This window comes from Panicum hallii, chromosome 9 (assembly GCF_002211085.1).
Source record: "Panicum hallii strain FIL2 chromosome 9, PHallii_v3.1, whole genome shotgun sequence".
NCBI lineage: Eukaryota > Viridiplantae > Streptophyta > Magnoliopsida > Poales > Poaceae > Panicum > Panicum hallii.
Window position 1 is genome coordinate 14,355,227 of NC_038050.1, and position 55,078 is coordinate 14,410,304.

The 55,078-nt window shown below is 45.7% G+C and overlaps 4 protein-coding genes, 1 long non-coding RNA gene and 1 pseudogene across 7 annotated transcripts; 4 read left to right on the top strand and 2 right to left on the bottom strand.

The window, feature by feature from the left end:
• Positions 1-9,379: 9,379 nt before the first annotated feature.
• On the top strand, positions 9,380-12,583 carry LOC112876873. 3 transcript variants are annotated; one of them, XR_003225387.1, is made up of 4 exons: positions 9,380-10,596; positions 11,318-11,838; positions 11,952-12,249; positions 12,333-12,583. It is a non-coding gene; the product is annotated as an uncharacterized LOC112876873 (long non-coding RNA). The 3 variants fall into 3 exon arrangements; XR_003225386.1 differs by having other exon boundaries at positions 11,955-12,249; XR_003225388.1 differs by having other exon boundaries at positions 9,380-10,571; positions 11,955-12,249.
• Positions 12,584-14,379: 1,796 nt separating this feature from the next.
• Positions 14,380-17,722, bottom strand: LOC112872539. Its single transcript, XM_025935563.1, is given in 4 exon segments — positions 14,380-14,930; positions 15,686-15,875; positions 16,146-17,389; positions 17,392-17,722. Coding segments are annotated over 4 exon segments (1,851 nt in total). The 5' UTR covers positions 17,681-17,722; the 3' UTR covers positions 14,380-14,802.
• Positions 17,723-20,152: 2,430 nt separating this feature from the next.
• LOC112872827 lies at positions 20,153-29,653 on the top strand (annotated as a pseudogene).
• Positions 29,654-29,893: 240 nt separating this feature from the next.
• LOC112875159 lies at positions 29,894-31,771 on the top strand. Its single transcript, XM_025938894.1, has one exon. The coding sequence runs from the start codon at positions 29,961-29,963 to the stop codon at positions 31,299-31,301; it is 1,341 nt and encodes a 446-aa protein (XP_025794679.1). The 5' UTR covers positions 29,894-29,960; the 3' UTR covers positions 31,302-31,771.
• A 1,399-nt stretch (positions 31,772-33,170) lies between these two features.
• Positions 33,171-37,515, bottom strand: LOC112875160 (UDP-rhamnose/UDP-galactose transporter 5-like). The gene is made up of 6 exons (XM_025938895.1): positions 37,369-37,515; positions 36,245-36,460; positions 35,207-35,391; positions 34,932-35,132; positions 34,156-34,317; positions 33,171-33,820 (listed from the first exon to the last, which is right to left on the bottom strand). Exons 2-6 carry the CDS (start codon positions 36,372-36,374, stop codon positions 33,500-33,502), a joined length of 999 nt encoding a protein of 332 aa, XP_025794680.1. The 5' UTR covers positions 36,375-36,460; positions 37,369-37,515; the 3' UTR covers positions 33,171-33,499.
• A 13,784-nt stretch (positions 37,516-51,299) lies between these two features.
• LOC112878159 (transcription factor MYB30-like) lies at positions 51,300-53,550 on the top strand. Its single transcript, XM_025942582.1, has 2 exons — positions 51,300-51,743; positions 52,729-53,550. The coding sequence occupies exons 1-2, from the start codon at positions 51,481-51,483 to the stop codon at positions 53,306-53,308; spliced, it is 843 nt and encodes a 280-aa protein (XP_025798367.1). The 5' UTR covers positions 51,300-51,480; the 3' UTR covers positions 53,309-53,550.
• Positions 53,551-55,078: the final 1,528 nt, after the last annotated feature.

Sequence of the window (55,078 nt, forward strand, 5' to 3'; positions counted from 1 at the left end):
ATTTAATTCATCCTCCGCTACTGTCAGCGGTTAGATCCTTTCCCTTTCTCATCTCTCACCACAAGCACAAGAGCAAACTAGAAGATACAAGTATGAGAGAATATTCTTTATTCTCTGAATATTGATGATTTACAATGAAATTTTCCCTCGTATATACACTCAGAACTGAGCCTACATTTTTTGTAAGAGTCCACAAGCAATCGGAGTAGGAATAGAACTTCTTATCCTCCTTTGCTTCTATAGTTAGAGTGCGGTAGCTTTACAACAAGAAAACCGCAGTACTAGCAGGCCCTGCTTCACTTGCCCCTGCCCTCGCACCATCGCGCCTCCAGAATACCCCACCTTCCGCCAAGCCTCCAAGCCTAGAGCAATGCAAGGTGAATTCAATCGTCCCCCAAATCTCGGTCTTTCTCGTCTCCCCCTTTCCGATCCGTGGAATTGGTGGCTTTCGTGGTTTTGGCGTAATATGTGCTGCGATTATGGTATTCTAGAGTGGAAAGGGAAGGAGGGGACATAAGGAAAGAAGTTGATCTTCCTTTAGTGTTCCACGATCGGTAATCTGAGTGCTCCCTGCAGGGTTCTTGAAGGTTGGAAGGACCGAGGGATTTCTTGTGGTTTTGGCCTCGTATGTTTGTGGAGAGGGGTTCTACTTCTACATCTTGTTATCTCCTATTTGTAAGAGATAAAGTTGTAATCATGTGTGTATCGGCTGTGCCCGAATCATGTTGTACTCGGTTAGGATTGTAGCTAGAATATCTCTAACAAGAGTCTGTGTCAACCCGGGCTCATGAGACTGTGCATATAGCGTACATATCCTAGAATAAGGGATGAGACTTGGTCCACGCCCTACATCTGTTGTAATTATTCGTAGCGTAGTAGAACTACTCGTACAGTTGTAAAACTAGTCGGAGACAGTTGGAAACTATCCGAAAAGTACTCGGGTAGGACTCTTGGGCTTGTATCTGACTAGGACTTCCATGTAACCTGTCCCCTCAAACTATATAAGGGCGGACAGGGACCCCCTCCAAACAGGAGATCACCCGATCACCACCTAAGGCAATACAAATCACACAGGACGTAGAGTATTACGCTCTCGGCGGCCCGAACCTGTCTAAACTTTGTGTTCCTTGCACCTTCGAGTTCCTGATCTCGGTGATATTCTACCTACAAACTCACCACCTCAGGGGTATCCCTCGGTGGGCGTGACGGTAAAACACCGACAGCTGGCGCGCCAGGTAGGGGTGTTCATCGAGCATCCACCGGAGAACTCGATGGTATCTCTCAGCTTCACCAGCACCGTGCTCGATGAGGGCACAACTTTCATCTTTGGCTTCTGGATCTGCGCCGCCAATGGCTTGGGTGGCTTCAACAGCGACCTAGTCAACTACAGGAAGCCGGAGGCCGCTACACCAACACGATATAGCGACCTCGATGAGTACATCGACAACCTCGATGAGTTGCTGCTCCCCGATCTAATCCGGCAGATAAAAAAGATGTTCGTTTTCGACGTGACTTCCACTAGTGCTACACCATAACTAGTTGGATCAGACTCAAACCGATCTGAGGGAACCACACAATCAAAGTCCCTCTCCAAATTGGAGGAGGACTTAGACCGTTTGCTCAAGCTCAAGGACGTGGGAGCCACCACATGTCGGGGGGCCACATGTCATACGGCTGACAACTCGCCAGATCGTCAAGTCTACATGGCTTCCCTTCGCAATGCGGATGACGATGAGCCGGGTCCTGAGTACGACGACGAACTACTCATGGACGTGTCTGCTGACAAGCGTATGGTGGATGCCCCCTAGGATGAGAACGAGGAGCACAAAAGGATCCGGCGGTTGAAGAACGCCAAGCGCGCCTAGCGCAGGCAGAACGCGGAAAATCGCGCTCGCAATCCAATGTACCAAAGGAATCTCAATAATACTTTTGCAGCAGCCGCGGATCGGGAGTATCGTACACCGATTGGCGCCATTGCAGAAGTAGTGCTTCTAGCCCAACAACTTACCTAACCCAGCGCGCGCTCGTGCAACTCGATGGGCAACATCCAGTGTCTTCCACTCGGAACTTGCCCTCAAGGTCTGAGCGCCATGGTGACACTGCGCTAATCAGTCGCATCTCCGAAGGATGCCCCGGGAACTGGAGGAACGACAGTCGCCAGCGCAACGAGGGCCACCAATCCGCACGTGGCAACGCCAAATAAGAAGTACAACAATCTACTCGCCAACCTCGCAACCAGCATGACGCAAGGCCTCAAGGCCAAGCTCCACCCGAGACCAGCCTTCACGACGCTCCCACGATCGATCTCAGGCAGAAGATCAATGATGGCCGCGACACGTGGCGCATCATTGAGGCAAGGCAAAGGGACCATTCCGACAGGCACCACGACAATGACGATAACGACCGCTTCCCCACCTTCACCACCAATATCATTGAAAAATCCTATCCCTAGGATTTTAAACCAGTTGGAATCCCCAAGTATGACGGCAAGCAGGACCCGCACCAGTGGCTCCAATGCTACTCCGTTGCCATCGAGGTCTTAGGGCAATCCAACTCCACCAACGCACTCTACTTTCCGGAAGCTTTGGAATCCGCACCCTCACTTAGCTTGAAAGCCTCAAGCCAAACTCCATCGATTCCTGAGAGGACCTCAAGCGGGCATTAAGCAACAACTTCCAGGGATCCATGATCAGAGCATACACTCAGCACGATCTGTCCCAAGTCAAGCAGGAGATGAATGAGACCTTGAGGTCCTACACTCGGTGTTTCTTCGAGATGCGTGCTAGAATCACCAGCATCACCGACGTGGACATCATCCGCTGCTTTCAGAACGGACTCTTCTTGAAGCATACGTACCACGACTTCGGACGCAACCGCCCGACTACTGCCGTGGAGCTATGTGACATGATGTCACGGTGGGCCGATCAGGAGGATGAGGAAAATGTCCGCTTCCTCAAGCGTAACAGCGATAAGTGGAGCAACGGCAACAGCCACTTCGACAAGGGCCAGCAGAACCACTCGGGGAACCCCGAAAGCGCAAGCCAGACCAAGAAGTCACAGCTGTTGAGCGCAATCCGCGTGGCAAAAAGTCGGGGAACAATGATGCACAGTTTGAGAAAGTTCTGCACAAATAATGCCCGATGCACCCGAAGTCACAACATACGCTCTTCGAGTGCGTCAGCCTTCGCAAGTCACTCAACACTCCACCCCTTCCCCAAGCCGGAAAGCGAAAGGACCAAGAGGACGACGACGAGGGTGTCAAGTCGGGGGCTCAAGATTTCCAGGACCCGAAGAATGTCGTTAACGTCATCTTCGATGGAGACGGAGGTTTTCCCTCCAAGCGCGCGTAGAAGTTGACCCTGCGCAAAATCCTCTCTGCAGAGCCTGCCATGCAAGCCTCTGAGATACAGCGAGATCCCGATCTCCTTCTCTAGGGATGATCAGTGGACCAGCTTCTCTGAGCCGGGAAAATTCCCGCTCGTTCGAGATCCTGTCGTGGCGTGCTCACAACTGACCCGAGTACTCATTCATGGCAGGAGCGGCCTTAACCTGCTCTTCGCGAGTACTCTGAAGAAGATGGTGAAAGATATCTAGGCCTCTCGGTGGGTTTTGGTGGTAGATGACAAAACACAAGTATATCTAATCATGTTATCGAGCAAGTGTGCAGGGCTAGGAGTGATGAAGCAAAGCGTATTACAAAATATGAGTCTTAGAAAGGGAAATGAAAAGCGGTATTTCAAATTTACTTGAAGAATTAGACTTTATTTTAAAATTGAGTATATCCGTACCATCAAGAGGGACTTTGATCCACAGGTGTTAACGTGGTAGTTGTGCTCAAGAGAACCTACAAAAACCATGAGAATCAAACCTACCACTAAAAACAGCCTTCTTGTGAAATTCCCTGTTATACCCGGATTGTCCGGTTCATAGTCCGGAATGTCCAGACATAGTGTTTCAGAGTATCCGAACAAACACCCGGAGTTTCCGGATAACTGTTCCCCATCCGTAGTTTCTCTGAGACCAGAGTCTCCGGACCCCAGTGTCCGGATTCGGACATATACCCCGAGTATCCGGGTATCCTTTACCCAACGGCTAGTTTTTTGTGAGAGTACCCCTTCATTCAAAGCTCTCTTGCTCATTTCAACCAGAAAACACTTGCAAGCAAAAGAAGAGCTCTCTCAATTCCGCTCTTTCATTCTTGAGTGATTTTTTTGAGGATTCAAGTAAGGTTGTTGCAAGAGCAAAGATTTGTGTTAGTAAGCTTCCATTCCATCTCTTGAGCACAACACCCTTGTCTAGCCGGTGGATTCAAATTTATTACTTTTGGAGCTACAAGCTCCTAGACGGCTAGGCGTCGCGTGTGAGTGTTCAAGCAAGTTGTGAGCACCATAAGAAGTTTGTACTCGTCATTCCTCTCGAAGGAACACATAGTAAGTAACATTGGATTTGAGCGTTGGTCTCACTCTTGGAAGAGGAGCATAGGGGTTCTTGAGCACCGTCTCTTAAATCCTTCCTCAACGGAGACGTAGCTACTTTGGGAGTGAACTTCGGGAAACAAATTCTGTCTTTCTTTTGTGCTTCTTACTAGTTTTATTAGGTATTTGTTTGTGAGACTAACTTTCTAGGGTTTGAGGCCGATCTACAATTATACTAGTCTCTAGAGCAGGACAACTGGTAAGAAACGCTCTTAAGGTACTACTAGCTTGTCTAAATTTACTCGATCTAAATTGCAGCATCAATATCTTGTTAGTGTGTACATTGTTTCATACCCGGACTCTCTGGACAATATTTCCGGAAACTTCGGACACAAAACCCGGAGTATCCGGACATGTATCCGGAGTATCCGGACATTTGTGTTACTGACAGTGTTTAAAGTGTTTTAAGTTTCAGATTAGTCTATTCACTCCCCTCTAGGCATCTTGAGATCCTTTTAGATGGTTCTGGACATCTCCAAGATGCTCACCGCTAGCAGAGCTCTGTTCTACGGCATTATCCTGAGAAAAACGGCTACACCACTCGGCTCAGTGGTCTTGCTAGTTACCTTTGAGACGAAGGGCAACTATTGCACCGAGTACATCAAGTTCGAGGTGGCTGACTTCGAGTCGTCATACCATGCCATCCTCGGCAGACTAGCACTGGCCAACTTCATGGCCGTGTCCTCGGCAGACCAGCACTGGCTAACTTCATGGCCGTGCCCCACTACGTCTACCTGCTACTCAAGATGCCGGGCAAGACAGGCGTACTCATGTTCCGCGGTGACCTGAAAAAGTTGTACGACTGCAACCAGAAAGCGATCGAGTACGCCACGACATCACGCGTGCCAGAGCCTTCTGCGGAAGTACTCGCGGCCGCGCAAAATCTCACCGACTCAGAGATGGAGATCTCCAGCTAGAGGCCTAACCAGTCGAGAGTTAAACCAACCCTAGCAATGTCGGCATCAAGGCCATCCAGCTGCAAAAAGGCGACCCATCCAAGACTGTTTTGATCGGAGCTGGCTTGAGTGACAAATAGGAAAGCGTGCTCGTTAGCTTCCTTAGGGCTAACCGAGATATATTTGCGTGGAAACTAGCGGATATGCCAGGAGTACCCAAGGAGTTGATCGAGCATTATCTAAAAGTTGACCCTAAAGCCACTCCGAATAAGCAAAGACTACGACGCTTCGCTCCTGACAAGAGGGAGGCCATCAAGAAGGAGCTAGCAAAACTACTCGCGGCTGGTTTTATTAAAGAAGTATACCACCCATAGTGGTTAGCTAACCCTGTACTAGTCTTAAAAAAGAACAATAATGAGTGGAGGATGTGTGTGGATTATACTGATCTCAACAAACACTGCCTGAAGGATCCCTTTGCACTCCCACGCATTGACCAAGTCATCGACTCTATGGCTGGCTGCGTCCTGCTCTCCTTCCTTGACTGCTACTCAGTTTACCACCAGATCACTCTCGAGAAAGAAGATCAGATCAAAACGGCATTCATCATCCCCTTTGGAGCATATGCTTACACAACTATATCCTTCGGTTTGAAGAATGCAGGAGCCATCCAACTATGCCTTGTTGATCAGCTACATCGCAACGTTGAAGTCTATGTGGATGACGTGATCATCACGACCAGATCTCACGATAAGTTTATCCCTGATCTCGAGGAAACCTTAAACAGCTTACGCAAGTTTCGATGGAAGCTTAATCCAACCAAGTGCGTCTTCGCCGTGCCACAAGGAAAATTACTCATTTTCATCGTCAGTCACCGAGGAATTGAAGCAAACCTGGAGAAGATCATTGCCATCACAACATGGACGCTCCACGAACAATCAAGGATGTCCAGAAGCTCACAGGCTGTATGGCGGTCTTGAATAGATTTATCTTCTGACTTGGAGAACGGGGATTACCCTTCTTCAAACTTCTCAAGCACCACAACAAGTTCCAGTGGACCGAGGAGGCAAAGCAGGCGCTGCAAGATCTCAAGCAGTAATTGCAGTTGCCCCCATCCTGACGGCTCCCCGACCAGGCTCTGCTACTCTACATCGCCGTGACTACTCACGTCGTCAGTACGACAATTATGGTGGAGCGCCAGGAGGAAGGCCATGCTTTCGGTGTGCAGCGGCCAATTTATTTCATCAGCAAAGTCCTTTCTGAATCTAAGGTTCATTACCCGACAATTCAGAAACTACTTTACGGCACAATTATCACTTCCAGGAAGCTTCGCCATTATTTCGACGCATACAACATCTCGGTGGTTACTGATTTTCCATTGGTGGATATCCTCCACAATCGGGACGCCATCGGGCGCATCTCCAAATGGGCAGTAGAACTGGGGACTCTCATCCTCGACTTCAAGCCCCGGACGGCCATCAGGTCGCATGCACTAGTCGATTTCATGGCGGAGTGGCGAGAAAATCAAGTGGAAGCCCCAGCCAACTAGCCCGAGCAGGTCATGTACTTCGATGGCTCACTCAAGCTCGGAGGCGGTGGCGCAGGAGTACTCTTCATCAGTCCGAGAGGAGAACAACTCAAGTACGTGTTCCAAATACTATTTGAGGTCTCCAACAACGAAGCCGAGTACGAGACGCTATTGCACGGGCTACGCCTGGCAGTCTCTCTGGACATCAAGCGACTGCCTGTCTATAGCGACTCCTTGCTGGTGGTCCAACAAGTCAACAAAGAGTGGAACGTCAACAAGGACAACATGAACGCATACGTTGCGGAAATACACAAGCTCGAGAACAAGTTCTCAGGGCTGGAAATCCATCATGTGGTTCGCGACAACAATATGGGAGCGGATGTGCTATCGAAACTGGGTTCTGATCGAGCTAACGTCCCACCGGGAGTTTTCGTTCACGAGTTGCATCACCCTTCCATTACGACACCAGATTCAAGTTCCATCGCTCAAGATCCAAAGGAATCCGACCGAGAGGTCTTGCTCATCGAGGTCGACTGGCGAGTGACCTTCGTCGACTACATCCAGACAAAAAATAGGTTTGGTAAGCAAAGATGTACGGGTACTTGATGATAAAGCTGAAGATTGATTTAAAATCAAAATATCTCACATTAGGTAATGATACATTGATAATGTATTTTTTTAACAATACAAATATGAAGTTATGAGCTATTAGCAAGTTAATCTAATACTTAATGTATTGTTGGATAATCACCGCCTATTAAATTTGAGGGCAAATAACATTGGATTGATTATTCTTAGCTATTTTACCTGTGATGATGGTTGGGTAGGATTACAATGTGTTAATGTGATATGCAAATGCATAGATGTTAATTTAAATTCAGAACTATCTTATAGCTATATGTCTTATTAATAATTATTTCAGATACAACTTCTTTGATTTGTAACTAAACAGCAATGGCACAAACTGTCATTAAGAAATTCTCATTGCAAATATATCCATATGATGAATGGGTTTAGTTATGCATCTTCTCAACTCATGCTTAGCAAATTGATCAAGGTAATAACATGGTCGAAAAGAAGTGATTATATATAGCAATAATTTCTTTTGATTATATAGACTCTAGTATCTGTCCTTCTATAGTAAAAAGTAAAACCACGCATGATTTCAATTCGATATTCTATCAAGATGGACAAAGCTTCATTGCAATATGATCAGCAATAATTTCTCTTGGTTCATTCCAAGAAGCACAGTTCAATTGTATAGACTCTACTCTCTGTCCTTCTATAGTGAAAAGTAAAATCAAACATGATTTCAAGTCAATATTATGTCAAGATGAACAAAGCTTCATTGCAATATGATTACACATAAAAAATCTGAGCTATGCAATTAATAGGAACATTAATAACTCTAGGATAGAAGCACGGAAAAATTACCAGCGTGACTGGTCACACTGCTTATGCATTGGAAGAGATGAGTGGCTAGTGTGATTAGAGGAAATATGCTACCATAACATGAATGGCCATACGGAGGAAGCAGGTCACGCTTATATCTTGTCTGGTGGTTACCTAAGAAAATCCTAAAATAACTGTTGTTTCTTTTAATATATACCCATCAACGAGCTAGTATAGAGAACTCCATCTCTTACACCAGGCTTGCAAAAATAAACTTTTGTTGACGTCATTTGCAGAATAGGAATAGAAGAAGACAGGGATCTTCATGAAGGACCAGAATCTCATGCTAGTAGTACCAATGGTGGTGAATGTTACGCTACGCTTAAATTAGAGTTGCTATACGTATGGGAGCTTGTAATTTATGAAGTGCAGTGCCAGCATATTTGTGATTATCAGATGGCACTGTAAAATACGTTAGAATAGGTTGGGCATTTTGTCGAGCACGTTGCAAGCAGTGGAGGCAACGTCGGCTACGGCCACTGCAGCCTTGGAGGGATGGCGCAGGCACAGGAGCCGTGGTTGGAGCTGCTGCTCATACCACCATCACGTCGACTTGCAGCGGTGCGAGCTGCTCGTGAGGTCACATTCCGTCCCTGCAGGCTGCAGCTGCACTACAAGAAATTCGACAATTTGGCAGCGAGGCTGGCAGAGGGAGGTGAGGAGATCTTACTTAGCGCCGTCATCGCGTCGATCTGCAGCCCGTGTGGCTCCGTGACCGCGGTGATGGAGAGACAGGGCTGCCTGGGAGGCGGAGCGGCACACCGGTGTCCCGTCGGTGAGACGGGATCCAGGGAAAGCACGGCTCGAGCTTCGAGAGGCGGCGAGCTACCAGCCTAGCCAAGGCCCAGCGTTGCCCCAAGTGCCGTCCCGCTTGTTACGTTAGCATTAGCATTAGCATTAGCATTAGCATTATTGTAGCGCATGCAAAATGCTCATGGCATGTGTTGGGTCATATGTGTATGCAGTTGCATGCAAAATTTTATGGCATGAGTTGCATCATCTGTGTATGCACTCGCGGACAGTGTGGCGGAGGCCCGAGCGGTGGCCGGCGATGTGGCGACCCAGCGGCGCCATCACCGCCATCACCGTCGTCATCACCATCACCTCCCCGGGCCAAGCAGGCGCACAAGCTGTTCGGGAACGATTTCGCCGACAACGGCAACAGCTGCGTGGGTCCGCAGAGGCTCGGTAGCCAGGTCCTTGTCGGCGGCGTACGCAGAGGCGGCGGCGAAGGCCTCGTCCCGTTGGGGGGCGCCACCTTCAAGAGCCGAAGACCCGAAAATTTTATCAATTGTAGCAGGGATCCGAACTCCACCCTCCTCCCTTCTCTCCTGCCGAGACACACCCCTCCCTCTCCTGGCTCACCCCTATCCATGCCGTCCCTTCCGCTCCCCGTTCACCACTGCCGCGGGCAAGGCGAAGCAGGTCGAGGGCCTCGGCTTGGATGCCTGACTGCCCGCGAGTCCGCGACGGCGTGCTGCTCGATTGAGGAGCAGAGGGCAGGTGTCGTGGTGGTGCGCATGGGCAGCAGGGAGCCCCTAGCAGCTGGCGCCAACAGTGTCGTGAGCTCGCCGCCTCGAGGCAGGTCGGCCTCCAGCCCACCATGGCATCCCCCTCTTTCTCCCTCAGCCCCTCCCTCTCCCGAGGTCCGAGGTCCCGAGGAGCGGAGGCCGCGGCTGGAGAAGCTGCCCCAAGGAGCAGAGGCGGCACGGCGGGACGCACTGCCTCTAGGATCAGCGGCAGCCGCGAGCGGCTTATGGAGACGTGCCTCATCTCCGGTTGTGCAGAGGACCATCGCGAGGAGTTGGGAGTGCACTGCAGCCACCGTATACTGCCTCTCTCACGTGGTGCCTGCCTGTGTGTACCTGCCGTGCGTGCTCACCAAATCCGGCGGGGGAGGGGGCACGGCAGCTGAGGTGGCGGCCAGGGGCGGGCTCACCCTTGGGGCTCCATTGTCAGCGATGGCACCCGCAACGCTACAATGGAGATGGCGCCGCCGCCGAATTGCGATGGCCACCAGCGACCGGGCAGCGGCCCATTGCATTCTGTCGCAGCCGGCAACTCTACAGTATTGGCACGCTTGTCGGACTCGAGGTACAGAGTCATTCTTCTTCCTCCCGATGGATTTGGCGATGGGAATCGGAGTCCGTAACTATTGGCACTGGCAGGCTCATGGGATGGTGGCTGCCGTGGAGGCTGACACAAATGCAATATGGTATGCAGGTTAGCTGTTCGAGGAAATGACCAGGTAGCAGTCCGTATGATTATTGATTACATTATCTCACTGATTGAAGATTTCAATGTTCATGAATTCTGACTACTAATTTTGGTGTATGTTTTATCTATAAAATCATGTAATATTGGTTACAACTTCCAAATTCTGATTGTTGTGGAGTAACCAAGTTGGGTCTTGTTGCTGTCAGTAGGTTAGTGCAACCTGCGGTAGCAAAATTATCTTAAGCTATCATGCAAAAAATAGGCTGTCGAAATTATCATTATGAAAATAAAGCAGAGATTGTTGTCAGTAGGTACAATACGTCTGTTTATAGATCACCCAAAGACCGCAGCGGGTACAGTGGAAAGGAGAGCCCTCAAGTGCTCTATTTTCCTTTCATTTGAGTGGCATATGTTTGCACTAAAAAGGTTAAGCATTCACATGCTAAGGCCCTTATATTTTCACTTAACCTCCGTGGCCCAGATAATTTCATTCAGCAAAGGGACATGCTGGTTTCCCGCAGGTATCAGCCCTCTACCTATAATACCTGCTCCACCATGATGCTCATAGAAACTGTATTCGTATACAGAAAATATATTGGATAGAACAAGTTTGGAGGTGGTATTGACCTGACGCCTTTGTTTTGTTTTTTTTTGGGGCCAAAAGCAGCTTATCCAAGGCTGTTGTGTTTGACATTTATTTTGTTCCTGTGTTTTTGTTGGATAACTAATTTGTGGTCTATTTGCTCTTTCAGGTCAAGAAACAAATGTGTGATAAATTCCATCCTAGCTTTAAAAAATGGTGCGGTGATTACTTTTATATCAAGGTTAGTTTATTAAGCCGTTCTTTTTATGTTCCTGAATATTGTAGTATTTCTAATTGTCAATTTTGTTGTAATCACTGACACATGACAAATCTCATGGTTAAATTGATCCACAATCTTAAAAGTGCTATTGTATTTTTGATAGAACATGAAAAGTGCTATTATATTGGTCTTCTTGTTCAGTATTGTGCACTAAATAGCTATCATGCTTGTCTGGTGGCAAGAACAAGTCGTGGTGTTGATTATTTATATTTGATAGTAGTATCATGGGTGGATGGAATATTTTTTGACGATCTTGATGATTATGATAAGAAAACTCACCTTCAGTTCGCCATGCACACACATGTGGTCTGACCAAAATTGTAACTTCTGACCAAAATGTGGTCTTACAAATTGGTCGGGAAGGAGAATGCAATTGCTGCTTTGGGTCTGACTAGCAGAGTAGTGAAAAGGTGAGTGTCTCGTTCTTTTTTTCTAGCTATGGAATGTTCTGTTAGTTGAGTTTGCTTCCTGCAGCTACGATACACAATTGATCTTGATCGATAAATTCCTTGACTGCTGGCAGCAGGCATGGGCACTCGGTGCCGCAAACTGTACACAAGAGTATGCACGGCCGTCCTTGGAACCAAGTGCTGTCATATATAGAGCTGTGCGGTCGTTCTATCTTCCTGACGCCTTGTAAGGGTGGTGCTGCTTTTTTGTGTCGGACATGGCTGCATTTGCCATCTGGTTCAAGTAACTACAGGAGGCGCGGCTCATGGAAGAATGAAGGTATGGATTCTGCGGAAATGGTTTGTGGCACGAGTTGTAAGGTCCAACGGCAGTGGCGCGAGTTCCTGGCTTCTCCATCCTTGACGTCCATGGTAAGCTTTCCTCTCAATTCTCCATCTTAAATATTCTGCCTCTTCCTGTATGTATAACCGTCCGTGCGTGCGTGCGTGTTGAGATCTTGGATATTTGTGAAGAGTATATGCAGCAGTGGTAGTTGTGGGAGGCTAAACAAGAAAGAAGCAGAAGAATGCAGGATTCCTCAACCATTAGAGCTCCATGTCAAGCTCCCTTTGCTGTGATATGGCCACTGCAGCTTGTTTATCGAAATGTCTATAAGAGAGGAGCTCAGGTAGAAGCGTGTGATGGCTAGCTAATAACTTAATGTATTTCCCTCGTGTGTGAAGATTCAGATCGTGTAAACTTCGAGTATATTGAATGTAAATCGTTTGAATGTTGGTCTGAAGTACAACATTTCACATTGTGTAAACTTCAAGAAAAAATATTATTTTTGGTTGATTCATTTGGATTATCAAATATCACCGTAGCGCTAGCATGGGCATTGTACTAGTTAGGCTCTCCATCTATCGGGTTGTTGGACCTTGGTCAAGTCGAACATGCCAGCTATATTTCTTGAGAAAATTTCCTCTATGGTCCTAGAAATAATGGTAGTTCCCTCTATGGCTCTGGAAATTTTTGAAACTCCCCTATTTGATTCTCTTTTTAACTTTGGTTCCTTATTTGGCTTTTCCGCCGTCAACTCTGTCAGTTATCTCGCGTGAACAGTAACTTGTGGTTTTTCATGCCTCTTTTCTTCACTAAAACAATCTCCAAATCACCTCCAAAATTCATAAGACTTTTTACAGTGATACAACTAATGAAGATGAACCTATTTTGCAAAAAACCATATATGTAGCGTTTACTATCTTAAAATTAAAATTCACCAAATTAGACTATTTTTTAAGACTATCTATTTTTTAAGACATAAAACTACTGTTCAAAAATTAAATAAAAAAGCCTAATATTTTTAAGATGAGATGAATTAATTTATAAAATTATTTAGTATCATAAGTTACTTAGAGAATTTAGAAGTTCTTTAATCAAAATAAATTTAAACTTTCTTTCAAAAAACAAAATTTTAAGATAACTTCAAAATTCTCTAAGTAACATATATTATAAAAAAATTTATAAATTATTATATCCCATCTTAGAAATATTAGTTATTTTTACTCAAATTTTGGACACTATTTTTGTGCCATAAAAAAACCAAATACTCTTAAAAAGTAGTCTAATTTGGTGAATTTTAATTTTAAGACCCTACATGTTACACATGTGATTTTTTTGCGAAATGAGTTCATTTCCATTAGTTGTATTGCTGTAAAAAGTTTTATAATTTTTGGAGGTGATTTAAAGGTTGTTTTAGTGAAAAAAAAGAGAGATGAAAAACTATAAATTACCGTTCTCGCGAGATAACTGATAAAGTTGACGGAAGGGCCAAATAAGAAGCCAAAGTTAAAAAAAAGGCTAAATAGAAGAGTTTCAAATTTTCAGGATCACGAAGGGAGCTGCCATTATTTTCTATAGCCATAGAGGGAATTTTCTCATATTTCCTCATTTGTTTTGTTTCCATTTCACAGGCGCGTACAAATCCACCATCCAGCCTATTCATTACGGCCTCCCCAACCGGCCAGCCAGCCCAAGTAGGAATGTCAGAAGAGGTCGCGCGGAACTTCAGACTAGAGTGCGTGGGCTCGCATCCTCGGCTCCTCGCTATCAGGATTACGTAAAACCCACACCGCAATTAATTTTCCCTAAAAAAATCAGGATTACGTTAACAAAACTTTAAAAAAATAAAAAAAAGATCTGCAGGAAAGTTTCCAACCTATTTGTATTTCTTTATTTTTACTGGCAACGTGCCTGTAACTGTAAGTTGCATGGAACATATAATTCGTTGTACAGTCACCTAGACAATTTGGAGATTGGAGATTTATTATACAACGGTCATGATATGTTCTATTCCCTCCGTCTCAAAATAGAATACGCGATTTGACTTGGTGCGGTTTTCAAGACCATACTTTAACCGTTAATTTATACTATTGTATATAATTTATGCCAACAATATAAGTATCAATAGAAAATACCTGTAAACACAAATCTAATGTTACAACTATTGTACTACAACTTGTTTACACTATTATATTAGGCTAATTATTGGTCAAAGATAATTTTGAATTTTGAAATACGTGCATGCCTTATATTCTGAGATGAAGAGAGTAATACATTTTGTAATCCAATTCCGTATTGAGTCAAGACTCCATACCATTGCTGGACATGAGTTATTCTAACTCGCATTATTCTTGTTGATCTGTGGACAGAAAAAACCTACATTATTCTTGTTCAATCTATGGACAGCCAAAACTATATACCTGGTTGAAGACCAGAACATGCACTAAAACATGCTGGAGCATCCCAACTTACCATATCAACATAAAATCAACCCGGCCAACCACTACAGAAATAAGAGAGGGTAGGGCCGGTGTATGCAGAGATAGTATGGCATGCCACTACACCATACACAAACTCCCACATGGTCAGGTTCCTCGGTTCACTAATTGATGTGTGGATGGATAATACCACCAAAGCGAAAATCATGCATCGATTCCAGGACCCGGATATGCTGGAAGACTCATTATCCTCTTGTCAAGCACAGGACTACCCACTGTGAAATGGTACAAGCTTTGGAACTCCAAATCTTTGAAGCCAAGTATCTCATGAACTGCACAGAAATTCTAGCAAATTAGAAGCTATTACTGAATAATGCTTAAGCCAAAATACCAATGGAGAGTTAAAATATCATGACCACTGCAAACTGAATAGAAATATGAAGAATATTATTTAGATATCACTGTGGATTGTAGTAATTAAGAGAAACCAAATATAAGTCAGAAGTGATCTTGTGCTTCACAATCACAAGCAGAAGAATCAACTTGGGCATGAAAAGAGTCCAGACATTATGGCAAAAACGGTAACAGTATTCAAGGATCATTCTGTTTTTCCAAGTAGTGTGGTCCCAGCTGGCTTGATGACTAATACAGATTGAGTCATGCATTGCCAATATTCTAAAGACTAGCGAAGACACTGGACCAATTAGATAACTTTGAATTGGCTTGTGCCTCATGAAAAAAATTGCTCGTTTTAGCATAGCATGTATATTATTCAACAGAGTCCTGAGCATCCTACTCGTCAATCATCAGATCTTTTAAGTGCACATAAACTGCAAAACAAAACAGAACAACTGGGATTTGTTCCCCTGTGGTGTGAACAACACAGCAGGGTTTTTCCTCTCTATTTTTATTTTTTTTACAACAAGCAGAAAGGAATGTAATGGTGTTAAATGTTCTTATAGTTTGCAGATGCTCCCTGTTTCAGCTAATGCAAGCTAGCAGAGGATTATTGCTGCTAAAGTAAATACCTCCATGGTTAACAAGTACTAAACTGCGATAGATCTATTAAAATGTCTGCTCAACTTACCAGCATCATCAAAGTAACAGCCAATCCCTGTGGCAGATATTCCAACAGCATGGGCCTCAAGGTAAAGCACTTGGCCAAGAATGCCAGTCTCCCAGAACAAACGAGGATACATCCATTCACCTTTATCATGCAATACAGGCTTGAATCTAGCAACCATCCCAAGGCTAAAACATCCATGTGAAGCAATTTCCTGAATAAAAATACCAAAAGCAGATAACTAGTGAAATTTCTGCATGTACAAGAATAGGTTACATGGTCAAATGCCAAAATGAAAGGAGGGAATGTTGAAATTAGTTTCAAATAATTATATCAGGACAAACAATATAAACTAAAGGCAGAATGTCTGGATCTAAGCATAAATAAACATTGATAAATTCATAAGGAAACGCGTTAACCAGCCCATCAAATATAGTTTATAACTGAATAACCAGAAACAACGCCATTTGCCATCTTCATATACCTGAAAGCATGAGATCTGCATTGCCAACCTTTGGCAATCCCCTTTCATCAGTCTGTAGAGTGGGAGGCCATCAGGGCAACCTTCCGGTCGAACCCACTCGAAGTCCTGCCTCATGGCTCGCTGCAACGCACCAAAATGCTCCTCATTCCTCACCAGGAAATACAGCCCCTTTGGCAGCCCTGTGATGCGATGCACAAACAATGCGGCATGCACCTCTGCATCCCATGGTAATACACGGAATGGAAGAGCACACTGCTTCCCCTGCCGCTCACCTGAGCCAGCCTCCCCTGATGGGAGGCAGTGCAGCAGCATCTGATAAAACATGTCCCTCCCCATCACATGCACCCCATCCATGTCCACCGCACTTCTCCGACGTCGCACCACCTCCTGCACTGTTAATTGCTTGTATAGACCTTCTGACATAGCTGGGCTTTTCCGCCATGGCATCACAACGAATCGTTCCTCAGGCACAGGGCCATGCTTCTTCACTTCTTCAGCAGTGCGGTATATCACATCCCACACCACATGATCCTTACTAAGCGCATTCGCCTTCCCAACCCAATGCAGCCCATCAAAACTCCTCAGCGCATCACTCATCCTGCCATAGTCCACCTCAGGCTCGGACCTGGCTGGGAATAGCAGGACGGCGCAATCTGGGTGCTGCCGCTCCACCCAAGGCGCCTTACCCTTGACCACTCTGTCGGGCAGCTCCTCAGGCGTTGCAGCCGGGCTCCCCTTTTCCACTCCAACCAGCCTGCCAAGATCCTCGTACGACAACCCGTCGAGCACCTTGGCGTCCCACCCCAGCGCTGCTGCAGCTACCGCAACCGCCGCGAGCGCGTGGCCCACGTCGTGGTTGCAGTACCGAAACGCCCGCTCCCCATACTTCCACGCCTCCCGCCAGAACACCGAGGATAGCGCCAAGACCGCAGTCGCCGGTGAGGGCAGAATCGCGGCGCATTCGCCAGCGGGCGCCGTGGCGCGGACCTCCAGGAGGTGGTCGCGGGGGGCGTAATGAGCGACGGCGAACCGGCCGGGCTCCCGCGGGTGCGGGAAGAGGAGGTGCGCCTCGGTGGGGTGCAGGTTGCCGCTGCTGGGGTTGACGCGGAGCGACCAGGTGGAGAGGCCCGTGGACTTCCAGGCGGAGAGCGCGAGGGAGTGGAAGAGAAGCGCGGAGAGGGAGTCGACAGTGAGCGGCTGCGGGTGCGGCGGCGGGGGCGGGGAGTGGAAGATGGCGGGGTAGGGGACGGGGCCCGCGGAGAGCGCGGGGGAGGCGGGTTGGGGAGCGGGAGCTGGGGCGCGGGGGCGAAGCGGAGGAAGGGGTTGGGCTGGTTGGCCCAGTCGAGGCGGCCCGGGCCGCGCGCGTAGCCGGCGGTGAGGCTGTGCTTGGTGCGGCAGTGGTACTCGGCGGCCGCGGAGGCGGAGGTGGAGGGAGGGGTGGCCGAGGCGGAGGACATGGCGAGGCGGCGGAGGGCGCGGAGCGGGGCGCGACGGCGCGGGAGAGGGGAGGGGAGGCCGTGGCGGAGGAGGAGCATTTCGTTCGGGTGGGGGTGGACGGCCGGTGCTGGGTTTCGCGGCGATCCTCGGGAAGCGGGTGGAACCGTGGGGAAGGTTCGGCGGGCCGTGGGTTGGGCCGAGGATTATCAGATAGACGTGGGTCGTGGGCTAGGTAGGCCAGAGTAGAGATTTTTGCGGACCATTCTGACGATCAACACAACAGAAAGGAACCACCAGTTCGACACAGACCAGCCAGTCCGGCCCCACCAAACCTATATAGCTTCCAGAGGGACATTAGTTTTATGGATTCCGGTGTTTGAGATTCGTGCAGGGTTCCATAACCGTTTGATCTCACCTCCCCGCCTCTTCCTCTCCGACCCTCTTGCTGCCTGCCGCCTCCTACGCCCTACCCCTCCGCCTCCGCCTCCGCCGCTTTTGAGCGCCACCCCAACTCCCGCTGCCGCGCGACGCCCCCGCACCTTCGCCGCGCGCCGCTCCGGCCCTGCCCCCCGCTGCTCTCGCGTCACGTCCTGCTCTGCCGCTACCGCTGTGCTCGCCGTCGCCGAAGAAGAAAAGCAGTGAACAAATTATTTTTTAAAATATTAATCTAGGTTTTCAAAAATGTTGAATTCATTCTCTTTGAAATGTTGAAATAGATTATGAAAAATGTTGATCTTAGTATTTTAAAAAAATGTTGCAATGTGTTTCTGAAAAATGCTGAATTCACTATTTTCACGTGTTGATTTATCTTTTAAAAATTGTTGAATCTAATGTTCTGAAATGTTGAATTTTAGACCTCTAATTTAGGTCTAATGGGTTTTAAAATTATATTGGTAACCAGCTTTCACAAGTTATATAGGAGCCCCGTTCGGCCCGGCGCAAAAAAAATATTTGGAAAACGGATTAAGTACACAATCCATGTTCTCTCGTGCGAGGGTTGCAGATGACATAATGTTTGCCCTCGCGGCTCCTGCAAAACAGCGAGAAATTAAGTAGCACGCCGCAAGGTTCACAAAGCACATGGCATGCAAGTTACGCTGAAGATAGAATTGGAACTTCTCGTTTCAAAAAAAGAATGTGGAACTTCATCGAGGCCTATTTAGCTCAAGAATTAGCAAAGAAATTCTCATCAGAACGCAAAACCATATCCTGAAAACATAGATCTATATTATTCATACATAGTAGAACAGTGGCGAATCCAGTCAATGTATAAAGAGGGGGCTCATCTCCCTTTTCATCTTCCTCCCCTTCTCTTCATCTTCCTCCCCTTCTTCATTCTTTCTTCCAAAAATAGAGGGACGCTTAGAGAGATATTCATTGATCTTAGAAAGGTACCCCCTAAGCCTCCCTAGATCCGTCCCTGTACTAGAAGACAATTGGATAAGAACATAAAAAACCTGAGAGGCTGAGACCATTGTGCTTGTGCCAAGTCATCAAGTGCAAATCCGTTTCAACTTTGGCGTTGGGCCACCTGCCACTCAGGCACGTTTCTAGACAAGTTGTTTGGAATACAGTTTTAGACCTTTTGGAAAACATTTCCATTGCAGAGAAGTTTATCTTGGAATCTTCTTGGGAAATTAACCTTGGACTAAGGTCCTGTTTCATCCGTATGGAGACTTATACCCATCTGAAATTGTCATTTTTACCCCCTCTTCTGTTCTGTTCTGATTTTTTTTACGCTCTGAACTTACTCTACTTTTTGCTTACCCTCTTTCGCAAATTGGTCTTCCACGTCCTATAGCTTTGGCACATGTCTCCAGGTACACAGTTTCACATGGAACTGTCATTTTTACCCCTTCCTTTCCTCACCACTCACCAGGGAGACCTAGAGTGCATTCCTGCTCGCTCCTCGCTGTGAAAAGGCTCTTGCACCTCCACAGAACCCAATCCCCCTAGCAGCCTAGGGCCTCTCCTCCAGCCTCCAGCTTCAGGCACCCCAGAAACTCAGCCGAGGGAGGCATTGCGATCTTCGAGGTCACGAGGTGCATGCTCAATCCCCCATGAATCCTGGTCTTTCTAGCCGTTTCCTTTCCTGATCCGTAGGAAATTTCGTTGCTTTCCTCTAAAAAAAGGAAATCCAGTTGCTTTGGTAGAGCTTGTTCTGCGATCGTGCAGTCTCAACTGAAGCCTCAGAAATGGAAAAATGCTTAAGCAGTGAGGACTTCCTTCCCTGTGTTGTCGATCGCGTGATCTTAGTATCCCTGCCTAGCTCCCTGGGTTGTTTGAGGGTTTTCGGATTTTCGCAATGCTGGTTCTTGGCTTTCTTGGAAAGAAGGTTTTTTCATTGGTGCTCAGAGTGAAGCGCCTTTCTTTTTATCTGCCTGTTCTGTAGTGGGTTTTTACCCTCTTGATCTCTCTTCTTTTCTTGTCACTATTTCTTCTATTCCGTGGTATTATTTTGGGAGCCTCAACTACTTAACCGGCCCACTTGGCTACTTGATAACTGACTTGTGGCATGGCTGACTGATCTCACCAGCAGAGAATTGCTGGGAAGAGGAAGTGCTAGAGGCATGAGCAACCCTTGCGTCCCTGGTGCTTGTAAGAATTCCTTTTCAACTTCCTTTTTCCAGTTGCTTGAATTTGTGCTATCACCATAGTGCTGTTGACCTATTTAACCATTCTTTGGGGGTGGGGGGCTGCCATTCTACCTACTTTTGATTCGGGGAACAATTAGGCTTATTTCCATTATCCCATGATGAAATTATATATTTTTGTACTTTATTCGTTTGGAATTGAAATATGCACCGTTATCTGCACGTGGCACATACTCTATTCTTTTGTCCTGTTAATTCTGACTTTTGAGTAATCATGCTTGTGCTAATTTCAGCTGCTGCACTGGTGAGAAAGGCTGACGATCCTGCTTTTGAATGGAAGATCTGTGGATTCTCGGCTCTACTTGAGAGGGGAGCTATACCAGCTAGCTCTGCTCTTTTCCGCTGCTGTGGATATGAGGGGTATGCATCATTTAAAAACTCTACTGTTTGCCTTGGTGGGATCAAACAGTTATCTGCTGACAATATTAATAGACACAAATCATCTTCCAGTAGAGTCAATAGCAATCATAATTTTCTAGAAATTCCATTTGCTGTCTTACTCGAGTCTTGACTTGTAGTCTGAGTTGGTCTTCTGCTTATTAATTCACTATCACTTACCAGGTTCCTGCAAGTGATCCCTATGCATGATAGACCTGGAGCTGAAAGTCCTTATATTGCACTTGATCTTGTGCTAAGCCCAACAAAGTTGATGCAGTGTTCGAGATGTCAATGTACAACCATTCAAATGGAACCTATTGCGGATACAAAGGTAGGTTGCCAAACTTAGTTTTTCAAGCACACCAGCTTATTACAGACAAATGTGGAAAGATATTACTTTAAAAAATTATTTGGAAAGACATTTACATTGTATCGAATCTATCATTCCAGCACAGTGTGCATATATTTTGAAATACGATCAAATAATTTCTCACATTATCTTGAATTTTTCAAATATTATTTTGTTCACTTTGTATTCTCCTCTTTATTTTTGTCTGTAGACATCCTATTTATGTTTAGGCACTTCTCTTTTTGGTAGTCTTTTCAGAACGGTTCACTTCTATTGTCTTACATCTAATTTATCTTTAGACTCCCTACCTGATATAGACTGTTGAAGTACTTTTATTTTTTTCAACATTTCAGATTTCATATGCAATCTTCTATTCTGATTTTGATCATTTTGTATTTGCAGCTCACTGTACGGTATTCTAATCTTTTTTTTTCAGGAAGTTAGTCTATTTCTATTTTGTAAAAAAAATGATAAACGTGGGATGGGCCCAGGTCATATTGTACTTGTGCTAGTTTTAGTTTAGGTGTCTTATTAGTCTAATATTTCCACCTTTTTATCTATGAGAAGCTAGCTACAGCTTCGACGTGAAGAGAACTCATTCAGAGAAAAAATGCTTGATCTCTCTTGAACAACTGCTGAAATCATCTGATTTTCTGGTTGAGGATAGCTGTATCTTTGCTGTGGGGATATTAAAGTTAGATGTATATCCTTCTAAAAACACGTTTCTTTTTATGAAGAAGAAACATGTTGTGGTTCAGAAGAAGCCTATCATAGTTCAGAACATCTTCCTCCAGAAGAAGGGAACCATCAAAGGCAGCTGTACCTGGAGCATTAACAACTTCCTTAACTCGAAGCTCCCTCCATTCTCCTTCGTTTGAAATTGGCGGACATAAATGGTACACATCTGTTATTAATTCTATTGTAATTGAACTACAGAGTAATATCCACAATGTTGTTGTTCAGTTCAGCGTGCAAGTTATATATCCTTCATCTTAGGTATCATGTTTTGTTTGTAAGAACATTGTTTTTGGCGAAAAAACAAACCTGATAACTTAAATAGGAGCTCTTGCAGTTGAAGAGTGCAAATTGTTTGTAATTCAAGGTTAACATTAGACGGCTTAAAAAGTTTGAAGGTCGTAATGTAAGTTTTTCCCGTTTGATTTATGATTTGCCTGGAATTTCTGGTACTTAAATTTTATGACATAGGTAAAGCACCTGAAACCAAAAAAATTTTATGACATAGGTAAAGCACCTGAAACCAAACACCCTCTAGTTCTAATATGTTTTCAGGTAGACGATGATTCATTCTCGTCTATTAACTGACTAGATATGTTCCTACTTCGTATTAGACTGCCTGCCAACATTTTCACCACCTGCAGAGATGAGCCTAGCATCATTTTTCCTTGTGAAGTTGCAATGGTCATAATGGATTGTCTGTATGCTGTCTCAGGCGCATCAGCATGTATCCACTTGGTGACCAATACATCAACAGTTCACTTTCCCTGTACTTGTACCTGCATGACCCGAGCGAGCTCCCTCCTGAGTGTGGGATGATGATTGAACTGACACTATCCATCCTGGACCAAAAGAACGGGGCACGCTACACCCTTCCAGGTTCATCTCTACTTAACTTGTAGTAGTAGTATCGTTAAATCAATTAACTGGTGGCTACCTGATCCTGCTTGGATGTGGCCTTACTTTGTTCACAATTGCAGGTCTCTTCTCGTTTGCAGGAAATGGTAGTTGCTGGGGATGGTCCGACTTCATGCTACTCGGGATATGGAAGCACTGGGTTTTGGCCTGTCTTGCAGGATCAAACTGCATTGGGAAGGCAGATATCCACTGATGGCTAGATGATCTGAGGAAGGAAATAAATGTGCAATTGCATGCTTGGGAGTAGTATGTATAATTGTATATGATAGTTATGTAAGGAGTACTTGTTCTTGATCATGATCTAACTATGGTAGTAGAGGTAAACTGATGGAGAACTCGGAGTTGAGAAACTGAGAGGGGATGGTGCACATTGCATGCTTATATTATCGGCATGGAGTGTAGTTTCAAATGGATAAAACAAGTATCTTGGCTTGTGTTCTCTACATACTTGGTTTCTGTTATGCTACATTATCCTTCTGGTGAACCAACCTCGTCGAAATTCTATGCATATGTTGTTAGATTCAGCTTAATAAGGGTGATTCATGGATGTGAATTATGGTGCGCTCTCCCTTGGTGAGTTTATTCTGCATGCTCCGTTGGTTGCAAGAGCCCCTTCTTCATGACTTGCCTTGTAAAATGCATGTGCATGTTACATAACCATACATACAGCAGAGTTCGTGAATACTGAGTCTGAGATTATTTATAGGTAATCTGAATGGCCATTTATCGAGATATACATGTGAAATATCTTCTTGTTTTCTCTTCTCAACAATCATTGATACCACAATCATCACTGTTGGAGAAATTTAAGTTCCTGGCTGGAACCATGCAAATACATTTATTTCATTTAGTTGCATACAAACACATTTCTTCTTTGCATGCACATTGTAGATCCGCATCACCCATCAGTTGCAACTTGAAAAGAGATGAGCTCACAAGCAGCAGAAAGAAGCATATAGCTATGCTAATTCTGGCTCGGAAGTCTTCCCTGGATTATATTATAATTTAAGAGATTAGACGCGCTTGACCTTCTTTGAGTGTTGTTACTGGTTAGCATTACCTAGAAATCATGCTTAGTGGCGGTGAATTGGGCTTCTTCATGGAAACCGTAGACTGAAATATGAAATCCCTAAATGTTTTTCTATAAAATAGAAATCGTAGCTTGGTTTATATATTATTTCGTTTTTTTCCTTCATTCGGAAAGCTAGAGTGAGACCATTATATTACTCCGGGAGGAGGAGCTAAGAAAAAACTGAGAAGTCCTATTCTTTGTTCTGATTTTTTGGTTTCTCTGATATGACTCCTGCTCAAATTACCCGGCCTCAGCCAATGTTTTTGTGGATCCATGGCTGGCTGTGTTGCTAGCTATTGTGTGTGGCACTAGATTACTTCGTTTGGTTGCCAATCCAAAACTAAGCGATCGACAATTTAAACGATTATACATCAGAAGTTCATTGGCAGGAGAAAGATGTGCTTGCAACTTGCAAAGATGACAAAGCAGCAAGTAGGAAGTCTCACAGCATGAGAGCTAAGCCAACACCAAAAAGATGGAGCAGATGAAACAGAAAGCATGTGCAGTTGTGCACACAATTCACCGAGGAATTCGACATCCTCCCAGACTGCTACCTTGTTCCGAAAATAGAAACGAGAGCTTGTCCACACTGCAGGACCACTTGCACTGAGATGAACTCACAGGTCACATGAAGACGATATGAATGCATGAGCCCTATCACTTTCTGAGAAGGCCACCCTTTTTGCCACACTGTCAAAACTCGCCATCCAGGTCCCTGGTTTGCAAAACTTTAAATTTTCTTTCGAAAATTTGTACAAGATTCCGTTTGCGAAAATGCGCAAGAACTTCAGCGTACGCATGAGCTCCTTCCAATTCTTCTTCTCCCAAAGACCAAACGTCTTTTTACGATTTTCTGAAACTGTGCCGCGAAAGAAATGGCCCGGGAATTGAAGAAGATAGCATGCGCCTTCCTCTTGAAGCAGTTTCCGGTGCAGATGGCTTGCCTGTTTGAGACCCAACACCAATCTGCACGCTGCAAGGTTCTCTTTAATACGCGCACGTGTGGTGGTCGGGATTCGAACCCACAGCCTCTTGCCTCGCGTGTACATCCCTTACCATTTTATCTACACAGCAGTTATGATTAGGAAGGAGATGCTTTCCTTTTAAAGTAACCCGTGGAGGACCTTTTATATCAGGTGGTAAACACCACCCGGCACCCATATCTAGCCTGGTACCGGGTGGTGTTACCACCCAATACTAATGTGTGGAACCTTTAGTACCGGGTGTGTACTAATGTCTAGCCTTTGGTACAGAGCTTTTGGTACAGAGTGGTGTTACCACCCGGTACCAAAGATCCCTGGACCTTTTCATTTTTATTGGTACTTTTAGGGTGGATCTTTGATGTATTTTCTAGTAGTATATCCTATATGGTGTGGTGATCAGTACTGTTGGCTAGTGCCGGCCAGAAATCTGTGTGAACTTGGTGGATGCCTTCGTCTTTGCCATGAGTGCTTCGCTTCTCACTCGCATATCTGCTGGTTGCTAGATGGCTTATGGAAATTTGGTGAGGCGTTTCTTGTTCACTCGTGCATACAAAAACGACACCATTTCTACTGCTCCTTCCATTACAAATTATAGATTGTTTTAGCAATTTTTACATGGAGTATATCTAGCTACATAATAAAATCTATCTATCTAGAAAAATCAAAACGACCTACAATTTGGAACGAAGAAATTATTTATTTACGCTAGAGAATCTAAAGCAGTGTGTAACAGCATGCATGAAATTATCTTGGAAGAACATCCGGATCCTATTTTATTGGTGCTGAAATTATTTACTCCTTACAAATATCACAAAAATCAGTGAGTCCAAAGCTCTCGAAGCAATGGGGAGCTCGTGGAAGTTGAGGTAAGGTAATAATGGTACCGATGTATGATGCGAAAGCAACTCCTCTTCTAGAACCATATTTAGCCCTTGCAGACATGGTAATACAATTGAGTTGCCATTCATAACACAAAAGACTGATAATTTTGTGGAATTGGCCTGTATCTAATTTAGTTTCTTTTCACTTATATTCTCCTACCACCACCGTGCCCTTTCTAACTTTTAGTTCACTTCTTCTATTTTGATTAGCTGCCAACATCCAAACAACATTTGGCCATCTGTCCTTCATCTAGACGATTTCACGCAAAGATTCCATTTTTACTCCTAGTTGTTTGCTACTAGGCATAGAACATCTCCCTCATTTGCTTCTAGGGATGGAAACTGGAAGAAAAGAAAACAAGAAGATGGATATCTGAAATATCCGAATCTATTCAATAAAAATCCGATAGGCTTCTATCTTTACTTTCATGCACACCTCAAAAAACCCCCCTCTCGCCACTGCGGCCAAGGGCTTGCTCCGAGCCCTCCAAACTGCGCCGCGGAAGGCATTGCGAGATGCGTCCGCTACATCCCTCCCAGATCCCCCTCCCTTTCACGTTTCCACTTTGATTGTTTCTCTCGATTCATAGCAAAGTCTGCTCATTTGGTTTAGCTTGTTCTGCAATCATGATCTGAAAAGGTACATATAGAGGGGAAACGGAAGGAAGGGGCTTAATCGGTTTCTGGTATAGCCCGATCCAGTGTTCCTGAGTTGTTTGAGGGTTTTCTGCGACGTGAGTTCTTAGCTTTCTTGGCAAGAGGGTAAAGTTCGTTTCCGAGAGTAAAGTTCGTTTCCTTTGAAGTTTCGAGCTGCCTCTTTGTTTGTGGAATGGGGTTTTACCTCCCGGCCTCTCTTCTCTCTTGTGTGAAATTCTTGTGTCTGTGGTAGTCTCTTGGGTACGATTTGTGGTTCCTGTGAGAATAATACGTTATTGGTTCTTGATTCTGCATCGTTTGCTTATGGCTTCACGATTGGTTTCACGTGCACAGGACTCTTCGACAGAGGAAGTGGTAGAGGCGTGGAGCCATGGGCAACACTTGCGTTGCAGGCGCTTGTAAGGATTCAATCGAGCTTCTTTTGCTTGAGGATTAAATTATTCTGCTAGCATGTTGATTGCTACTTTAACTTAGTGGTGTTGGTTGGTTTATATTTGGATTAAGATCCCTCATTATATGACATTATTGTCGATGAAATCGAGATAATCCCTTGAATAAACAAACATTGGGAAAAAAATGAACCATCGATCTCCAAAATTTCATTCCAGTTGACAGTTGATTTTTGATTTGGTACTCTACAAGCTACCAGCTACCACTACCTGTTATGATGCTGTGTGACCCACCTTGCAGTATGTGTATGTAGAATATGATTAGCGGCATTATTGTGTGCTATTGCTTCTAAGATTTATTTTGGAAATAAACTGATTCATTGCTGCAAAGAAAATAATCTGCTTGACTTTCTAAGTTGCCCTCTTATCAATGGAGTGTGCAGAAAGAGTAGTGTGTGTATTACGTGCAAAAGCAGAATTCCACTGGTTTCTACTCCTGTTTGGTCAAGTAACCAATTATCAGGAGCCATTTGTCATAAGTAACTCTGCTAGATACTTTTATCTAGACAGTTGGAAGTAGAATGACATATTATTCCCTCTATGTAGATTATACAGAACTATTGTGCTCCATTTCCTTTCATGAAGTTTCTATTTTGAGTTCGTTTATTTGTAGCTGCAATCATGCACCTTAATCTGCTCATAGCGTGTAATCTCTTCATTCTCCCACTGTCTTCCTCAAACAAGAGGGGAAAATTAGTTCTATAGCATCGAAAGGTCGCTACTTCTGAAAAATACCACTGAAACATCGCCATTACGCAAAATACCATCAAAAGTGACAATGCGTTCTGAAAAATACCATTTCGTTAACTTTTCAGTTAAGATGATGTTTTCTTCTCTAACATGGATAAGGAATTTTCATATTTACCCTTATCTTCTTGATGGCAGCAACAACTCAATCCTACTCCACTCATCCAAGTACTTCTCCTCCACCGTAGCAATCACAAGTAGTAGAAGGTCACATTGCCACCTCGTTCTTCCCAGATGCAGCTCATCTCCTTTTCTTATTCTCCAGGAGCCGCCGAGCTGCACATCCCAAAAAGGAGCATGCTGCCACTCCGTCAATTCTTGTAGCACCACAAAATCCATTAGCTGGAGCTCCAATCAACAACCACCGAGTAGATCCACAGCAACCAGCTCCTCCTCCAATCGGCAAACACGAGAGAGACCATCTTCCTTTACCTCGATTCCTCTCCCATGCCATCCACGTGCTCTGCCTCACGAGCAGTAGCAAAGCAAGCATGGCAAACAGCAGATGAGGGTCCGTGCAGCTGCGCAGTGGGGTGCCACCAGGCCACCGTCAAGCCATGCAGCACCGCTACACTGGAGCCTTGTTAAGTCCGGGGAAGTGGGGATGGCATGGCATTGCCTGCTGCAGTAATGGGAAGGGGAACCAAGGACGAGGAAGGAGATGAGGGTAAAATCAACAATTCATTTTGCCCAATAGAGAGAAAGACACCCTTTTACCTGCAAAAAGTAACGGAATGGTATTTTTGGAAACGGATTGTCACTGGTATTTACATAACGGTGATCTTTCAGTTGTATTTTTCGGAAGTAGTGATGTTTCGGGGCTACAGAACTAATTTTCCTATTTAAGAGTTGTTAGTGCCTGGTCTAATGTAATTAAGATAGCATAGGTGAACTATTGATTGGATGACATAACTGCACAAGATTGTGTTTGCTACGTATTCAGTTTTGAGTGAAATGCACCACCGGTCATCGAATTTGACTCATAGTGCCATTTAGCATATATTTAGTTTGGAGATTGATTGGATCCATTCCTGATTTTAGGGTTAAATCGGATCCAATTCTTGTTTGGTTGCTGGAATAGGTTGGGTCCAGTTTTTTATTTGGTTGCAAGGATATAGATGTGGCTTGAGATGTCCGTTTCTAACGGTGTTAGTAGCCTTGATGCGGGATCCACGTGTCAATCTCCTCACCTCCTTCTTCGTCCTCTTCCCTCACCTTCTTTCTCTTCCCTCCCCGTTGGTATAACACCCGACAGCTGCACGCTCTCCTCGCCCGAGCTCGCCTACCGCCCACGCTCGCCGGCAAGGCGCTCGCGCGACCGCTGCCCTGCACATGCGTACCACAGCTCGCCAGCTCGACGCTCGTGAGCCGCAGCCCCATCGGCCCAGCGCTCGCGCCACCGCTGCTCATCCGTGCCGACGCACCCGAGCTCGCCAGCCTGGAGCCCACCCGCGCCGGTGCGCCGAGCCCGGCGCTCGCGCCGCCGCCACCCCGTCCACGCCAGCGCACCCGCCCGATGCTGCGAGCTCTCCTCCGCCGCGACGGGCTCCCGCTGAGCTGGACCGCCGCGGAGAGCTCCCGCGAGCGGGGCGCCACCGCAGGCTCCCGCTGAGCTCGGCCGCCGCGGGGAGCTCCCGTGAGCGGGGCCCGTCCTTCGCCGCAGCCGAGCTCGGCCGGCGGCCGGCCCGCTTAACACCGCCCCCAACCTCCGCCTGCCTGTCACCACCGGACTCGCATCGTCTGCCTTGCGCTGCCCACCCCTGCTCTCGCTCCCGCTGGCTCGAGACGGAGCGCAGCAGCGTCCAAGTGGGTTGGGGTGGTCCGCTTGATTTGGGCGGACCATCTCGACCAGCATTTGAGGGGAATATTCCCCTCAGGGATGGATCAAACCCACTTCATTCTCAAGACAAACACGTTCAAAAATAGGTTCGATCCAACCCAACCCATGCACCAAACACATGATAGATTCCTAAACTTCGAAAATGCACATTTAGATAGTCAAACTTGCTAATTACTTCATCGCAAGGGTAGGTCGCTTTGTGTTCACAACTGGAAACAAACCTGGCTGGGGATGGTTACTCTAACTTCATGGCACTGATTCGAGGACCAGTCCAGAGGTTATCTTGCGGGATCGAACTGTATCTTGAAGGCCGACATCACTGCCATTGGGTCTTCCAATGACAGTTAGGCGTTTGATGGTTTCAGGAAGGAACAATGCTTTGCAAACTTGGAACTAGTATCCGTGATAGCCATGATCTCACTTAAGTAGTAGTGGTGAACTGAACTAGAGGTTGAGAAACTGAGGATGGTATACGCTTTGAGTAAATTGGCTCGTGTTTGCTACATGTTCAGTTTCTGTTATATATCACTCTGTTCTGCTTGTGTTTGTGGATTCAGCCCAAGTTTTTGCTTTCAGCCAGAAAAAGGCCCAAACAAGCAACATCAAGCCCAAGCCCAAAGCTATGTCTCCGGTCTCGGTCGTCACGCGCGCGTCAACCTCCGTGTGCCCAAATTCCCCATTCCCTCACCTCGCCGATCCACCGCCGCGACCCGCCATGCCGGCTGCCGCCGCCGCGCCCGCTCCCGCACCGCATCCTCCTCCGGCGAGCCTGGACGCGCGCACGGGCGGCCGCATCCTGCGCCGCGCGGCAGGGCACCTCCTCCACCCTGCCTCGCTCCCGACGCTCCTCCTCGCGGCGCTCCTCCTCCTCCTCTTCCGCTCCGCGCTCCTCGCCGGCACGCTCCGCCTGGCCTCCTTCGCCGACCGCGACCCGGCCCTCCGCTCTCTCCTCGCCCGCCTCTCCCCTCCCACCCCGCCATCGCCGCCGCCTCCCCCGCACCACCTCCCGCGGCGCCGCTCCCCGTTCACCTCCTCCTCGTCCTCCCTTTCCGACGACGATGTCCTGGTCGGCCCCCTCGATCCCGCGGCCTCAGCCCCCTCCCGACGCCGCAACGCCTCCTACCACCATGTCCTATTCACATCCTACTCCTCCGCGCCCAAACCCTACCCGGTGCCGCTCCCCAACCCGATCCCCGGCTCCGCCTCCCCCTTCTTCCTCGCCGTCCACAACGAATCGGCGCCGCCGAAGCCCGCCTCGCCACGGGGCAACGAGCTCCGCTTGCTGGACTTGACCCGGCGCGACGCGGCGGCAATAATCAACCTCCTCGCGCTGCTCTCCTCCGCACACGTTCTCGCGATCCTCGGGTACATCGCCGTGCACTCCACCGCACTTGGCGCGGTGTTTGCGTCCGTCGCGGGGCGGCACGTGCAGGGGCAGCGGCGATGGTTCATCCTCGCCGGCGCTGCCAGGGGTGCTAGGCGGCTCACGGGATTCGCGTTCCTCCGGTGGGCGACCCGGGATGCCGTTGTCCAGATGCTGTGTCTCTGGTTCTTCGCCGATGTGCACGATCAGGCCCAACTTTTCAGGCTCTTTGTGGTCGCCAAGCTCATGCCATTCTCGGCATCCGTCAACCCATGGCTTGCTGCAGCAGTTGCAGGCCCAGAACTCGATGGTTTCTTCGTCGCGTGGGCTGTGCTTGATGCAGTCATCTCGGTGTTGTTCACTGTGGTGCCATGGGTGGTTGTCATGGACCGTGATCCGCGGCCACCTGGGCGCAATGCTGTGAAGGAAGGGTGCTATCTTGTCTCTCTGATGGCAACCGATGCCACATTGCTCAAGTGCTGGGAGACAGTTGTGTGTGGCAGCATGGGGCGGCTCATCATGGTGACATTTGGTGGAAAGGTTCTTGGTGGATTTCTCCATGCGATTGCGGAGGTTTACTTCATGGTGGTGTGGCTGTTGTTCTACTTTGCGGCAAGGTGTAAAGAGGTGCGGCTGGGGGGCCGTCAGTTTGGACCGGAGGATGTTGCAGCTGCTATTGATGGATTTAGGTAGTGGCCAGCTGCTGGTGGCTGCTTGGTTCTCAACGCATGAGAGGTATATTTCATGCCTCATAGTGCTCATTGATGACACACTACTGGCCTTGGCGAAGTAGTTGTTTTTTCAGTTCTCTTGATCTTCTAAATCTTGCTGGGATGGTACATGATTCAGATGAGGAAAAGAGAACTTGACAATGTTGTATGTACAGTTTTTTGCTCTCTGGGGGTGTATTTCACGTATAGACACACCATGTGATAGGTGTTGTAGCTCCAACATGATTTGTGAAGTTTATACATCCTACGGTCTGCTAGCAAAGTTTTCCTTGGTGTTATGAAAGGCTGAAGCTTGTGATGGTGTCTGTTCATCACCGGTGAAACTGTTGATATGCACCTTGTATGGAACAATAATATTTTTTCTCCAATAGATGTGATAGTGTAATCACAAATGATCAGAAAACCTCTGCAATTTGCAGAGAGTACCCATGAGCATCTTACCATCTGTGTTTTTTGTTTATGTGCAAAGTTATGGACTAGTATATACTTGTTCCTTTAAGCTTTTGATCACCTGGCCACTTCATACCGTCCGTTAACCCTTTGTTCAGTCTATATTTCAGTTTTTGCAGTTGGTTGATTGATCTAAAATTGGTAGTTTCAACCCAAGTTATTAGAAGTGTATGTGCACATTTTAGATTGATTAGAAGAGTAATAACAGTTTCTTACCATCATTTTTTATCGAACTGTTCTCCCAGTTTCTTACCATCATGACCAATGTACATCCATGTTGGCCCTTGCAGTTAATTTTTAAACTGTTCTCTGTTCCCCTGTTACATTTCAACACAGAATATAAATATTGACCTAGTTCAAGCCCATATGTGATCTTTATTTTGTGTGACAATTCCATTTTGACTTGTGTTCCTTCTAGCTTATATCATGATGACATATATCAATGCATGTGCATATTACAAGGGAATTATTGACTTAAAAATGATGTGTAAAATTCTCTATTACTCATATGGGTCTACGTTGCAGCGTACAAGTGGACCATGTTTTGCTTGTCCTGGATCAATTTTATGGGCCTTGATTGTACTGCAAGACTGTATACTAGGTTTTGCTGCCTAGGCCCTCTCTTTTTATGCTAGTTCTCATTTTGGTCCAGTAGGGTTTGTGGTGCTTCACCTGTGTACATCAGTATCTGTATCTGTATCTGTATATGTACTTCTCTAAGCAATCCTGTTAGACATCCATTTCAAATGCGAGATAGCTGTATATTGCCCCGGCAGTAGTCAGAACTCATCTGTATCTCATTGCACTGCCCGTATGGCCATATCCCTTTTATCATTCTATTTAGATCGAGTGATCAGCATCAGCTGCTTCTAGGTTTTTAAGGGCGTGAAAAGAATCTGCTTTTGTGAGGTGAGTTTGGGCTGCAGAAACGTGACAATTACTTGTTTCTTAAACTATACATGGCCAACAATGACATCTCGGCAAGTTCCTAAACTATACATGGACAGGCGTTCATGTATAGTAAGATGCCAGTCCAACTGCCTCAGCGAGCCAGCCCCCAACCGCCCGATGTCTCTCTACTCCGCCGCTGCCAGCAGTCAGCGCACCGACCAACGATGACTCATGACCGAGAGATGGCCGATGCACATTTACGCGTGCTGTGCTACCAAGGGGCAATGGCAGACAGCCAGTCTGGCGCTGGGGTTCATTCGCATGTAAACAGAGTTCAGCACAAACTGCAAGTGCAAATTCGCATTATCAAGATGCCGATGTTAATTCAATCCGATAGCCTTGATTACACATGATTCACCATCGCCTTATCCTGAACATACAGCAACGGGATCCGGTGGTGCAAGAGACCATCTGAGGTCAAGTTCGTCAGTTGAATAAGTAGCCAAGAAAGGGACTAGGCTCAGCACAAATTTCATATGAAATACAGAAATCAATGTTTAGCAAACAGTTACACTATATTTGATAAAAGTATAAAACCCGTCTTCAAGTCTTGTAAGACACCTGTCATTTCCCTCGCTGCAAACGATTTAGAGTAGTCAAAAATGAAGTACTGTATACCTGTAACTATAAGAGTTTCTAGACAGGAGGAATTCAGCTTCTGCGGTAAGCATAAAGCTTTCCACTTCTGTGATACTCGCTCCACCAGAAACTTAACCTCAAAGGAAAAATGGTCCTCTCTAATGGAGTGAGACAGCAAGACTATTTCTCGGCACCGCCCTTTTCTTCTGAACTTCCCTTGAGACTTGCAGACCTCACTGGCAGTACGCTACGCCGCTCTTTGCCACCTGGTTTAGCTGACGCGTTCCCGTACCATATCATTCCTAGAACAGCAAGGACCATCCCAAGAACCACCTGAAGATTCAGGCCCTCCTTGCCAAAGAAGAGAAACCCAAGGGACAGAACAAGAACGGTCTTCATGTGGCCCAGGACTTGGAAGGATACAGCAGAAAACCGGCCAATGCAGATGAATTGGCTCAGATTGACGCCGATGGCAATGAAACATGAGAGCGTAAGGAAGAACTGCAGAATCAGGGAAACAATATGGTAAGGATGGCATTCAAATCCAAAATTCCGTTGCAGCGAAGGATGATATTTGAGTGAAGCCAGAGTTGCTAGAAGTTATTGCTATCAGGCCAAGCAGAGAGATAGAGGAATTTCAACCACACAATAAGTTCTCCATAAACTTATGAACCATAACATGGGCACAATTGCAAATTTTCAACCCAGCTAAATGCAGGATAATCACACTTTTATCACCAAGTAAACAGGAAGACGAATTATTCATAGAGAAGGCAGCAGCATAAATTTCCATATGATTGTAGAAGTAAAAAACATTGTTAGGAAATTTCCCTTACCAGAGCAAGAGATGAAAAATTGAAGTGATCCACCCTTTTGCCTGTCAACAAGAAATCTACGAAAGGTCCCACTAGCAGGAGGGATCCTGCCTGGGCTGGAGCAGTGTGGCCCAGGAGGTTGAATGAGTTCAGAGAGTACTTCCTCTGGAGAAAATGAACGTACTGCAAAACAAGCAGAACATACAAAAGAATAAAGATTGCGACCTTTTTAATAAGGTATATGACAGGACCAAAGTACACATGCAGTGCTGATAGAATGATTACTAATAACGTAGGAAGCAAGGGCACTCAAATAGCTAAAAAATGAAAAAGTAACGATATTAAATGAAATTATATGTTCCATATCTGGGAACTAGAGTGATAACTTGTAAAGATTATAAGAAATAATATAATGAGGACATTGCATCAAGTCCAGTTCATAAACTGGCAAATACCAAGTATTGGCATGGTGAGTAGATATATTTGAATTTTAGAGAGCTAGAGTAGCTACATCCTAATGTCTAAACAAAGGATCTACATCCTGAAACAGCGGCAACACCAACAAATGATTCAGTAACTGGCTGACTGCTAATTATTCATAACTTTGCAATGAACGAGCATCACTATGAATATCGTGCCATAAACCATATTTCAATACTTTGTCCTTTGAAAAGGTTTGAAGTACGCCAAGAAAATTGCAGCTAATTGCAAACAGAAGCACACGCACAGTTATAGCAAGAAATCTAAGTGGTGGTTCGGAATATAAGAAATCAATACGCTAAAGTGGTCAAACTTACATATTGTTGCAAAGCTGTGCTCCAAACAGCTATAACAGCCGCAATTAGACCTCTTGCATTCACACTCACATCAGTGACGGTGCAGACTGCAACTCCTATAAGCACAACCATTATGCTCAGCTTTGTGTCCCGGGAATAATGTACATGGTCAAAGACAACCTCCAGAAGACATGATGCAGGTATCATGCACAGCTTTGCTATCTGAGCAAGGGAATAGAATGGATTTAGTTGTTAACAATTCAAAATCAGAGCGTAGGTACTAAAAGTACACTAACCTGATAAAAGCCCACAGAGTTCCACATCAAGCTCACATTCATCCCAACAATCGACAAGTTTGAAAATATGACAAATTTGATAAGATCTGCTAGTGGCAAGTGGGAAGGCTGGCTTAGGCCTAACCACCGAAATACGATAGTCATCAAGGTGGTAGTCACAAAATGAAGCCCAGTTAAAGTTGTGGCTGCAAAGAAGAAACTGTAATTAATGGCACGGAAGGAGATATATCCAAGTTCCATTAACAGTTTGTTGAAAAGGTGCAGAAATATCATAGAATCCGCAAATACCTAACATACTGCAAGAAATTAAACAATGCTAACATGTTCTATTGCTTCCATAGAGGCCATTAATAACCGTCAAAAGACACACTACTAATTTATGCCAAGGATGTTTAATCTTTTTTTTCTCAAACACACAGGAGAGCTGCATATCATATCTTTAAATTAATAGAGAGGAAAAAGACCAACCCACTCTGTCTAACTAAAACAGAGGGGCTGTAGTACAGGATAGTATTACAAAATCACTGGTAAATAGTAAACAAACACAACCTCAACAAGGGTAAATAGGCTTGACCTTTTTAGGTTCAGCAGGAGCCTGTGCTAGTCAGAGCACTTGACAAGTTTGTCTTACAATTATTCTTCACTCATTAACAAAGGCAAATGTGAATATTTAGATGCAAATTTGTAGTTGAAGATAAAGTCTTATTGACAGGAGCATACAACATTCACATGAAGGTAGGAATCCCTTTTCTTTAAATAAATTTAAATATTGCAGTAGCATTGTTAAAACCACTAATAGTTATAAGATATTTCAGTTCAAAAACGTGCCAAGGAAATTGTACATGCATTCCACAAATAATTAAAACCCACAATCACTTTTTTCTACTAAAATCAAAACAGGATAAGACTAATTTGTTTTCAAAACAGAAAAATATGAATGCAATTCAGCTTGAACTCTGACAGATGCATAAGAAGATACAGCACAAGATAACTCATTAGAGATTTGACAAATAAATGTTCACTAAACCACAGACATACCGAAACTAAATCCATGAGTAGCCATTAAAGCTTTGTTGACCATGATGATTCCAACTGATGTAGTAACATTGAAACTCCATGCTGCGAAATCCAAGGCAGCTTTCTTATCGGATTTCTTCAGAGAACTCATCTCTGTTTCACAAATTCAATTCAACGCTTGCTGAATTATAATCTTCAAAGGAATGAAGCCATAAGATTAAGGAATCCAAGCTTGATCTGCAGAAAAATGAAGTGATTAACTATATTATAGAATGTAGTATAGAACAGAGCACCAGTGTGAAAGTTAACCAGAGCAGTTCATCCAGTAAGCAGAAGTATCTTTATGCAGTCATGCAACACTGATACAGATAGAATGATTAGGATATCAGGTTATGCTATTTTCCCAGAAAACCCAATACATGGATATGCTTTACTGTCTAAAAAGAAACAGTGATAAGTTACCCCTATATTATATGTAAGTTCTATAACATAACATGCTGGAAGGAGTTTCAAATTTAGGGCATACTAAAAGGCATAATGACTAGCAATAAGTTGTTAGCTAGCACAGCTTGTCTGGTTCATCCTCCACCCAGGCTTCTTCATCCTCATTTCCTTCATTTTGAAGCTGCTGAAGTGGTACTGTCACATGTGGGCGCACTCTAATTCCAGACTTCGATATTTGAAGAAAATGTAATTCAACTCTGGCATAGCTTCCATTGTACTACCGAGAACAATACTTGCATTTGAATAGCACAATTCGTCCCACAAGTGTCTCTAGAATATTGGCATGATTTCACAATGACCTAGCAATACAGATCAGTTCCTGACCCATCCTAAATCAAAAGACCGGTGGCTTCGGCAAGGAAGGTAACGATCTGGGAAAAAAAAGGGGAAGGAGAAGCACGCGAGCCTAGCCATAGCATGGGAGTAGCGGAGTGGATCTGGAAGTTGTTCCTTGAGATCACGCGGAGAGGACAACGGGTCGACACTGGATCTGCAAGGTGGGCTAAGCAGGGCTGAGCGGAGGAGGCGGCATCTGGAGCAGGAGAGGAGGTGGTTGCGGAACGGGGCGAGGAGGCCGCTGGCCGGGCTAACGAAGAGAAGAAAGAAGAGCAGGGGCAGGAGAAAAGGGGGGAGGAACTCACCGCCGCTCGCCGACGACTGGCCGCCGGCAGGTGGTGGAGGTGCTCGCCGTCGCCGGTCGCCGCTGCGCCTGCGCTGCGGGTTGCAGGCGAGGCCGCGAGGGGAGACGCTGTCAGGTGGCGGGCTGCGCGATGCGGGCCGGAGGGAGGAAGCACCGTGCGGGGGATAATTAAGTATTTGCCCCCTTGGTTAAATCGCCATGATTTCGTTCTCAAGTAAGGTGATAAGAAAATGCTGCCGAATCTGCCTTCGAAATGTCATGCATAGATTCTGTTTTCAGGTGAGGTGACATGAAATTTGTTTTTTATGTCGTAAATGTTAAAGTTGAATTAGACGTCATCCAAGTTTTAGTTTGATGTGTTCTCGGTGGAAAAAAGTTGAATTCGGGAGGAGTTTGTGGCAACTCCTAGGAATGTCCATGTCTACTTAAAAGTTTGTGACATGATTCATGCGAATTATTGTTTTCTAGAGCAACAAACGATGGCTAATGGCAATTATAATTACTCTCTCCATCTTGTAATATTCCATCTAGTAATATAAGATATTCTAGCGATTCCAAGATATATTGAGAGAAGGAAAAAACGCATATACACTTCGGAGCTCTTCATTTACCAGCAATAATTAAAGTTGTTCCTAAAATTAAACAAGGGGAAGAAATAGAAAAGATAAGTAATTTCCTTTAATACTTATCCAAAAGTTCTACAATATCTTATATTGGAGTACAAATTTTGAATCCTTCAATGTCTTATATTTCATGACGAAGCGAGTATGTTTGTAAAGTTTTTATATAATTATAATATGGACTACAAATTTAAGTTATTCCTTGTATGACCATTAAAATTTGGTTGGATGATCCAAAGTGCATGGCACATTATAACTCGAGTACTGCAATCATACAATAGTATGACTGTGATGGTTCTGTAGTAGCAGGATCTAGACCGCTCACTACGAAATTAGACTGGTGAGATCCGATGCCATTATTAACATGCTATCGCATATTGTACCTCGTTCTAGTGCATTTGTAAACGTAGGAGGTAGCAAAAAAATCAGAACTTATGAATAATAAGGAGATGATACAATTCATAAACTTGAAATCAGCTAGCAGCTGTAGAATCTGAGTCCGACAGTCGCGGCATCATCTTCAACCTCTGTTGATCTTTCTCTCTCAGCGTCATCTTCTCTCTCCTATGTGCACCTGAGTCCTCCCGCTCGCCTGCCGTGGCCTGCCTCCACCTATCAATGGCATGGCTGGGTAAAAGCCCACGCTTTAGACCACAATCTCTTCTTCTCTTTTTATAGGGTGTATTAATTGTTAGAATAAGAATTTGATGGATAATTAATATTGTATTGTTTATCTGATACAAATTTATTGCCATAAAGGTATTTTCTAAATACAAATCTAATAATAGCATGTCTATGTCATAAAATCTATATACTAATAGAGTAATTATTAGTTAAAATCTTATCCTAGCAAAATAAAATACTTACTATGAAAGAGGACAGGGGAATAGAGATTAGAATGCACGCCAAATTGATGCATACAGTCCGTAGATGGTCCTACAACCTATAGTGTGACATTGATGCAACCTTTTTCAGATCACATGCTAGCTATCCATCTCAATTAAATAAACATGCCATGCCAGTTAAGGAATCGATCGAGATCGTATTGCTTATTTATATGCATCAGGAGAAACCAAGACGTGGCTTGCCGTTTTTCCTAAACCAGTGTGAAAAGAAACTAGTCTGCCCCTATGTTGTAGACTTAGTAATTAAAAGCTTGGGTCTGATTATACTTTAGGCTCAAAAGGAGCCAACAAGTTGACCACATATGTGCTCATGAATATTCTAGTGCCTTGCTATTTTCTGAAATATAATCCCAAGCTGTTTCGTGCATGAGGTAATTAAGCAAAATATTTGATGTAGCATGTCGATGAAGCATTTTTTTGTTTAAACATGGTATTTTAAAGAAAGGTAACTAAATATTTTTTAGAATATTATTCATGTGAATCTAGTAAAATATATGCAACTTTTTGCATATTGATAGTCGAAGTCTAAAAAGTTTATCCACAGAAACTCATAAAACAACTTATATTATAAATCAGAGATAGTATCAGAATTTTGACCATCAGTTACTTTTATGTGCACTAAAATTGATTGAACATACAGTATGGGTAGATTTGTCTCAAAATAAGTTTTATAATCATACAATTTTTCTATGATTTGCCGATATTTCATAATAGAAATTAGAATAAACATTTTATTTCGAGGACCACGTTCCAACATATGAGTATATGACTCCTTTTTCAACTCTTGAGAGTTGAGAGTATTTGAAAGGCAAAGCCGTAGTTGTAAGGTAATTTAAGTCACATGAATATTCTATTCCATAAAGTCCAAAGTAATTTTGTTGCCTGTACTTCGATCAGAATCCTAAGGCAAATTGCTTCACACACTTCTATGATAGCTTGTGACTTTCTAACAGCGTTGCGTCTGAAGTCAATCGTGGAATTGACTAATGGCTCAATCGCTGGCCCCTGACGCGGACCCATCGTCTAAATTAGCTCTAACACAACATCCACCTTTGCTTCCTTGATTCTTCAACTTCAACTTTACAAACATCAGAGAATCTTGTTAGGGTGATGCATGAATTTCTCCATCACAGTGTTCAAGCAGGTAAATCAGCTAGCTTACCATGGGGCCGCCCTGGCAGAGCACGAGAGCCTAACCGTGATTAGGAGAAGCGGAGTGGATCTGGAAGTTGTTAAATCCTTGGGGTCGCCACTGGGGCCTGGGCCGAGCGGAGAAGCTAGCATTTGGAGTAGGGGGAGAGGATGCGTTGCGGAACGCGGCGACGAGGCCGGGCTTGACGAGAAGAAAGACACGCAGGGGCGGGATAAAAGGGGAGGAACTCAGCGCGGCTTGCCGCCGACTAGTCGCCGGCAGGTGATGGTGGTGGTCGCCATCGCCGTGCGCCGCTGCGCGTCGGGTTCGTTCGCAGCAGCAACAAATGGCCCGTCACGGCCCACGCGCGCGGAGCAGCGGCAACAAGTGGCCCATCGTGGCCCCACGCAGTACTCTTCCTCGGCTTTTATGCCCTCAGCGCTGGGCCGCCATCGCGGTGGGTTTTGGGTTGGAGGTTGGTGGGCCGGGAGGCTCTCCAGCGGGGAGGACGCCATCCACCAGAGTCGCGACAAGAGGCCGGTGCGTTCAAGCAAGAAAAACATCGGAGCTAACAGTGGATGATCTATAAAGCACAATTCTCCGTTCTTTTGTCGTAATTTGTTTTCAAATAAAGCATGATACACATAATGCACCCATGATACATCATCAACCACGATTCTGTTAGACGTCTGTTGGAACAGTGCTTGCAACGTTCACTTTTGCAAAAGGTTTACACGAACCTGCCCATCTGCTCAATGCTCATCATCGTGTGGGGATTTCATTTCATATTTTCATGCGCACCTATCTCGCTCCTCTTAAAATACTCTGGAGGATCTCCAATCCGATCTCCGGAGAGGGAAAAAGGCCACACACACACACACACATACAGCCACCGGAGCTCCTTCCTCAACTCCTGTAATGCCGCACGCACGCTTTACCTAAACCCAGCGCCATGCCCATGATTAGCCATCGGTAGTGCTGATGGTTACATGTCTCCCTCTCTATCCATCGCTTATTGGGTCCAACTATATTTTATATATACGGAATTAGTTTATTTTCAATGGATTATGGCTGCCCTGGTCCGGTCTCTTGCATACTTCTCGCTGTAACGTACTTCCTCCGTTGAAATTAACTTAAAATTTATATTTTCCATTATGCATCTAGATATAGCATATACGTAGTTGTATAGAAAATTAAAACGACTTACAATTCAGAGCGGAGAAAATACTAAACTAGTATTACGAACCGATGGAGACCCGGCGTACCTCCGGACCCCTTGTCCGCCGACGCGCCGGCTCCCCTGGCTCGGCCGCCGCCGGCCGGCCGGACTTTGTCAGCCGAAGCAAACAGGCAGCCTTGGGTTGGCTGGCTGCGGCCGCCATGCGCTCAGATTGCCCTTTTACTAATGCGCGGAAAAGTGCACTAGTTTGATGCTCCGATATGTTCAGAAATCAGAAAATCATATCTCGATCCACTATGAGCAGCCGCAGTCAAACATGTAGGCACGTTAGATTCCGTAGAACGTTGGCACGTACCTCTAGCGCGATCGATCAGCGCCAATCTTGTCCGCGAAACTGCCTGGACAGTGGAGTGCCGCATGCAGCCACACTGTGCCTCTGCGGGCCCCCTATTTCCCATCTTATTCGTAGAATCGCAGATCCACGTAGATGCAGGTTCATTCATTCCGAGCTTTGGAAGAACCCCATGGTCTCCAAGGTGACTCTACATCCATCAAATCGGTCAGCCCGTTCACGTCTCCCATCAACATACTCCGTTGCTACGACCAGCTTGGACTAGCAGCAGCTAGGGTGCCGATGAAGATACTGATCATGTTCGTGCACAATGTCTCTATAGCAACAAATAATTGGGCCTCTGCTTGCTGTTCCTGCTGCTGCTGGTGATTCTTCGCCAACCGAGAGAGAAATTAAAGAGGGGTCCATTTTGCCTTTTGGTTGAGAGAGAAAGGAGTGGGTTTAGTTGATAATGGTGGGGCCCAATCATTTCTCTTCCCTTGGAATAAATCCACGCCCTGGGCTCTGGCCAAATGGGGAGCACAATTTTTTAATCAAGTGTTTACCGACTAAAGTGCTCCAAATGTTCTACCATCAATCTATAGTTGGGATTATGTACGGCAAAACAATAGTTTATGCTTCAATAGCCCTCATTTTATATGGTTTAGGTGCATGCAGATGCACACTCCTGTTATTTATTCAGCTCCCTCATCAATTCTCAATCTGAGGCTATCTATCTCTTACCTTGATAAGCCTTTTTTTTTGTGAGACTTCTCTCACCGCAGTCGTTGACGGTGATTTCAAACCTCAAAGTGTTGCACGTTGTTGATGTAGAATGTTCACCTTTCTCCAAAAGCTCACTGTGCTTTTGGTTAGAGGGAATTAATAGATGGGAACGAGAGATTTTAGATGTAGGTGGACACGTCAACACAGGAAGAGCTGAATGGCCAAATGTGTGAGTGTCCGAATAAATTCTTTGGAACATTTGTGCCCGAAACTGAAATGGCATTTGCTGCTCGATGTTCTGGCAAAAAAAGGAGAGATTGGACATGCCTCCGACTTAGCTTCACAAAAATCAAATCGTGATTACCAGTTACCACTACTTTTCATAAAAAAAATCACTACCTACCACTCTAGATTATACATGTAAAAGATCTCATCCTTCTTCGTCGCAAGAAAAATTGATTGCCCCTAAGGGCCAATAAATCAGAGCTAGTATTGTTAGGCCACTTAAAAGATCTCGCGGGCTCTTCTTAGTTGATGACTTTTGGTGCACCAAAGAAACGAAGATGGCGATCGTTTGGCGGATGCTTGTACATATAGACTACTCTTTGCACGGGCCAAAATATAAGCCAGCGCGTAAGTTCAGGCTGTGCTTGTCCGCGTGCGTTGTACCTTGGCAGACAAGCCCAAGGTCTCTCTATTCATTTCCAGGTGGTCTGGACGCTGCGGTCCAACAAGACCCTGAGGTTATATATGTCATACGTAGGGTGGATTTGGATAGGAGAATTGACACCCTATGATTGTGTAATTTAGTCAAATCTCCGAGATTCATTATCTAATATTACTATTGTAAGCATTCTCATTGTATCAGTGGATGCAGGCCATGTATCCCATGTTCGACTGTCCTGAAAGTTTTGCAAGTGCAGGCCAATCATTGATGCATACAAAAAGCAAAGCTCGGAGGTTGAAAGACTCCTGTTTATACTCATCCCACACATGTACACCTTCTTCTTTCCAGAGCAGTAAGAGATCATCCATCAAGGGTTGCAGGAACACATCAATATCGTTGCCAGGTTCTTTTGGCCCTTCTATAAGCACCGGCATCATGATGAACTTACGCTTCAGGCATAACCAAGGAGGAAGGTTGAACATACATAGGGTCACGGGCCATGTACTATGAGCGCTGCCAAACTCACCGTACGGATTCATTCCATCTGCACTTAGAGCAAATCTTATATTCCTTGGGTCGTTGTCAAATTGAGGATACTCTCGGTTAAGGTTTCTCCACTGGGACCCATCTGCTGGGTGTCTGATCATGTGATCCTCCTTACGGTCTTCTTTGTGCCACCGTATCAACTTAGCGTTGTCCTTGTTTTTGAAAAAGCGCTTCAGACGTGGTATTATAGGGAAGTACCACACCAACTTTGCGGGAACTCTCTTCTTTACCGGCTCCCCATCAACATCACCTGGATCATCTCGCCTGATCTTATACCGCAATGCGCTACAAACAGGACAAGCTTCCAAGTTCTCGTATTCGCCGCGATACAGGATGCAGTCGTTAAGACATGCGTGAATCTTCTGCACGTCCAATCCAAGAGGGCAAACCATCTTTTTAGCTTCGTATGTTGTTGACGGCAGTTCATTACCCTCAGGAAGCATGTTCTTTATAATCTTTAATAGCTCACCAAATCCCTTATCGGTGACACCATTAGTTGCCTTCCATTTCAGCATCTCTAGCGTGGTACCCAACTTCTTCTGCTCCGGTTTGCAATTAGGGAACAACGGCCTTTTGTGATCCTCCAACATCTTCTCAAACTTTAATGCCTCCTTCACAGTGTCACTGTCTTTCTGTGCATCAAGCAACGCCTGACCTAGCTCGTCAGGTGGCTCCTCTTGTGCAACATTTGCTTCACCCTCGTCCATTGGTTCATCTTGAAAGCCACCTGCTTCATGAACCCATGCCCAATCTGGAAGATTGTTATCACCATCATCATCTTCTTCATTATCTTCCATCATAACTCCAACTTCGCCGTGCTTAGTCCAAAGGCTATAGTTACTCATGAAACCATTCAAGGCCAGGTGATTCCATAGAGTTTCTCTTTTCCGGAATTCCTTTTTATTTTCGCAAACACTGCATGGACAACACATTAAACCCTTTGGCGACCTATTTGCCATTGCTGCCTTGAGAAAAGAATCTAAACCCTGAATCCACGCCGAGGTGCTCCGGCTTCCGTGCATCCATTGCCGGTCCATCTGTACAAATTAAAAAAAAATCATGCTCATTATCCCTAAAAACAGGTTACTATGAAGTAATTAAAAAAATGTAAATGTAAATCTGCTTTTGTCCGTGGTATTTTCTCCGTTCGTTTTGACTTTTTTTTATAGATTTATAGATTTTACAATACACCTGGACGTAATATATATATATATATATATATATATATATATATATATATGCAGATGCATAGAAAAACTATGAATTTAGAAAAGTCTAAACGACTGATAATTTGAAACGGAACGGAGGGAGTAGATTTGAGAGTGAAACTGTGAGAAACTCTCCAGAGGCATATCCAAGGTTTGGAAATTCTAAAAAAAATCAGACATATACAATAGGAGCTTGCAAAATTTTATGATCAAACTCAATCTCATTTTTTGAGATATGAAAATCAGCAGATGGCTACATGAGTAGTGATGAAATAGATACATATTGCTATCTGTCAACTTCATATCCCATGAGGTTGAACTCAATTTTAAAATTTTGCAAGCTTATGTAAGATCACCTATTCTATATGTTTTTGGATATTATTTTCGAAACCTCTAAATATGGTTTTGGGAAGGATTTTGATGATTCTTATGTATTAAGTACATAAATCTCCTTGCATTATGACAATAATATCCATATATATTGTTTTAAGAAAGTTTTGTTTGCAGCCATTTGGATTTATTCAGTGTAGTGACATCTAAGGTTATTGTGCAATTTTTCATAATATATGCCATACCATTGCTTTGATTTGAGTTCGAATTGATTGGGACTTGGGAGCAATATCAACCTAATGAGATATGGCATCATTCCTTTTGTTGGATAGGAAGAAATACATCTAGGATATGTATATTGAGTGGAAATACACCAAATATTTATCAACTTGCATTCAATAGTAGCCATACAGTTCGAAAAGTTCTACAGTGAATTGCCTCTGTAGTTTTACTCAAGATTTATTTGCAAAGCTTCGAATTATACATACATCGGGATATTTATAATTTGCAGAAATTTTTCTAGAGATTATTATATGGCTTGTGCATTTATTGTGTGCGGGTTGTCCAATAGATCACGACCCCCTTTTTGTACATCTTGCTGTGGTGCATTTGCTTTGTCGGGATTGATTTCAGTTTGTTGGGCTTGTGCATGTAATAACTAGTGGGTGCCCTGATTTGTTTCGTATTGTGGCCATGAACCCCACAACAACAAGTCTATTTGTCATGTTTTCATGAATTAAAGGAAAAGGTATTTCTTCATACTTGATATGAGATGGTATACATGGTTTTGTTTCTTTTTCATAACATTAGTGTTCAGTAGGAACAAGAACTGCAGTGTGATTAAAATTGAGAAATCACCATAGATAGTATAAACGTATTGAAATAATAATTAGCTCATTGTCCCTCATCCTTAAAATCTCTAAAATTTTGCATAGTAACATATACACATGCCCCCGTGAAATAATTCAAAAAAATTACTCTAAATGTGTCATAGTCAAACTATCTAGAAAACCTTCTCTAAAAAGTAACAAATCGATTCTATTTTGCTCAAATTAATGAACAAATCGGAAAATGATGCTCATTTTTCCTCAACCTTCAAATCACTATTTTCTTTATCTAGAAAGCATGAAACAAAGAATAAATACCGTGAAAGAAGAGTGGAAGAAGATACTAACCTTTGGTGCACTTGGATGGGTGAAATCCTCACAAATTTGGGAAAAAATGGGCAGCACCTCCCCTGTAACACGCCATGGGAGTGAGAAGAGCTCGGTTGAAGGCTCGGGAAGAAGGAGTGCCAAATGAAATGGAGGGCTGGATTTGGAGTGGCCGGTAGTATATGGGGCAAGTTAGTGACTAGCCGGCACTAACTTGTAATTGACCAAGTTAGTGCCGGCTAGAAATGCCGACCGGCACTAACGTGCGTTTTGACCGTTGTGGCAGCCGTCTGACAGTTGGGGGGATGGCACGTTAGTGCCGGCTGGTATTTCTAGCCGGCACTAACGTGCCCGCCTTACACTGTTGAGGCACGTTAGTGCCGGCTCGTTTTTGACCGGCACTAACGTGCTGGTACCGATAGACCGTTTTCTAGTAGTGTAGTATTGTTAGGCCACTTAAAAGATCTCGCGGGCTCTTCTTAGTTGATGACTTTTGGTGCACCAAAGAAACGAAGATGGCGATCGTTTGGCGGATGCTTGTACATATAGACTACTCTTTGCACGGGCCAAAATATAAGCCAGCGCGTAAGTTCAGGCTGTGCTTGTCCGCGTGCGTTGTACCTTGGCAGACAAGCCCAAGGTCTCTCTATTCATTTCCAGGTGGTCTGGACGCTGCGGTCCAACAAGACCCTGAGGTTATATATGTCATACGTAGGGTGGATTTGGATAGGAGAATTGACACCCTATGATTGTGTAATTTAGTCAAATCTCCGAGATTCATTATCTAATATTACTATTGTAAGCATTCTCATTGTATCAGTATAAATGTATAATCTGTGCCACGTGATAAAAGAATTAGAGACATATTCCATCCATTCCAAAATGTAGGTGCAAATCTAGATACATAGATTTATGCGCATAGATAAACATTATGTCTAGATACGTAGCAAACATTATGCATCTAGATTTGCCAAAACGACCTATATTTTTGAAACGGGGGGAGTACTTCGTAGGTATCTTTGAAATTCCACTTTGTTTCTCACTAAAAAAGGAATTGATGAAGGAAAGGAGTGAGTGCATGCACATGCCCTATAATTTGTGTGTAACTTCAAATGTAATGATCGATCGTGATCACGTACAACAGCAATACTACCATGGATTAGCAAAAGGAAAACTCTCGCCTGTCTTTGTGTCAAAATTAAAATAGTTAGTTGGATGCCCCCCTAATAAGTGCTAGATCAGAGAAAAAAATGTGCTGGAGTAAACGAAACGGGCAGTCAATCCAAGCACCGCCCAACTTCTTTCCAAGGAGAGAGGATACTGTAAACAAGTTTTTTTTTTGGAAAAAAAAAAGAGCTTTCGTGGATGCATGGCATGGCACCTCATACACATCCCCTCGCTCGTTCAAAGCTAGCTAACTCGATGGCACGATGTGAACTCTCGCTTTCCCGGAGAGTTTTGATCAGCTAGCCCCGCTGCAATCTTCCACAGCAACTAGCTAGAAAAGTGCTTCTACTAGCACAAGTCCAACCAGCAGGCCCTGCATGCGCGGTTCCTTGCATCTTCCACCGGAAACGTTACCAAATCAAGGGCATTTTTCTAAGTTCACAGTGCACGTGTTGATTTTTTTGGGGGAAAAAAAGAACCGTACGTGTGCTACTTGCACGAGGGACTTCACATTCGCATGTACAACTTGTCCTGCTAAAAACTAAAGGTGTGTTCCCTGCCCGGCCCCAGCATGCTGGTCAAGTAAATGTTTATGGGTCGCTAGTGCTACATGATGGTACCTGCTTACTAGTCGGTGTCGTCCGGTCGTCGTCGTCCCGGCCGGCTCGTCAAAAGGAGGACACGTACATGTCGATGATCCCCCCGGCCATGCGTTCACATGCGGAGATGACAAAATGCTGGCAACGAACCCGGCGAGAGAAATTAAGGAACGGACGGCCGTCACATCGTGTGCAGCATACTACTAGTAATCTTTATTAGAGTAGCTTAGTGTAGGTAGGCAAAGCGACGGGATAAATGATGTGTCCAGGACAGTGACGTTCGGTTCAGCGCGAGCGGTCAAGGGCGCGGCGCACTTCGGGTCGTCCCGCCGTCGGCTGCCGCAGCGTAGCTAGCTGGGCAGAGCCGGGCCGAAGATGGCCAGCGCTGGCTCTCGGAAGAGCGATATGCATCTGCCATCTACCATCGATCTTCCCTGCCGCTAGACCTACCGTTATCTCGCCATGCATGTCTAATCAAACCATGTACGCACACTGTTAGCCAAACCAAAATTTCCAAGTACCTTCCCCTTTTCAGTAACATTTTATTGTTTTGACTTTTACGCGCACGCGGATCCTCTCCTCCCTTTCCTCTTGACTTGTATCTTCTCCTTCATCCATATTACCCTGATGCTGCTGTTAATTTGAATACACACTTTCCCTCTCCGGCACGAGCATGGTTCATAACAAAAGTTTCATTTGGATTCAAACCTGAGATGGACAAAGATGGTTAACAACGTCATCCCAAACACGAGCATTGTGACCGCCGGCAGCATTCATTATTTAACCATCTTGGAGAATTCGCACAAATCATTGTAAATTTGTAACGCCGCGTCGCGGATCTTGATTGCTTTTTTTCTCTTTTCTTTTTGAAAAGATGATCTCGATTGTTTATACGCTTGGAGAGCACGCACCTGGTCTAAACAAATTTCAGCAACTAGTTTAAGTTGAATAAGCAAGCGAGCAGCAACATTCTGAATCTGCGCCACACGCTTTATTTGTCGACGGCGGCAGACTACCTGTTTGAACGGAAAGAGAGAGCAGAACTATTTTGCCCGCCACCTTCGGTTACAGTATAATAATTTTCTTTGACCGATAGAAAAATAGCATGCACTTTAGAGGATAATCATATTCGGAGGCTGCGTATATTTGGCTTTCAGGGGTCATGCCCAGCTCGGTCGTCTGTGTATCTGGACGAGTCCTGTCAACCGTAGGAAGGGAATAATCGATGAGAGTAATTAATTTGCTTAGAAATTGGCCAGATACAATGCATGATTTTTTTTCTTTAGCAATACTGTAAATACGGAGTAATACTATTAGATATCTTTATTTTTTCAAGCGTGAAATTGATCAAATGGTACTATAGTATGAATCATACCGTATCAATAGCGTGTTCTACGGTACGATCCGGATTTCGTTTCTCCAGAAAAAAAAAAGAGAAAAATGAACCCGAGGTCCGATAATAATTAGCATGAAGGATTAGCTAGATACGGTGCAGCGTTATTTCCCCAGCGCTATAAACAAGTGCCATTGATGTTTAATTTCGGATGTCAAATGTAGATGGTATATTATTATAGGTTGAATTAGATGGAACTTGCTAAGATATGATCTGGATTTTATTTATTTATTTATTTCCAGGCAAAAAAACTCTGGATTTCTAACTTCAATAATGAATGGGTTTTTAGGGCATTTGAATCATGATAAACTTCGTGGTGGTGGTGGTGGTATGAATCAACACATGTACAAGTTATGTTGTGACTCCGCCTGCGTCCGTGTATCATGAACATGCAAACCAAAACTAAGGGTTTATTGTTAGTGGCATGTACATGGCATCTTTAATACATCGGATGGAAGGAATCATATGCGTGAATATTCGTTTGAGCCGCCGTCTCAAGCTAGACCAAATGAAAAGTGAATATTCGTTTAGCTAGGCATCTGTCACATGGTTGTACATGCTCCAATCAAGCAATTGTCAGAGCCCGGCCGTGCCCCTGTGCTCCTCAGTGCATGCCTGCATACCCCAGCATTGCTACAGAAGCTTAGCAAATTGGCCCCTGCCATGCATGGCCCAGCTTGTGCTGGGAGAGGCTTGAAATGTTAGCCTATGCTGCTGCTGTCCACGAGATAATCTTTTTTTTTTTTGCTCCTCCGATCTGGGCTCCCCTGGCTTTTGGATTTTAAAATCAGGCACTAAATCTCTCAGGATCCTGTGGTCAGTTATAATAGGTCATAAGTTAATGTGTGGTGTTGTCATCTTTTGGCTAATGGGGGTGTGACATGGGCATATGGCCGGCAGCCAATCAAAACCAAGGATGATGCTGGGCTGGCTGGATCTTTTTAGATCGTTGACATGGTAAAGGTAGTACGGTTGTGTCTTCACCGAGGAGTTACCTACCGTTTCAAAAAAGGAAAAGAAAAACCCGAGGAGATACCTGTACTGGCTGAGAGCAAATGGTGACTTGCTCTTCGCGGGATGCAAAATTTTGGAGACGTCTATGCGTCGTATTCGACTTTACAAATAAACTACGCTGTGGTGAAACCTTCATCAAACGACCATTTCTTACGGTGAAGTACAATTAATGTACTTGGTCGGCGATTTACTTTTATCGCTGTTACCTCATCAATCGGAAAACACGCGGTAAGATGTTGTTACTGCCTTGTGAGCGTACACGTGTATAGCCGGGTATCACGGTGTGGGGAAAACCGCGACAAGACTATCGCTCGGCTTATAGGCGGTAGCCGACAAGCACCTTTAGTCACTATTCCATCACAAATGTGAAAACATGCCAACAGTTACGTCAACCAAGCTACACAACCAAGCATGACGGCACCCGTAGCTCCATTATTGTCCGATGACTGACATCTTCTCCTAGACCCCGTCCTTCCCCGCACCCCCAGAGCTACAGCTCCCAGCCCGTCACAGAAAATCCCGTAGCCAATCAACCCCCTCCCCCTCTCTCTCCCTGCCACGCGGGCCCCACCTCAAGCCCCGTCTCCATCCGTGATCCATCCCACCCTATTTCTGAGAAGCCTCTGAAAACTCCACAACTCCTTTTCCTTCAGGAGGCAAAAAAAAAAACTTGGAGGGAAAGGGGGGCCCTCCACACTCCACAGCACGAGTCCAACGCGCAGCGCTGCAGCAGCGTGCGGGCCAGCAAGAGCACTGCAGAGCAAGCCAGCGCACGGTGAACCCAGCTCGGAGAGCCGGAAGGAAACAAAAACGCAAGGCGTGCGTGCGTGCGTACGCGCAGTCGCGTCTCGCCACTTTTTTTGCCCCACGTTTTCCATTTCTGCCCCCGCAGTCCTTCGCCTCGCTCGCTCGCTTGCCTCCTCCTCCTCCTGCCCCTGCCACCATAAATACCCCACGCCGGGGACAGCCCGTCCCCGTCATCCTCGCGCCGCTCCACTCCCCCCCTCTCTCTCTCGCTCGCTCGCCGCCGTCCCGAGCCGGACAGGAGCACTACCGAGTCCCCTCCCGAGCGAGATCTCCTTCCGTCCAGCTCCAGAGGGGGCCAGCTCGATCGCTGCCGCCGCCTCGCCCGAGCCGGTCGATGGGGAGGGCGCCGTGCTGCGAGAAGGAGGGGCTGCGGCGGGGCGCGTGGAGCCCCGAGGAGGACCAGCGGCTGGTGGCCTACATCCGGCAGCACGGCCACCCCAACTGGCGCGCGCTGCCGCGGCAGGCCGGGCTGCTCCGCTGCGGCAAGAGCTGCCGCCTCCGCTGGATCAACTACCTCCGCCCCGACATCAAGCGCGGCAACTTCTCCGCCGACGAGGAGGCCCTCATCGTCCGCCTCCACCGCGAGCTCGGCAACAGGTCAGCACCACCTCCCTGCCACCTTCCCTTTTTTTTTTTTTTGCTTATCCGTTTTCGCCCCCAGATATTCCCGTTTTGATTCCCATTCCATCTATGTTTTCTCTCGCACAAGTAAATTAAATCGCGTGCATTTCTTCCCTCCGCAAAAAAGAAAACGAAGACATTTTTCCGTGACATAAAAAAAAGGCCTGCTGGGTGGGCCCCGCACTGCGGTGCAGGCACCAACAGTGGCTCAGATGGGAAAGATACTCCCCCATCTTTTCCAAGCTTTTTTCGTACGGCTTTTATCATTGCGCGGCGGCCACGGCCATAGCCGCCTCGAAACCATAACTTATCCCCCACCCGCAGAGGCCAGAGAGGACAAGAGCCCCGGCGATTAGCCTAAGCCTAAGCCCCCTGCACTTGCAGGATAACCAGCCAATCCCCGCCATCAAAGTCGCCAGAGATTCCATCTCGTTTGGCCTCTCCTGCCATAGGAAAATCCCGCGCTTGACATGGCAGCACCGCCGCTCGCTCGCCACTTGCGCAGGCCCGGACCACGCGCGCTGCGCGGCGCATGTGCAGCGTCAAGTTTCTGCCCAGGATGGCGTAGAAAATTTGGGGAGAAACGAAACGCAGTGGGATGCTGTGCTGTGCCCAAGGATGTCCTCGCTCGGCCCTGATCTCATCCGTCCTACCACTTTCAGCGCACATGAGAACCCCCAGTCTCTGAATTCAATGCCGGAGCAAGTTTTTTTTCTGTGCCCAAGATAAACTAGTCATGGGGGCTTGGCGAGGAGGAGTTTTTTGTGTTTCGAAACGACCTGCAAGTGCAAGCTAGCGGAATCAAATCTTTGCGGCATCGAAATAAAAATCTTGCAGGCTTTGCATCGCATCGCGCAGATTTTTATTTTTTTACTTTTTTTTTTTAATTTTGTGTGTGAATTGTGTTCTGCTCGTCGTGTTCCTGCTGGCGCTGACAGCTGAATGTTACGTGGCGATGCAGGTGGTCCGCGATCGCGGCGCAGCTGCCGGGGCGCACCGACAACGAGATCAAGAACGTGTGGCACACCCACATCAAGAAACGTCTGGAGGACGACGACGCGGATGGCGACACCTCCGCCGCCGGCCGGCCGAAGAAGCAGAAGGCGCGCAAGAGCAAGCCCGCCGCGCCCAAGAACAAGAAGCAGGCCGCCGCGAAGGCCGACAACAGCGAGACGTTCATGACGGCGTCGCCGGGGCTGTCGAGCAGCGTGAGCAGCGGCGTCACGACGTTCTCCACGGCGGCCGAGTCCACCGCGGCGGTGTCGTCGGGCGACAACGCCGCCACCACCAGCGCGAGCCTCCAGCCCGGGGCCGCCAAGGCGGAGATGGAGATGGAGAGCTTCAGCTCCGCGGAGTTCCCGCCCATCGACGAGAGCTTCTGGTCGTCGCCGGACGTGGTGGACATGGGCCTCGGCGCCATGGACGACGAGGAGCTGGGACTCGCGGGCCCGCCGTCGTCGGCCACGAGGGACGAGGACATGGAGTTCTGGCTCAAGATGCTGCTGGAGTCCGGCGACATGAGGGACCTGAGCGTCTTGTAACAGCAATTAGCGCAGGACCCGAGCTTAGCCGCCACCTCGCAAGATTAGAGCCTCCTATTTTCATTTTTCTGTTATCCTTTCCCCAATCTCCGCCGATGAGAAAATGTTGGGAAATTCGATCGGGTGATTTCACCCTGCTTAGAAAAAAGGAATACTAGCACCATTTCGTTCGTTCTTTAGCTGGCGTCCGTCACAATTCAATCAGATGCGGTGCTTGCCTATCATGAAAAATGAGATGGCAACAGTGTGGTTAATTACCTTCCTATCTTCTTCCCCATTGGGTCCACAATCACAAATTAACCGCCTTAAAACCAGGGTCAATTCATTCGCAGATGGGGCACCCAAGATTCATTGTATTGGGCGAGAAAAAAACAAATGACCTGCAGTAGAATTCGCACTGAACTAGTACAGAAGCAGGAGGTCCCGCTGATAGTGGCACTGTTTCAGAGCAGCACCGCTGGCACCATTCATTGCACAGATCGTGCCGTCGTGGCCCTTTTTCAGTGCAGCACAAGGTTAACGTTTCTTGGCGCACGAGTCCGTGGCGGCGGCATAAAATTTGCTTGTGATAAAGCTGGGTGCACTGTGGTGGGGCTACGGCGCCCATGCTTTCCACATGTCCGCAAAGAAATGGGCCTCGTTGTACCTCCAGCCCTCAGCCGGGTAAGAAACGCGTAAAACAAGGAAGAATTTACGGCTCGAGCAACGGAAGAAGGATTACTCCAAACATGCTTCTGTGGATGATTCTCCCTTTCTTGAAAACACTGGATGGACACTGCGTCTGCCGTAGAAATTGTTTCAGAAGTCTCGAAGCTGGGTGGGCGGATATGCCTTCTATTCTACTGAAAGCAACTGAACATTTCAAATGTTAGGCTCAACTGAAAGATTTCTGGACACCAAAATGCCAGCTGCGGCAAACAAAAGCTAAACCGCCGCGATTAACGAACTGGGCCGCATTCTCGGTTGACCGCGCCAGTCAAACGATCTAGCTAGCTAGTTGAGAAAGTTTGCGATGTTTGGGTTTGCACCAAGTAAGCTGGACGATGGCAACCAAAGTGAACGTGCGAGGTGCCCTTTTTTGGGTGCTAATAACAAGTCGAGAATTTGGCTTGGACTTCGTCACTTTCTAGATTAGGCGCCTCAGGTCGTAGCTGCGGACAGGCGCAGGAAAAGCCAGGTCGCAGTTTCATACATCTGAGGGAGGTCTCATGCTATTTCCCCCTCCTAGAAATAAAAAGGCAGCTGTTTCATACATCTTTTCGCCATGCAGCTAACAATAGCTAGATTCCCATCAGTTGTTTTCCTTTTGCAAATTGGGCAGGGTCCCTTGTACAGAAGGTTCAACGTTCACGTTTTGTCAAATCGATGTGTGTATATTAAACAAATGAATTACGTAGCAGCTATTGCATGCTTTTCTACAAACTTTGCACAAATCTATGTGAACTTTCAGCACTGAAAGCTTTAGGGAAAAAAAAAGAGCAAGCTAGGTACGCAACGTATTTTGGGCACCACCGTACAAGGCCAGAAGAACCTGGAGCACGAAGAACTGGCAAAAGGTGATGTGAAAACGTGTACGGCTATGTCGTCAGGCAACTTAGAAAACCCAATATGAAGCCGTCACGCCGTTTATCAATGCCCGGGCCGTCCAAACAGAGCTGACCCAGCTCCATCTATCTCTTCTGCGTTTCGAATCAAAGCCCCGTGGATTTTGGTTCAGTCAAAGGCTAGATGATGTCACGCGAGCAATCGTACCGAACTGCTACACGGGTT

Coding starts and splice junctions, on each gene's coding strand:
- LOC112875159 (XM_025938894.1), top strand. CDS start 29,961: ATGCCGGCTGCCGCCGCCGCGCCCGCTCCCGCACCGCATCCTCCTCCG.
- LOC112875160 (XM_025938895.1), bottom strand. CDS start 36,374: ATGAGTTCTCTGAAGAAATCCGATAAGAAAGCTGCCTTGGATTTCGCA. Junction 35,392..36,244: donor TACTCATGGATTTAGTTTCG/GTATGTCTGTGG, acceptor TCTTCTTTGCAG/CCACAACTTTAACTGGGCTT. Junction 34,318..34,931: donor GCACAGCTTTGCAACAATAT/GTAAGTTTGACC, acceptor CTTGTTTTGCAG/TACGTTCATTTTCTCCAGAG.
- LOC112878159 (XM_025942582.1), top strand. CDS start 51,481: ATGGGGAGGGCGCCGTGCTGCGAGAAGGAGGGGCTGCGGCGGGGCGCG. Junction 51,744..52,728: donor CACCGCGAGCTCGGCAACAG/GTCAGCACCACC, acceptor GTGGCGATGCAG/GTGGTCCGCGATCGCGGCGC.